The 72,089-nt window shown below is 33.3% G+C and overlaps 1 protein-coding gene across 1 annotated transcript; it reads right to left on the reverse strand.

The window, feature by feature from the left end:
- Positions 1–31,903: 31,903 nt before the first annotated feature.
- On the reverse strand, positions 31,904–50,570 carry LOC126882470 (uncharacterized). The gene is made up of 2 exons (XM_050647435.1): positions 49,674–50,570; positions 31,904–31,933 (listed from the first exon to the last, which is right to left on the reverse strand). Exons 1-2 carry the CDS (start codon positions 50,568–50,570, stop codon positions 31,904–31,906), a joined length of 927 nt encoding a protein of 308 aa, XP_050503392.1.
- Positions 50,571–72,089: the final 21,519 nt, after the last annotated feature.

Consider the following 72,089-nt stretch of genomic DNA (forward strand, 5'->3'; position numbering starts at 1 on the left):
AGTCGCTTAATTTTCATGCTAGAAACTTTTTATTATTTTTTTTGAAAGGTCTAATTATCTGCTTGAAAAAAGATTATTTAAGTTTTTCTCGAAAAATGCAAATTTTTCCCATTATTTGGCTTTGAATATTTCAAATTGTGCATTTGACGAAAAAAGCTAACTTTTAACATGCCGTATCTCGGTTTGTATTGGCCTTAAAGATATTATAGAAAAAGAATTTGGTTTGTGTTACTAAAAGATACAATTTCGATATCTACAGTTTTTTTGAGTAAATGCATATTTTTCGAGGTATTCTCAAAAAACCCTCTAAAAAAGTCGATTTTTTCGTCGAAAACCTGTTATTTTCAAGCGCGAATACCTCGAAAAATATTAGTTTTGCGAGGAAAATGTAAAAAACATTTTTTTCTTAGAATCACTTTTTCCATCGAATTACATGGTTAAAATGTAATAAAAAATTCCCACCCCCGAGATGGGGTGGCAACCACCCCCAAGGTTTTAGCGTATGATAGCAACATGATATTGGAAATGATCCTTGTATTCCCTACCTTCTGTAAAAATTTCAAGTAAATCTATGCTGGACGAAAAAATTGCGAGCCCAAATGCTTAATTTCCTCAATCGACTATTGGGGCCGACCGACCGGCTCTGTCCCGTCATACAGCTGACCGACTATAATAACTTTTATAATATACCTATATACAACAGAAGTGTTTACTTCATTCTACGTTGTAATAACTTTTATTTATCTTTAATTTAGAATGTGTGTACTGATTTTCAGCCTAGTAAATGGAAATAATTAAAAATGAATAACCATTTTCAATTTCGTTGCAAAACGAAAATACAGCCGAACCATATTCTAGTCCAATCAGAGAGTGCTGCAAGCACCTCTACCGGTTTCGAAACTTATTAGTCTCTCATCAGGAGGCACATATGCTGCTCTCCCCGATCCAACCAAAACAAACCCCAGCGTGCAGTCCCGGATTGCAACGAACGAAATGGCATAGATGCCCTAGCGGCAACTGCTACAAAAAGACTAAGTTTGAAAGACTACGGAAAGTTTGACTAAGACTAAGGAAATAATTACTTTGTAGGAAAGCAAATTTGATACCCTCTCAGTAACCCCTGTTCTACGTTTCGCTTGACCGACCGCAGTATGTTTCTCTACACACTTACAGTAATCAACTGTGAAAAATCTAGCTTTAGTAAATTCAAAGAGATTTTTCAGCGCTGCCTCTTGGTCTACTACTTCGCACAGAACTGCACATATAGCCGGTTGCGGAGAAAGCCCTTTCGGCCTCTGTGCTGATCGGTTTTAAGGTCATCAAATAGTCATAGACCATTGACAAATATCGCCTTCCACTCCTCTCGCCTCATAAACTGCCATTTCCTTTTCCAAAATCATTTCGTAATCTTTTTGAGAACCAATTTTTATTTTGGTTATACAAGTTTTCTTTTTTTTCGTTTCAATTCGATTTCAAGTTCTTGTTCCAAGGTAAAATTCACGGACTCCGGATTAGTTGGCCCATCTTCTTTCATTATGTCCTCTTACACTGGTTCCACAGTTACTTGTTTATTTATACGAATCAACAAATTTTTCATCTCTTGCCGCATTGCATTCTTTTTCGTCATGGAGAGATATCTAGGATTGTTTAGTCCTTCGTCATACTTTTTTGATTTTGTAAGTACACTAATGTACCTTTAATTTCAGAGAGATACTGTTCCGCGATTATGTTGCGTAGTGCTTCTGACAGATTTACATTAAAACTAGAGTCCCGGCTATTTAGTTTGTCTAATAGTCCAGGTTAATAAGGTTTTTTCCATGACACTTGAACAGCCAGGGTACTGAAGCATTTTTTCGACAGGTACTACCTATAAGAGCAAATTGTAACTATTTCCTGCGTAGGATCTGGCGGCCATTTTTATTTATAAACAATTAAGTTTCAAAAAATGACATTTTTCACTTTTTTTCAAAGCAATGGAAAACAGGGAAACTTACGGTTTTTTTAGTACGAATATCTTCGAGATTATGGAAAAAACTTTAAAATGACGTATTACAAAGTTTGATATACTCATTTATTGTTAACATAATTGCGAAAGAAGGTCGGAATTGCAAAAAAAAATATTTTCGCAATAACTGTTGTAAAAATTAGTGTATAGCTTTGAAATTTATGTTAAATAAGGGTTATTTGGTGCTTAATATGTGATGAAAATTTTAAAGCGATTTATTTAATTGTTTAAATTGTATTTAAATTGTTTATCCAGAGATTTTAAATCCAGAGAGCATTTTTTTGCAATAACATAAGTCAGAAGAAAATGACGTTAGAACCATTCCACAGGTGTGAAATTAAAGAGCATGGGCTATATTTTCAACTTGATTTAAAAAAAGTGAATAAAAAATTCATTTATTAGTAATAAATAATTATGCAAAAGTATCGTAAATCTTTCCTTATAAACTTTTTGTTTTGTTATATAAGAAATTATACATATTTATTACAATTTTTTATGTCTATTAAGCTAGAAAGACCATTTCATAAGGGAGCCATGAAACACACCCCATATTTTTTTGCTATTTTATTGCTAATTTATTACGCAAATTAAAAATTTATTGCTTCATCCCCTTCAGAGAAACAGGTGGCCATTCCAGCTTAATATTAAGCTAGAAAGGCCAACATTCATATATCCGGAACGAAAGTAGATAGAGAGTTGCTTCCGGTGGCCTATTTTATTGCTAATTAATTGCTAATTTATTACGCAAAACAAAAATTTATTGCTTCATCCCCTTCAGAGAAACAGGTGGCCATTCCAGCTTAATATTAAGCTAGAAAGGCCAACATACATATATCCGGAACGAAAGTAGATAGAGAGTTGCTTCCAGTGGCCTATTTTATTGCTAATTAATTGCTGAAAGATTGAGTTTACAAGAATTTACAAACTCACCCCCTTCAACCCCTACCGATATCATCATTCCCCGGAATCCACAAAAAGTGAAAATAACCAGTTTAAAGAGCTAAAACCAAGTACGTATTTTTTGCTTATTCATTGCTACAGGTCTAAGCCAAAAATGAATTTTTGCTTCCTCCCCTAACGAGCCACAATGGCTACTGCGGTTTAATACTTAAGGCTACAATACTCAACACTCCTATTTCAGGAAAGAAAGCAGATAGAGGGTCGTTTCTGGCGGCATATTTAATTTTTAATTAATTGCTGAAAGATGGGGTATACCAGAATTTACAAACTCACCCCCTCCAACCCCTACCGTTATCATCGTTCCACGGATTTCACAAAGAGTGAAAATAATCAGTTTAAAAACTTAAAACCAAGTGGGTATTTTTTTCTAATTAACAGCTGCAGGTCTACGCCAAAAACCAATTTTTTGCTTCATCCCCTAACGAGAAACAATGGCTACTGCGGTTTGATCCTTATGCTACAATACCCAACACTCCTATTTCAGGAACGAAAACAGATAGAGGGTCGTTTCCAGCGGCATATTTTATTGCTAATTAATTTCTGAAAGATATGGTATACAACAATTTGCAAACACACCCCCTCCAACCCCCACCGTTGTTCTCATTCCCCGGATTTCACAGAAAGTCAAAATTACTAGTTTAAAAACCTATGACCAAGTGGGTATTTTTTTCCTAAGCAACTGCTGCAGGTCTGCACCAAAAACGATTTTATTGCTTCATCCCCTAACGAGCAACAATGGCTAATGGGGTTGAATACTACAACACTCAATTCTCCTGTTTCAGTAACGAAAACAGATAGAGCGTCGCTTCTGGCGGCCTATTTTATTATTAATTAATTGCTTATTTATTACGCAAATTACAAATTTATAGCTTCAACCCCTTCAGAGAAACAGGTGGCAATTCTAGCTTAATATTAAGTTAGAAGAGCCAACATTCATATTTCTGGAAAGAAAGTAGATAGAGAGTAGCTTTCGGCGGTATATTTTATTGCTAATTAATTGCTGAAAGATTGGATATACCAGAATTTACAAACTCATCCCGTCCAACCCCTACCATTATCATCGCTCAACGGATTTCACAGAAAGTGAAAATTACCAGTTTAAAAATCTAAGACCAAGTGGGTATTTTTTTCCTAAGCAACTGCTGCAGGTCTACGCCAAATTTGATTTTATCGCTTCATCCCCTAACCAGTAAAAATGGCTACTGCGGTTGAATACTTAAGCTACAACACTCAATTCTCCTATTTCAGTAACGAAAGCAGATAGAGGGTAGCTCTATCTGCTTTCGTTCTTGAAATAGGAGTGTTGGGTATTGTAGCTTAAGAATTAAACCGCAGTAGCCATTGTTTCTCTTAGGGGATGAACCAAAAAATTGGTTTTTGGCGTAGACCTGCAGCCGTTAATTAGAAAAAAATACCCACTTGGTTTTAAGTTTTTAAACTGATTATTTTCACGCTTTGTGAAATCCGTGGAACGATGATAACGGTAGGGGTTAGAGGGGGTGAGTTTGTAAATACTGGTATAACCCATCTCTCAGCAATTAATTAAAAATTAAATATGCCGCCAGAAGCGACCCTCTATCTGCTTTCTTTCCTGAAATAGGAGTGTTGAGTATTGCAGCCTTAAGTATTAAACCGCTGCAGCCATTGTGGCTCGTTAGGGGAGGAAGCAAAACATGCATTTTTGGCTTAGACATGTAGTAATTAATGAGCAAAAAATACGTACTTGGTTTTAGCTCTTTAAACTGGTTATTTTCACTTTTTGTGGATTCCGGGGAATGATGATAACGGTAGGGGTTGAAGGGGGTGAGTTTGTAAATTCTTGTAAACTCAATCTTTCAGCAATTAATTAGCAATAAAATATGCCGCCGGAAGCTACCCTATATCTACTTTCGTTCCGGAAATATGAATGTTGGCTATTCTAGCTTAATATTAACCTGAAATGGCCACCTGTTTCTCTGAAGGGGATGAAGCAATAAATTTTTGTTTTGCGTAATAAATTAGCAATTAATTAGCAATAAAATAGGCCACCGGAATCAACTCTCTATCTACTTTCGTTCCGGATATATGAATGTTGGCCTTTCTAGCTTAATATTAAGCTGGAATGGCCACCTGTTTCTCTGAAGGGGATGAAACAATAAATTTTTGTTTTGCGTAATAAATTAGCAATTAATTAGCAATGAAATAGGCCACCCAAAGCAACACTCTATCTACTTTCGTTCCGGATATATGAATGTTGGCCTTTCTAGCTTAATATTAAGCTGGGATGGCCACCTCTGAAGGGGATGAAGCAATAAATTTTTGTTTTGCGTAATAAATTAGCAATTAATTAGCAATAAAATAGGCCGCCGGAAGCAACTCTCTATCTACTTTCGTTCCGGATATATGAATGTTGGCCTTTCTAGCTTAATATTAAGCTGGAATGGCCACCAGTTTCTCTGAAGGGGATGAAGCAATAAATTTTTGTTTTGCGTAATAAATTAGCAATTAATTAGCAATAAAATAAACCACCGGAAGCAACTCTCTATCTACTTTCGTTTCGGATATATGAATGTTGGCCTTTCTAGCTTAATATTAAGCTGGAATGGCCACCTGTTTCTCTGAAGGGGATGAAGCAATAAATTTTTAATTTGCGTAATAAATTAGCAATAAAATAGCAAAAAAATATGGGGTGTGTCTCATGGCTCCCTTATGAAATGGTCTTTCTAGCTTAATAGACATCAATTTTTTATCAATTATGATATAGATAACATTACTTGGTAGTTGTGCACTTAAAACAGGGTAAGAAAGTTAATTCTTTTGGAAAAAGTTATTCAAAAATTTATAAAGAAAAATTGACAATACTTTTGCATAGGTATTTATGACTAATAAATGCATTTTTTATTCACTTTTTAAAACCATGTTGAAAATGTAGCTCATGCTCTTTCATTTGACACCTGTGGAATGGTTCTAAGGCCATTTTTGTCTAACTTATGTTATTGCAAAAAAATGCTCTCTGGGATAAACAAACTGAATAAATTTTAAACAATAGAATGAATCGCTTTGAAATGTCTATCACCTGTTAAGCACCAAAGAACCCTCATTTGACAAAAATTTCAAAGCTGTACACTAATTTTTACAACAGTTATTGAGAAAATATTTTTTTTGCAATTCCGACCTTTTTTCGCAATTATATTAACAATAAATGATTATATCAAACTTTGTAATACGTAATTTTAAAGCTTTTTCTATAATCTCAAAGATATTTGTACTGAAAAATCATAAGTTTCACTGTTTTCCGTTGATTTGAAAAAAGGGGAAATGCCTTTTTTGACAGTTAATTGTTTAAATAAAAATGGTCGCCAGATCCTACGCAGGAAATAGTTATAATTTGTTCCTATACGCTGTGAGCTCGTACGTAGAAGGGATATTTACAAATTCGCGAGCGCCAGTAGTGACAAGTCTGTAAACGATTACTGGAAATTTGACATAAATATCAAAGTGATTAATTTAAAATTAAAATTAAAAACATTAATTATAAAAAGTATTAGTTTGTCAAAGCTGTGTTATATATTTTTACCTTAAATATACAATACGTTTTAAATACTGAATTTAAGTTTTTTTAATGTTCCGTAATATCTAATTATAAATTAATATATTAATCTTACCGCCATCTATACGATAATTGTGAAAGTATCCGAAGTAAGAAATTCATATTTTATCAATAGAACGTCAAAATGATTAGCAAAATCTTAAAAAAATCGATTATAATTTAATTACTTTTTTGCGTTGTAAATATTAAGCGATAACAATTAAATAATAAATTTAAAAATTACCAGTGAAAGTTGATTAGTAATCCGCCAGGAGCGACACCAGCGAAGCTCACAGCGTATAGGTATTACCTGTCGAAAAAACGCTTCAGTACCCTGGCTGCTGAGGTGTCACGAACAGGGTATATTTTTGTCTTATTACCCTGGCCTATAAGGCAAATGTCATGATTGTGTCGGCCGTTATCAAAGTAGACTCTCTTCTGGAAAGAGCTTCTACAGCCAGTTTTACCGGTTAGAGAGTGCCCATCAACTCATTGATTATTGACCCCTCGCCAGCAGAACATTTTATTGCAGAATCAATGTCTATCAACGCTTTATATTCCTTTAATTCTACAATTTACATTCCCTCATCTTCCTTAGTCTCAGCATCCATATGGCTTGCCAATTGTAGAAGCCTCGGAGGTGTAACCAGAGAAGTTTCCCATTTTTTTCGTTCTGGTGGGATGTAGAATAGCATTATGTTGATTTATATGCCATTAGGGGGAAAACTTGGTCTTTTGCTAGCAGTTGCCGCTAGGGCATCTATGCCATTTCGTTCGTTGCAATCCGGGACTGCACGCTGGGGTTTGTTTTGGTTGGATCAGAGAGAGCAGCATATGTGCCTCCTGATGGGAGACTAATAAGTTTCGAAACCGGTAGAGGTGCTTGCTCCTCTCTCTGAATTAGTCCTGTCGCCAGGGGGGGTACAACGGCCTCGTTAATTCAGATGGACTTACTCAAGTTTTTTTTATGTATTTTGACCCGTAGAACACGAATTTTTTGGGTAACAGTTGATCCGGATGTCGATAAGATTGTTATAGACCAAGAACTTGAGGAATCAAATAACAGCGATTTTTGGCAAAACAAAACAATATTTTGTATTTTTTGGGCCATTTTAAGTAAAAAATATTTTTTTCGTAGGATGCACAGTTTTCGAGATAAACGCGGTTGAACTTTAAAAAAATCGAAAAATTGCAATTTTTGAACCCGAATAACTTTTGATTAAAAAATAAAATAGCAAGTCTGCTTACCGCATTTGAAAGTTTAAGTCAAATTATATCGGTTTTGATTATTTGCATTGGTAAAAATTTATTTTTTTATTGTTTAACAAAGCTATAAACACGTAGGGTTTCCCGTGCTTTTACATGCGTTTTAACGCATGTAACGTAGAAATAGTCTTGATTGCACTAGTACCTATTCTACCTACTCGTTCGATTTTAAATGAGAAATCATAGAAACATCACTCACGCACTAGTGGTTTGTAGCTTTGTTTAACAATAACACAATAAATTTTTAGCAATGCAAATAATCAAAACCGACATAATTTGACTTGAACTTTCAAAGGCGCTAAGCAGAATTGCTATTTTATTTTTTAATCAAAAGTTATTCGGGTTTAAAAATTGCAGTTTTTCGATTTTTTGAAAGTTCAACCGCGTTTATCTCGAAAACTGTGCATCCTACTAAAAAACTTGTAGAAATATTTTTTGCTTAAAATGACCCAAAAAATACAAAATATTGTTTTGTTTTGCCAAAAATCGCTGTTATTTGATTCCTCAAGTTCTTGGTCTATAACAATCTTATCGACATCCGGATCAACTGTTACCCAAAAAATTCGTGTTCTACGGGTCAAAATACATAAAAAAAACTTGGGTAAGTCCATCTGAATTAACGAGGCCGTTGTACCCCCCCTGGCGACAGGACTAAATGGGCTAGAATATGGTTCGGCTGTATTTTCGTTTTGCAACGAAATTGAAAATTGTTATTCATTTTTGATTTATATTTACTCTGATTGGAGTATGAAGGGAACCATTCTCGTTGGAACTTTACCGCGCTGAGCAGATGGGACCTGAATTGTAAATTGTAGAATTCCCTCATCTTCCTTAGTCTCAGCATCCGTATGGCTTGCAAATTGTAGAAGCCTCGGAGGTGTAACCAGAGAAGGTTCCCATTGTTTTCATTCTGGTGGGATATAGAATAGCATTATGTTGTTTTATATGCCATTAGAGTGAAAACTTAATCTTTTTAATAAAAATTTGATTCAAAATTATTTTATACACAACTACTTTTACTTCTTAAACTTGGAAATCATTGCAATATTTACATAAATCTTCTTCTTTCGGTACCATTATTAGGTCTTCCTAACGTTGGTAATTACATTGGCAAGTTTTTCATGGTCCTCAACTAATCGGAATAGTTGTTCGGCACTGCATATTCCTGTCCAATCGCAATTGTTCTTGAGCCATGACATCTGATACTTTCCAATTCCTCTGCAGGTTCACTTTTATGATAAGCTGAAGGAATCTGTACCGGTCTTCTTTAAGAACATGCCCTAGGTTATAAAATTTTTCTTATTTTAGTCGTTTTCAGTAGACATTTACTAATTTTATTTTTACGCTTGTTTCTCCGATGCCTCCCATAACTTAGGAAGAAGGACTTTGTCATAAGCTTTTTCTATATTTACAAATATTAGATGAATTTCTTGGATCCAGAACAACTTGCTTTTCTATTAAGTCAATGATAGCAAAATAAAAAAGAATGTGTGTGTACTTTGTACGCACGTAAGAAGTTATACTTCTATTATATAATTTCAAAGAAATAAATATACTTAACAGGTTATTTGTATTTTATTTAAATATTAAACTAACTTTCTTACCCACCACTTTTTAAAATGTTTTATTAAAACGATACCAAAAATTAAAAAAAAAGAATATGAATCGTCCGGGATTTGAACTCGGGACCTCTGGATCTCTGGTCACACGCTCTCCCACTGAGCTATATTCCCTTCGCTTTGACAGGTTACAAGATTTCTCATACATACTGACAAATTTAATACATAGACCAAGTGAAGTATACAAAAATACTTTAAATATACTTACTATCATTATAAAATATCTTATTACCGAGGAAGGCAAATCCAAAGACACAAAAATTATAATAAATAATACATTTACTAAAAACACTAATATATCCCTTTAGTGACTTATTGGCGCTGACAGCGCTGATACATAAATATCTTGAAAGAGTAGCAACGAACTACATACTGTCTGTGTGCGCATGCTCCCGGTATTATAAAAGTTCACTCTCGATCGTGAAGAAGTATAATTTATTATATAATTGGAATAAGATTTAAATGCCTTTATTTTGTTCGTATCTTTAAATGCCAGTTCTGAAAATACGAACGGTAAAACAAATCGTGAACATTAAATACAATTGTCCGCATAAAAATAATAAACTCACCACTCTTTGCTCCGATTAGTAAATATTTTTGCTAGTTATGTCGACATCATCTCATCTTGTAACGGAATATGCATAGAAATGTCCCATAATAAGGCTATAACAAGATGGCAAAAATTCTTGTCTTGTTTTCAGAAGGTACATTTATTTTCTGATATCTGTACTCCTTTCAGTGTTATTTCTCCACCAGTGGAACTATGAAGTGTTTCATAGCGCAGTGAACTAGTTTTTTCTAAATTCCCAAACAAAATTAATAGCGGATTATGTTCTCTTACAAATTAGTAGTGTTAACTACATTGTATAATACTTATTCAATAACATTCTAGGAGCAAATTGTTCGTAATAGAGAAAAATGAAATTTAAACTAGATATCATAAAATTTATACAATTAAAAAAACTTTTTGTGAATAAACTAAAGTAGAGAAAGAATGTGTAAAATGATGTTTTCTAAGGACAGTATTTTTAAAATTATTCTAAATATTAATAAACTACAAAATTTTAAAAATTTGTCATTAGGATTTTTGACTATTTATATATTTTTTTATTTTCTTGTAGTAAATTTTGATAGTATCACTTTTCTACTTTCATTTGGCATACACAGAATTGTCCTATCTTCATTATTTTCTGTCTTATGTTATTTCAAAATAAAGGTATCTATGATAAACAAATAGAATAAGTTTTAAACTAATTAATGGATCGGTTTCAAATTTTGAAACTTTATTAAGTACCCCTATACACAACTTTGGATGAAACAATAATGTTCTAAGTTAGTTTTAGTAAAAGTTATTAACAAATATCCATTTCCAGTAATTTTGCAGTTTGCGAACAACAAATTAACTTTTTAACTTTCAAAAATCGGCATTTTGAAGCTTTTCCAATGTTCTGAACAATTAAATTTTGTAATTTTATGTCAACTTTTTAGGTTTTTAATGGGGTGCAAAAAATCGAAAAAAATCCCGTTTTTTGCACTAAATTGTTAATAATTAAAAAACGGACGCGAACTCTAGGCAGGAAACAGGTAGGTTTTCTCCTTATAGGTCTACAATAACTAAAAAGTAGTCAGCTACCTGGATATTTGAGTGTCCCGAACATGGTCTATTTCTTGCTTATTTCTCTGGAGTATAATTTTAAAAGCTCATTTCGTAATTTGTAAAAATTTAACTTAATTAGTCTTATAGTCAGCATAGGACACGCCACTGTCATATGAAAATATTTTATGGGAAAATCCTGGATCAAAAAAATGCATGGTCCACAGTCCAGGTCAAACGAGCATATTTTTTTAACCTCATCAACCCCTAGAGTTATTAGCGAGGTGGTTTATTGTTATTTTAGAAAAGAAGTCTTTTATTGCTCTTACTTCTTTTGTTTTGTAACATTTTAACCTCTTCTGCGAGTCCAAAATAATCTGTTATTTTGTTATACCCTTCGTTCAAACTACCAAATTTCCCCAGCTTTCTCTTTTTTGTCATTTTGAGTAACTTTTTTGCTATATTTCTTTTCGTAATATATTCCTTCTTATCGCTTTCTGTAAATGTTTGGTTGTGTTTCTTACAGGCAGTTTTATTTTTCCTTATTTATATTTTTATTTCGTTTTCTTATTTCGCATACTTCTTTCGCCTTATTGGTTATTGTTCTTTTGAATATTTTTCACTTTTTTCCGAGATCTCTATAATTGCCTTGTATTTATCTATTCTTTAGTTTGTAGATATATTGGTATTTACTGCACTTATTTATAGTTTGGGCTGATTATTGGAGAATAGGCCATTTTTGGGAAAAGTTATTTACCAGCAATTTTATTGCTGGAATCGAAGCTTATGATTATATATAATAATAATATAGGTACCTATGCAAAGTTCGCAGATAGTGTGCTACTTTTTTTATAAACAAAATGGCGCCCGAAAATCGTGTTTTTTTCAATTATTGCTCTATAACTCCGAAGATTTTAACTTTACAACAAAAACACTCAAATAAAAATTCACCGCAATTAAATTCTGCATAGAGATGTGTTCTTCCCGATCTGCTCCGACGAAATTCACCTCGGAAAATGCTGGTTTTTCCAACAAAATCTTTAATTTTCAAATAAAGTTTTAGATAAGTAATTATCTACCAATAATTAAATAATTTGGTGAATTAAAAGCCTTCTTAGTTTAGATTATAGTTCCAGAAGCTGGTGAAAATTGAACGAATATTTTAGCAACAATTCAATTGTGAATTAATAATTTACGGTAGCAATAATAACCAAAATAATTATGATAGACTGATAAAACTTTGAAATCTTATAAAGATGAGATGCCTATTTAACATTTTGTCGACAAAATATAAATTTTTTATTTATTTTGCATAATATTTAAATGTTTTAAAAAATTATTATAAACAAATTAACGTTTCTCAAAAAATTTTTATTATATTCTAATTTTAAAAAATAGTTAAAATGCGTATTTCAAATATCTTGAAAATGAATGCTTCTAGACTTTTTTGCAACCATTTGCAAAAAAGTTATGAAACAGCAAAGTAAACATACGATTACTACGTTGTTTATAATTTTTTTTTAATCCTTTCAAAGCGTAAAAGTGAGTTTAAAGTACAAGCTAATTATTTACAAAAATTATCGATTATTGGTTTAATGGTTATAGTTTAATTAAAGATTATAAATATACTTTTTTGTAATTTACACCCGAGAAAGTAGACTAATACAGTACTGTAGCTAAAATTTTCACTCGAAGCGACGACCGCCTCGTGACGTACACTTAATAATAAAAATTATAGTATTAAATGTATGCTGCGTGTCAGTCGCTTCGAGTGAAAATTTTAGCTCCGGCTCTGTATCAAGCCTACTTTCGTGCTAAAAATTCCAAAAAAAGTAATTTTAATCTTTGATTAAAATTTAAACATTCAACTAATATTTGATATTCTTTGTGAGTAATTACATTGTACCACAGACTCACTTTTAAGCTTTGAAACAATTAAAACAAATTATAAACAACGGAGCAATCGTATATTTAATTTGCTGTTTCATAACTTTTTTGCAAATGGTTGGAAAAAATTTTTAAAGCATTAATTTTCAAGACCTTTGAAATACGCATTTTAAGTATTTTTTTAAATTTGAAACGGCTAGCTCACTATAGTTGTTCGGCATAAACTAATTAATATGAAGAAATTAGGAATTATTGACGGAACAAAAAGTCTTCAACACATATTCTTTATTCAACTATTAGGTATTTAATTACATCTTTTGGTCAATTATTACAAAAATTTTGGTCAATTTTTATTTGAGTGTTTTGGGTGTAAAGTTAAAATCTTCGGAGTTATAGACCAATAATTGAAAAAAACAAGATTTGGGGGCGCCATTTTGTTAATAAAAAAAGTAGCATACTATACGCGGACTTTGCATACCTATATTATTAATATATAGGATCATAATATTCGATTCCAGCAATAAAATTGCTGGTAAATAACCTTTCTTTGTACTTTACTAATTAGACCAGCGTATTATAACTTTTTTTTTCAAAATTTAATAATTATGCAAAAATATGAAAAATTTATATTTTGTCGATAAAATATTAAATAAGCATCTCATCTTTATAATATTTATAAGTTTGATAAATGTATCATGATTATTTTTAGTTCAGAGAAATAAGGAAAAAAAATATCGTGTTGGTGACACATCCCCCTCCAGGCTTAAACCAAATTTTTCGAGTAATATGGTCATCTATAATAATAACCTATATGTTTCCTGCAGCCGATTTTGATGATATACATAGTTATAAACAAATGAAGATCAAAAAACGGTAAATTTTCGCTTTTTTCGTCTCTTACTAAAGAATTGGGCATTTTAAACAAATTTGAGAGTAATAAACTCATAAACCGTATAAAAAACTTCAATATGGCGTTCGCTGAATATGTCTATCCTTATTGGTTACTTAGAAAATTGCCAAATAAATCATAAATTTTGAGTTTTTATAAATATTCATAACTTATGTAAAAATTAACTTAAAACCTTCTTATTACATGGAATGCTGAGACTTATGGTGCTTAAATTACACCCTAAATTCCAAAGCAATTGGTCAAATAGTTTAAAAGTTATTTAATTTGTTTATCCAAAATTAATTTTTTTTGCAACACTGTAAGTCAGAAAATGATGAAGTAACAGTAATATTTTGGATAGTTTATGAAAGAAGAAAATTTACAGTATTAATTTAATTTAAAAAAAATGACAAAAAATAATTATAGATATTGCAAAATAATTTTGCAAAAACATGTGAATTAAAAAAATGGGGGGGCTAACTTTGTCCCTAAATGTCCTAGGACAGTTGTTTTTCTTTCTAAATGTGTATAAAAATTCAGACTTTCTAAATATGATAAAATAATTTTTTTACGGGTAACGGTTAAAAAGTTATTCTAATTGTTTATAAGTAAGCAAAAAATGGACATGTTTTTGCAAAATAATTTTACACTGTTTAAAGTTATTTTTTGTCATTTATTTTTAATTAAGGTAATAGTATAAATGTTCTTCTTTCATAAACTGTCCGAAGTATAATTGTAACCTCATAATTTTCTGACTTATAGTGTTGCAAAAAAATGAATTTGGGAAAAATAAATTAAATAACTTTTAAACTATTTGACCAATTGCTTTGAAATTTAAAATATAATTTAAGTACAAGAAGTCTCGGCATTCCGCGTAATAAGAAGATTCTAAGTTAATTTTTACCTAAGTTACGAATATTTATAAAAACTCAATATTTATGATTTATTTTGCAATTTTCTAAGCAACCAATAAGGTTGGACATATTCAGCGAATGCCATATTGAAGTTTTTTATACGATTTATGAGTTTCTTACTCTCAAATTTGTTTAAAGTGCTTAACTTTTTGGTAATAGACGAAAAAAGCGATAATTTACCGTTTTTCGATCTTTATTTGTTTATAACTATGTATATCATCAAAATCGGCTGCAGGAAACATATAGGTTAATAATATAGATGTCCATACTACTCAAAAAATTTGGTTTCGGCCTGGAGGGGGATGTGTCACGAGAAAAACCTTATTTCTCTGGACTATTTGGTTATTATTGCGATCGTAAATTGTTAATTTACAATTGAATTGTTGCTAAAATATTCGTTTAATTTTCACCGGCTTCTGGAATTACAATCTATATCAAGAAAGCTTTGATGTCACTAAGTTATTTAATTATTGATTAATAATTACTTACCTAAAACTTTATTTGAAAATTAGAATGTTTGTTGGGAAAACCCGCATTTTCCGAGGAAAATTTCGTCGGAGCAAATCGGGAGAAACCTGTCTCTATGCAGAATTTAATTCCGGTGAATTGTTATTTGGTGTTTTTGTTGTAAATTTAAAATCTTCGAAGTTATAGAGCAATAATTGAAAAAAATAGGATTTGTCGGCGCCATTTTGTTTCCAAAGTAGCACACTATCTGCGGACTTTGCATACCTATATTAATAATATATAGGATCTTATAATTCAATTCCAGTAGCTGGTAAATATCTTTTCCATTCCATGCATTTTGCTAATTAGCCCAGAGTATTAGTTTTATATTCTTTTCTTCCTGGTCTTAGTATACATTCTGCTACGAATAGCCTAGGCTGTGATCCTATTTCTGCTTTTCTTCCTGTTTGTATTTTTTGTATTACCTATGTTAATTTTTTCGTAAATACTATAAAGTCTGCTAAACTTTTAGCATTTCCTTTTTTTCGATCATACAGAACAGTTGAGATATCTAGAACACACGTAACATGTACACATAGTTTCAAAATTTATGCATCACCCCTCGTATTCACGATGTTTACGCTTTTATAAATCCTGATCTTTATCATATATTTAATGGGCTTTTTTTATAAAAAATATACCTTTTTCGGTTTTTTATTTTATTTGAATACCCATTTATTTGACATGGTTTTGCCAAAGTATAAACATTTGAAAAATTTATTTTGGTAAAATTTTTGAAAACGCGATTAAAAATGAATCGTACTTTAATTGGACCATATAAGAGTTATCGATTTAGTTGAAGGCCATTCACAGCGGTTCGTAGAGGAAAGAGTGGGTGTTTCTCAGAGTGATGTCTCACGGATATATAGTAGGTTCCTGGAGACAAACTCGATACGGAATAGAGCTCGGTCTGGTAGACCCCGAGTTGCCAATGATCGACAGAATAGACATATCAGAATGTGCATCCGTAGAAATTCTTCTATGTCTGTACTAGCCCTTCAAAGGGAATTAAGGCATGCTACAGGAGTCCGAGTATCGTTGTCTGCAATAAGAAGAAGAATTTTAGACTCAGATTTGAGGAGTCGTCGACCAATAAGAGTTCCTCAGCTACAACCTAGACATGTTTTGGATCACTTCCAGTGGGCTCAAGAACACATATAGCTCCTCCAACCATTTTGGCATTTTACGCTTTTTTCAGACGAGGCCAGAATCTGTTTAAATAGTGATAACCAGCGAATTTCGCTGGTTTCGCGAAAAAGCGCAAAATTCCAAAATTGTTGGGGGAGCTGTATGTGTTCTTGAGCCCACTAGAGGCGGTCCAAAACATGTCTAGGTTGTAGCTGAGGAACTCTTATTGGTCGACGATTTCTCAAACCTGAGTCTAAAATTCTTCTTCTTATTGCAGACAACGAAACTCGGACTCCTGTAGCATGCCTGAATTCTCTTTGGAGGGCTGGTACAGACATAGAAGAATTTCTACGGATGGAAATTCTGATATATCTATTCTGTCGATCATTGGTAACTCGGGGTCTACCAGACCGAGCTCTATTTCGTATCGAGTTTGTCTCCAGGAACCTATTCCATATCCGTGAGACATCACTTTGAGAAACACTCACTCTTTCCTCCACAAACCTCTGTGAATGGCCTTCTTCAACTAAATCGATAATTCTTATACGGTCCAACTCAGAAATTAATGTACGATTGATTTTTAATCACGTTTTTAAAAATTTCACCAGAATAATTTTTTCAAATGTTTACACCTTGGCAAAATCAGGTCGATTAAATGGGTAATCAAATAAAATAAAAAACTAAAAATGGTATATTTTTTATAAAAAACGCCCATTAAATATGTGGTAAAGATTCGGATTTATAAAAGCGTGAACATCGTGAATACGAGGGGTGATGCATGACTTTTGAAACTATGTGTATGTTAAAAATATCTCAAACTCAAAAATGAGAATCTTTTTTGTAGTGTAGTTTTGATGTTATATTTGTGAATTTTTTCTGTGTATAAAACTACAGGTGTAGGTAGCACAAAATTGTTTTCGTATTTTTGTAACAGTGTACAAAATAAAAGAAAGCTTCGGTAAATAAACCGCAAAATCTACTAAAAATAGGAAAAAAGTCTGTCTGGAAAGTTGAACAATTACAATAAAAGTTTGCCATCATTTCTAATTAACAGTTTTAGGTAATGTAGTAATGACTAAGGCAATAATCTACTTTCACCAGTCAATTAAAACTCAAATTAAAACTTTTCAAAACTTCTTCAATAATAATTAATTATCAAAGACGTTATATTTTTTAAAAAGTAAATAATTAATGTCTAGACTTTTGAATCCGTCAAGTCAATTTTTACATATTTTCTTGATACACGTTCAATTTAATATCTACAAGTAGTATGATATAACTAGAACCAAACCCAGACATCCAAAGTGAAAGTTATCCTCCAACGCCAAATTGTTCTATATGGTCCACATAATGTTCAGAAAAAAGTCACACCATTTTCAGCGTCGGGTTTGGGGGGGAGAGGGAGGAGAAATCGGTAAATTCGTAATTTTTTACGTTTTTCGTCAATGTTTCTAAAACTATGCAGTTTAGCACGAACCACTTTCTATACAAAAATATTCTACATTAAATTTGAAATAAAAAAGCCCTATGCGTAATCCTTCTAAAATGAACGGTTCCAAAGTTACGGAGATAGTATATTATAATTGGTCCAAAAAAGGCCTAACCCAGACATCCAAAGTAAAAGTTATCCTCCAACGCCAAATTGTTTTATATGGTCCACATAATGTTCAGAAAAAAGTCACACCATTTTGAGCGTCGGGTTTGGGGGGGAGAGGGAGGAGAAATGGGTAAATTCGTAATTTTTTACGTTTTTCGTCAATGTTTCTAAAACTATGCAGTTTAGCACGAACCACTTTCTATACAAAAATATTCTACATTAAATTTGAAATAAAAAAGGCCCTATGCGTAATCCTTCTAAAATGAACGGTTCCAAAGTTACGGAGATAGTATATTATAATTGGTCCAAAAAAGCCCTAACCCAGACATCCAAAGTAAAAGTTTCCCTCCGGCACAAAATTGTTCTATATGGTCCACATATTGTTCAGTAAAAAGTTACACCAATTTGAGCGTCCGCTTTGGGGGGAGATGGGGGAGAAGTCGGTAAATTAGTAGTAAATTATAGTTGTTTTACGTTTTTCGTCAATATTTCTAAAACTATACTTTAGCGTAAATTATGTTCTATACGCAAATTTTCTACAGAAAATTTAAAACAAAAAAGGTTCAATACATAATTGTTATAAAATCAACGGTTCCAGAGTTACGGAGGGTGAAAAGTGGAGGTTTTCGATACTTTTTATATTTTTTGGGCAATTTATAATATTATTACTGATGAAATTAATTTTTTAATTTCTTTGTAAATAAAATTTGCTATTTAAATTGTCCAAATAATATCAAAAGCATCGAAAACCACCACTTTTCACCCTCCGTAACTCTGGAACCGTTGATTTTATAACAATTATGTATAGGACCTTTTTTGTTTTAAATTTTATGTAAAACATTATTGTGCAGAACATTGTTTACGCTAAAGCATATTTTTAGAACTATTGAGGAAAAACGTAAAAAAACTACTAATTTACCGACTTCTTCCCCATCTCCTCCCCTCCCAAACCGGATGCTCAAAATGATGTAACTTTTTACTGAACAATATGTGGACCATATAGAACAATTTGGTGTTGGAGGAAACCTGTTACTCGGTCGATACTTCCTCAAATAATTTTAATAATCTTTGCTTCTCCTTCTCGTAATCCATATCTAAGTATAAATAAACAAATTTATAAACATTGAAAATAACAAAAAGTCTTAAATTATCTTACTAATTAAAACTATCGATGTCTCGTTTAAACACAAAAATTTGTGCACAAATACTCACACCTGGTATACAGCACCGTGATGCCTAATAATAACAGTACAATACTATTTTTTACACTGCACGTGGACTTAACCCACAGTTGACTGATGACTGAAGAGGTATATGCAGCAGCAATTCAAAATCTCCACTACAATCAGAGTTACAGGAAGTTATTTAGAGGCCCGGTCTCACACACCGTGTGCGAGTAACGGAGGGTTAAGACATTAGTCCTTAAACACTTTAGTAACTATCAGAGATTATTACCGTCTTATCCGCATACATAACGCTATTCAATTTCTCCTTGTCCGTTTATGCCTCATCTAATTTCAAGATATGTTTTTAGAATATGAACTAAACTAACTTAAAATCCACAAGGAAGAATTTACTGCAGCTGGCTGTATACCATTAATTACAAAAATTGAAGAAAAATCTTCTGCGTAAAAGGTAAAATTTATTTTTAAAATCCCAAAAAATGGCTACAAAAACCCCAGAAGCTCAGTTGGTTTTCACCTTTCTCTATGTGAAGACAGAGAATTCGACTCAACCACCCACGTGCTTCGTGGAAAGTCATATAGTGTCTTAGGGTATCCTTATTAATTTCATCCATCGTCAGGATTTAGCATATAACATTTTAATGCAAGACTTTTAGTCGACATTTTGAGGGTTTTAACCTATGTATTTTTGGTGGCCTAGCATGTAGAGCTTGCAAAGAACCCTGATGATGCTCTCTTTAGGGCGAAAACGTTCTGTTTTGTATTTGTAGCCCTTATTTGTGATTTTTAAAATGAAAATACCTTTTACGCAGAAGATTTTTCTTTAATTTTTTTAAAATCACTTATTTTATTGTTCCTTTGTTTCCTCTCATACATACTTGATTGCTGACTCTAGTACAGAGTGTCTCAAATTATTGATAGCAGTTAGCTGGTTTCGCGAGACATACCGAAAACTAGAGAAGATACATGACATAGTCATGACTTCTTCTTTTGTTAAAATAACAATTGCCCAATCAAATCATTAACTAACGAGATACAGAGTGATTATTGAAAAATGTCGAAAATGTTTAAAAAACTTGATTAGAACTTTTAGATTTGGAGGTAGTGTCAAATTTTTACGGTGATGTTGGCACGGATTCTATCAATTTATTTTGGGAGATAGTACTTGTTTGATAACGAAAATTTTTGTTAGCTGGCTCGACTCTGGGGCTTTTAGGCAAGAAAAAATAATATGAAAGCAGATAGAGAAAACCCTACAACTTATAATGTGTCAAATATTTACCTCCGTGCCTTACATCCATATGGTCTAGTCAGTCTAGTGGTTAGAATACCTGGCTTTCACCCAGGCGGGTCGGGTTCGATTCCTGGCGTCCGAAATCCTTTTTGTTTTTAAAATTGATATTTTGATTTTTAAAAATAATTGTTTTTATAATACGTTGTTATATTGTGTCGTATAAATAATAAAGATGTGGTACTATAAAAAGTTCTTTTTTATAAAGGTGTAATTATTATTATTAATTTTCCTGGTCTTTTTGCATTTTCTGCCCCGATTTTGGGCCAGCTGACACATCATTTTGAATAAGCTTTGGAACAACTGACTATATTTATAAAAAAAACAGCCATGCTAAAATGTTCCGGTCAAATTTGAAGCTACCTCCCGGACTATTTTGATAAATACGTTATGGAAGGATTCAGTGGCGTGCACGATTTTTTTAGGCGGTCTCACTAAGTAAATATAATACCAACTTACGTTTTTTATATGGGGCACCCTATATATTTTCACATTTTTCGTTTACATTAACAATTTTCCTCCGGTTAATAATAATATGACATATTACATATATCTATTTTTAGTCGTTGGAGATACTCTGCAAATAAAATGTTCATGTTAAAGGCACTTAAAAATAAAACAATCCGGAACGCATTTTAACATTTTATTATGGGGATTACTAAGGCTTGACAGTTTTATTTAGCAAAATTAAAATTAGTGCCCACCTATCTTGAAAGTAAATTAAATACTTAGCTGATAGGAGGGATTTTGACTTCGGGAAAAATCAAACAAGGTAGAACTTTTTGTAATTTGATTAGGAAATGTTTAATAAACAACATATTAAAAAGTTCTATTCCAGAAGAGGGTGCTTCATTTTTTGTTAAACAAATGAATTACGAAATTATTTTCTTTTAAATAACTACGAAAATATAAATCTTGAAAAAAAACTGACTTTACCATTAAAAAATTCAGAAAATTTTACATAAAAATCTTATATAAAGATTTTTATAAAATTAAATCTATAGCTTCTATAATTTTTTATTTATAACGCTAAAGTCACCCTTATCACAAATATTGGCGCACTGTATTAGTTATTTTAATATAATTCTTTAACTATCGGATTAAATGAAATTTTAAAAATTGGACATGCCAGAAGAACATCTAAGCTATCTTATAATTATAATAAAAAGAAATAAAATGTACGGACATCAGTACGGTGTGGGACGAAAAGAGACACAGACCAACTGGCCATTGTCCATTGAACTGGCAAGAACCACGATTTTTTATTGAGCAGGGAACCATGTTGCCATTTGAGCACTCCTAACACATAAATTAATCCATTAACATCGACTTGGAGTCGCTATAAATATTATAGAATTATCATGTAAACCATATTTCTCGATGTTACCATTTTCATAAGGTTGCTAGTTCCATGTACTAGGCAGAACGTACTGAAGATGATCTGATCTAGATCGAAAACGTTTTGCAGATCCTTTTGGATGACTTTTAATAGTTTTTAATAAACTTTTTATACCATTGTACAAATGAAGTTTTTTACTTCTGTATGATTTTTTAATTATGGTATATAGCCAGCTACTGGGTATTTTCCCATTGATTTTGGTTTAATGCATGTTTTCGTTCCAAATTGACTCCCATATGAAAGAAAAACTAGTTCTCTCTTAGTCATCCTACATCCAGAATTGGGCATAGGATTCCAGCATTCCCCATTTGTTTCTATCATCCACTTACCATATTTAGTTTAGTTTCCACAAGGTTTTTTAAATTGTCATACCAAATCCTTTTTCAAATATGTGGTCTACAGTGGGTCTATATTATTTGATATTTTTTTATTTTATAATCTAATTTTAATCCTATCGCCTTCGCCTAAATTCACACTTTAGTTTTGTGATTGTTTTGTTGTCTCTAAGTTTCTGTCTAGTCGTTTCTTCTTTTTTCCCGTACAGATATCAAACCTCACTCATTCTATTGTTCTTTTTTCATTTCAAACCTTGATGTTATTTCCTTCTTTTAATCTAATGAAATAAAAAGAATATTTTCAATACTCTATCCATTAAATTGTAATAAAGTATGGTAATAAAAAGGCAAATGAGATACTCTTCATTCGTTTTTGTCCCCTTTAAACAAATCAGAAAGGTGAAATTTTTGAGCAGAAATTGTTAAAACATTATTTTTAAACAAATTCAAAATATCACCTTTTTTGCCCCGGAAAATATTATTTTAAGTGTACTGGGACATTTTAAACAAATGTGCGTCTCTGTCGCACTTACACATATTAAACATACTTCTGCGAGAAATTCACAACAAATATGTACCTAACATTTACCTATTAAAATTTTATAATTTATTATTAACATAGATTTTTGAGGTTATACTTCTTTAGGCGCGATTGAGAGTAAAATTTCATAATTCTGCGCGCATGCGCACACAGACAGTATGTACTTAGTGGCAATTAATTGTTCAGAATTAAAAACGGCTCCGAACTCTGGAGAGAAAACAGATAAGATGTAGAGCATTGGACTAGAGATCGGAAGGTCGCGGGTTCAAATCCCGGACGATTCACGTTTTTTTTTATTTTTGGTAGTTTTAATAAAAAATTTTTGAAAGTGGTAGGTAAGAAAGTTAGTTTAATATTTAAATCAAATGCAAATATAAACAGTTCAGTATATTTATTTCGTTGAAATTATATAATAGAAGTGTAACTTCTTACGTGCGTACAAAGTACACACACATTCTTTTTTTAATAATTTATATTTCACATAAATATTTATATATCACATATAATGTTACGCGCGGTGGCTCAAAAGTAGAGTAGACGCGCATAATTAACAATTAAAAAACGAAGGTCTAAATTAAAATACGCCCCTATGCCAGTCTTGAAATTGAATGTCTAAAGTTCAATTTAGGCGCTTGGTAACCTCAAAACTATTAATTTTCGTATGTCGAAAATTCGTATTTTTAAATGTTCCTGATTTTAAATCCCATATAACTCGAAAATTGTCAACTTAAAAAAAAAGAATGTATGTGTATTTTGTACGCACGTAAGAAGTTATACTTCTATTATTATGATTTCAACGAAATTAATATACTTCAAACTGTTTATTTAGATTTTATTTAAATATTAAACTAATTTTAATACTTACTATTTTTCAAAAAATTACCACAATAGATTAACTATTCACGCTGAGACAGCTTCTAGAAAAGGGATGGGAGTATAACAGACCCATACGCAGTCTCTTCATAGACTTTCGAAAGGCATATGACAGCGTGGAAAGAAGCCAAGTATGGAATGCCATAGCGAAGTTCTCAATACCAAAGAAACTAATTCGGATGACTAAAGTCTGTATGGAGGGTGGAATATCAAAAGTACCTGTAAATAGTAAAGTGTCTGACAGCTTCGAAATCAACAGTGGACTCAAACAGGGTGATGCGTTATCTCCACTACTTTTTAATCTTGTATTAGAGAAAGCCACGAGGTCGGCCAAAATAAAAACAGAACCGCTAACGGTTTAAGGTCCCAAGTTATTACTAGCATACGCAGATGACATTGATCTCGTTGGTGATTCCATCCTATCCACAAAAGCCATTTTCAAAAAGGTGGAAGGAGCAACAAGCGAAGTAGGGCTGAGGATTAATGAATAGAAGACGAAATATATGTGTATAAATAGAACGACACGAAGAAACAGGATAGGACAAAATGTGACGGTCAACAACTTCAATTTCGAAAGACTACAACCTTTTAAGTGTCTGGGGGCCGTAATCACAGCTGACAACGATGTTACTGAAGAAATAAAAGACAGAATCCAATCAGAAAATCGCTGTCTACTCGCACTGGAAAAGCTTATAAAATCTTACAAGAAGTTCCAAGATCATAATCTAAAAATCCATCGTCATACCTGTACTAACATATGGTTGCGAAACGTGGACCATGACCAAATCAAACGAAGAAATGCTCAGACGATTTGAACGAAAAATACTTAGAAAAATTTTCGGACCTCACCACATTAACACAAATCAGTATAGGATCAGAACCAAATTCGAATTAAAAGAACTCTACAATGACACCGATATTGTCCAAGAAATTAAATCACAGCGACTAAGATGGCCAGGCCACGTGCACAGACTTCATAACGAGAGACTTAAAAGACTGGTATGGGAGGAGATTTTTGCAGGCAAAAGACCACTCGGACGTCCCAGAATGTGATGGAGAGATAACATCGAAGCAGATCTCCGAAAAATGAACATCCCATTTGACCCTAGGTTGATGGAAGACCAAACAAATTGGAAGAAAGTTGTACGGTCAACCAGGACCCACCCAGGGTTGTAGCGCTACGTGATAATGATGATGATAGATATTTTTTTAACTAAGTACATATTATAACAGTCGATGTTTAACCTCGGTCGATAGTAGTCGATTTCGTATCCAAAATATTATATTTCAACGATAATAAATAAGAAACAACAAATTAAAAAGTTTTACAAGTTTTTCATAGTATAATTAAAAGTAAATATACGCTGTTGCTTTTATCAGCTAACAGCTGAAATACATTAATAAACAAAATAGTCCGGTATATTTAGTAAAAATTTAGTAAAAATGTGTAAAAATTTTAAAATATTAAAAATTAAATTTAAAATTAAGTGAACATCAAACAAAGTTAAAAATGGACTCTTCTACCACACCAATTATGCAACCTTCACAGTTCATCACACCCGCTAGTCAGCATGGAATGCTACAATCAGGTATTTATACGCCTCAATTATTACAGTATCAGCAACCTCAGATTATTAACGAACAACACCCAATACAAGTTCAACAGTTAACGAATTTCGCACCTACCTATCCAAATATTACTCCACAACTTCATTGTAATACCTCAACATTCCTACCTTCAACATCCACACAACAGCCAGTACAAAACACTCATGAATGGCAAACCGTACAAAATAGTAAAAAACGAAGTCTCAGAAGTCCAGAACTAATAAATGCCAAAAAACAAACAAAAATCAATGACTACTGGCTGCAGAAACCAATCGAAACCAACAACCGATTCAGCGAGCTGTCAGAAGAGGGAGAAGCATCCGGTGAAAACAACGAAGCTAATAAGCCAAATGAAAACCGAAACCTCCACCTATAACAATTTACAATGTAGAAGCTATAGATCGGTTACATGAGTTGATTCAAACTGTAACTACAAACTACACAGTTAAAACCATTGGCCACGAAACCACCAAAGTTCAGGTTTTTGAGGCAGAACATTTCAATACACTAATCAGCGAACTGGATAAAAAAAAACACCCAATATCATACCTTCAGACCAAAAAATGAGAAATCCTTCAGATTTTTGATGAGAGAACTTCATCACGAAACAAATACTGAAACTATAAAACAGTCATTGCAAAAACTTGGCCATGAGGCAACAAATATTCACAATATAAAACATAGAATTACAAAAATAGCCTTGCCTATGTTCTATATTGATATTAAGCCCAATGAAAATAACAAGGAAGTATATAATATTACGAACCTTGGAAACAATATCGTTAAATGCGAACCTCCATGCACCAAGAGAATAATACCTCAATGTACTAGATGCCAAGCTTTTGGTCACACCAAAGCTTACTGCAGGAAGATTTTCCAATGTGTCAAATGTGCAGGACAACATGAAACAAAAGGTTGTTCCCGCAAAACAAGAGATGAACATGTAAAATGCGCCAACTGCGGAGGGAATCACCCCTCCGCAGAGGGGCCTTAGAGAAAAGCAAGGCCTTACCACAAAATCAACAAACAGCTAACAGATATATACAACCTGGAATGACATATGCCCAAGTAATAAATAACCAAGTACAAACCAGTCAAACAATACCAGAAAATACCCAGTCTGTCAACAACATGGCTAAACTAGAGGAGATGTTAACCAAACTAATGGAGCAAATGGGGACAATGTTAAATTTACTTACCGCAGTCGTTAGTACATTCGCTTAATGACAGTACAACCCAAATATAAAATAGCTATCTGGAATGCCAATGGCCTACAACAACACGCGTTAGAAATAAAAACCTTCCTCATTGAGCAAGATATCGACATAATGATGATTTCTGAATCAAATTTTACAGATAAAAATTTTCTTTGTATTCCGAAATACAAATTATACTTCACAAAACATCCAGATAACAAATTTTATGGAGGTACTGCTATAATCATAACGGAAAACATCAAACATTACGAAAGAGAGAAATTCAACAAAAATTACCTACAAACTACTAGTGTTACAATCGAGGATGAGCACGGTCATATAACAATGTCTGCCAAATACTGCCCACCCAAACATAATAACAAACAGATACAGTTTGAAGGCTTTTTCAATACACTTGGAACCAGGTTCTTTGCAGGAGGTGACTATAACGCTAAACATGTTACTTGGGGCTCACGAATTACAACTACAAAAGGAAGGGAATTAGTCAAAACAATGAAGGCTAACAATCTACAACAGGTAAATATCTACAGGCGATCCAACATATTGGCCGTCAGATAGTAATAAAATTCCAGACACCATAGACTTTTGTATCACGAAAGGTATTGATACTAAGAAATGTAAAGCAGAATCTTGTTTTGATTTATCATCCCATCACTCTTTAGTAATAATAAAGGTTAATTCTCAGATTAGAAATAAAGAAAAACAACCTTCTCTGTACAACAGTAGGACGAACTGGAACATATTCCGGGACAAACTAGATAATTTAATTTTCCTAGACTTACCGTTAAAAACTGTACTAGACATCGAAACAGCAGTCGAAAAACTAACAAAGAATATACAAGAAGCATCTTGGTTAGCCACTACAAACTATGAAACAGCTCTAGGCAAAAGTTAAACATCCCCTACAATTAAAGAAAAAATTGCTGTCAAAAGACAATTACGGAAACAATGGCAACAGGCAAGGACTGGTGAAAACAAGAAGAAACTTAATAAAGTAACCAAAGAATTGAAACAACTAATTCAAGAAGAGCTAAACCAAGGCATTCAAGACTATCTAGAAAGTCTTACACCTACAGAAGCAACGAAATATTCATTATCGAAAGCAACAAGAAAACTCAAAACGCAACAACTTCCAAATCCACCAATCAAGAACTTCAACAATACGTGGGCCAGAAGGAATAAAGAAAAAGCTGAAGTCTTCGCGGAGCAACTAAAAAATGTATTTAAACCATTTCCTTCCGAGGTATGCACCGCAGAAGAACAAGAAATAATGGACTACCTAGATGCCCCATTTCAAATGGACTTGCCTCTACATAAATTTACTGTAAAAGAAGTCAAACACATTGTAAAGCATGAAATCAACATAAAAAAGGCACCTGGATTCGATCTAATTTCTGGAAAAATCCTACAAGAGTTACCTGAAAAATGTTACAAACTTATAACCTTCATATTCAACGCAATGCTACGGCCGAGTTACTTCCCCTGCACCTGGAAGTTTGCACAAATTATCATGATCCCTAAGCCCGAAAAAAACCAGAAGTCGTCTCCTCATATAGGCCAATAAGCCTGCTCCCAATGTTATCCAAAGTTTTCAAAAAGCTCTACGCCAGTAGGCTCGAAATAATAATAAATTCAAAAAAATTGATTCCAGATCATCAGTTTGGATTTCGAAAAAAGCACGGAACAATTGAGCAGGTGCACAGATTAGCTAACCAAATCTACAGGGATCTGAACGGTTAAAGATATTGCTCAGCAGCCTTCTTGGATATATCACAGGCATTTGACAAAGTATGGCATAGCGGCTTACAATTTAAATTGAAAGAACTCTTACCCTATCCCCACTATCTACTACTAAAATCCTACCTTTCAGACAGATATTTCTTCGTGAAACAAGGGAGTGAACTTACTGCATTACATCCAATATATTCTGGCGTTCCTCAAGGCAGCGTCTTGGGACATATATTGTTTCTCCTTTATACAGCTGATCTGCCAAGAACAAGAACAACCACTGTAGCAACATTCGCTGATGACACATCGGTCTTGGCATCCCACACCAATCCTGCCTCAGCCTCAAAGAACCTTCAGACAAACCTTGATAAAATCCAAAAGTGGCTAAAAAGATGGCGTATCAGAGTTAATGAAACGAAATCTATACAAGTGACATTCACTTTACACAGAGAAACATGTCCACCAGTAAAAATCAACGACTGCTACCTCCCACAAGCTGACGATGCTAAATATCTTGGCATGCATTTGGACCGACGGATGACTTGGAAGAAACATATATTCACCAAAAGAAAACAGGTGGCCTTAAATTTAGCAAAATGTATTGGCTGATTGGACGCAAATCTAAATTATCATTGGACAACAAAATACTGTTGTATAAGGCCATTCTCAAACCTGTGTGGACATATGGTATACAACTTTGGGGAACCGCCAGTAATTCCAACATTGACATCCTTCAAAGATTCCAAAACAAAGCGTTGCGAACCATCGTCAGTGCACCTTTCTACATCCCCAACAGGGTTATTCTACACGACGTCAAGTTGGAATCCATCAAGTAAGTGATCTACCAGTTCAATGTTCGTTACAGTGAAAGAGTGTCAGTGCATCCTAACGTGTTGGCCAACCGCCTAAACGTGCCCGATGTCAACGAAGTGCGTAGATTTGGACGCCTGCTGCCTGCCGACCTGTCTACAGGACTCAGATAAGTTTTAGCTTTTAAGGACATATAGACACCAATAAGTACTCTCATTGTCAAAAAAACTAAATTTAAATTTAGCTAGTTCTTTAAAGGAGATCACTTACTGGAGTGATACTCTACATGTCAATCTCACATTTGCCAAATCAAACGCTTATTGCCCTTCCGGCAGATTGCAGAATCCATTACGGGTTATATAAAAAAACTATTATAATAACTATAATTTTAAATAAAGAAAAACAGCCGTTGAAATTTTTTTTATCGCTCACTCATTCTTGAATACAGTGCACCTGAATAAAAAACTGTCTTAGCCGTATTCGCTGTGAATTAAATGACTACTATTCGTATTATATGTACAGAACCCCAGCGAGGTTAATACATTATTTATCAAGACTCAACCAACTATAACCTATGTCAACCCTCTAATCGTATTTAACGTACACGGTCTTATCCCACTTCTGAGCTTGTTTACAAGTGTGGTGAGGCATAAAATGGGGCGGAATTTAGATGGAAACCAACAACGTGCTGGCCATAATTCACTAGGAGAATTATTTAAGGTAACTGTAAGAATTTCGTGAAGTTTCAATGGTAATAATACTTTGCTAGCTAAAAATATTAACTTAAAATGCTAAATAAAGAAAAGGTAAGGAGATTTTACATAGAGAAATATAGATAGACAGGGTGTTATTAAACAATTGCGACATACCTTAAGGGTTGCACGAAAAAAGAATGACAGTTTTTTCTATAAATACACTAATCGCAAAAATTATTGCATAATTTTTTAAACAGAAAGAATGTTTAAAAATAATTTTTAATTTTTAGCAGAATGTTATAATACTCATCTATCGTCTCCTTTAGGCGTCTACAAACAAATAACATTTCAAGTTGAAGTTGAAATTGTTTTTGCCTAAAAAAAAACAGAAAACAAAACGTTGTTAAAGGAGAATATTTTTTTGGACATTTGTGTTCAAGAATTATTTATGAAACGTATAAAAACTAGAAAACTGGAATATTTGAGTCACATTACCAAAGGAGAAAAATATGAGTTGCTGAGAATTATTATGCAAAGAGGGATCCAAGGAAGAAGAAGCATAGGAAGAAGACGCATCTCCTGGCTGAGGAACCTTAGAGAATGGTTTAACTGTAGTTTATTACAACTATTCAGAGCAGCAGCCAACAAAGTGACCATAGCAATTATGATATCCAACCTCCGATAGGAGAGGGAACTTTAAGAAGAAAAATTTCAAGAATTTGATCTGTGCACTATGTCTGCTTGAGTTTTTAATAAGGAGGTGCGTTCTTACAAAAAATAAGTAATATAACTTCAGAAAAAGCAGCCAAAATTGTAGGTTTAATTGGAGTTGGACGATCGCAGCAATATCTTCCTGATGTTATGGGAATCCACCAACCCAGCCTTCCAAGAGCGTTAAAAAGGTATAGAGAAAATGCAGGATACACAAGAAGACCAGTTCCAGGACACCCACGTGCACGAACCCCTCAGATGTACGTTATTAACATCTGCAGACTTTGCATACACATCATGTTACAGCTAGACAACTGCGAAATAATCTTTTCACAACCCATAATGTTCGAATAAAATCCAATTCAGTTATGCTGGACCACAGTAACGTCTAATGCCGTTACTGTGGCCGTATCATTATAAACAGATTAAGGAAACTTGTCATCAGAACCAGAATACTTGCTACTCTCCACGGTTAACGAAGGCACACCGTATGGAACGTTTAAGTTTTGCACTACAACATGTCGATTGGGGTGTTAACGACTGGGCTAAATAAAATGTAAAATTCGATGTAAAATTGAAATTGATGGGAAAATAATAAAGCAGGAACCAAAGTTTAGATATCTGGGAATAGATATAACCAGTTACGGAGATATTGAAGAGGAAGTACCACAACAAAGCTTAAAAGCAAGTAATGCGGCGGGATCTCGTAATGACATAATCTGGAAGAGCAAACACCTAAGACAAGACACAAAGGCAATAATCGATAAATAAGCAATTACACCTATATTGACATACACGGCGGAGACAAGACCTGACACATCTAAAACGAGACGATTACTAGAAACAACAGAGATGAAAATACTTAGCCGAATATCAGGGAAAAGTCTGTTGGATAGAGATAGAAGCGAAAACATAAGATCATGCAATGTAGAACTGTAGAAGCCATATATGAATGGGCGACAAAACGGAAACAGGAGTGGAACCAACACATTTGTAGAATGGCAGAGGATAGGATAGTACGCATAGCACGAGATAAGTCACCAAGTGAACAAAAAAGTATTGGCAGACCAAGAAAAAGATGGTGGAATAATTTAAACAATTTAGGAGGCTAATATTGAAGAATAGACAGGCCTATAATATTAAAGCCTACATACAAGAAGGAAGAAGAAGAATAAAAAGAAGAGGAACCATTATTAATATGAGTGTACAAATAGTGGCGTATGCATACGACATTGTTATTATAGCAAGAGCAAAAGCGGACCTGGTGCAATCGTTCACGGCATTGGAAGCAGCAGCAAAAAGAACGACACCACACATTAATACTAATAAAACTAAGTATTTGAAGGATACAAACAATAATCAAGTAGAAAAATCCGAAGATCTGACGGTTGGAACATATACTTTCGAAGGAGTAAGAGAGTTCGTCTATCTAGGCTCACAAATTAACGAAAGTAATTTCGTAACTGCATAAATTAACAAACGTATATATCTAGCAATCATTACAGATAACGATATCACCAAAAATATAGAAATAGCAAGTGGAGTATGACAAGGTGACTCTCTATTAACGTCATTATTTAATGTTCCAATAGAAGGAACAATAAGAGCTATAGAAATAAAAGTATAATTATAACATCTATGTCGCAACTTGTGGGGTATGTTGACGATATAGTATTAATTAGCAGAAACCTGAACAGTTTAAAGGAAGAATTTACGAATTTATGCAAGGAAGCATCTAAGAGGGGTTTAGAAATAAATCAAAACAAAATACCATTTAGTAAATTTTATTAAAGAAAATGAAATACAAATTTAAAACGGCATAACCCACATCTCTGTAGTTATACTATAAGAAAATTCCTTTTACAACTTTCTGTGGCAAATGGACTTGATTCCATGCCATTATCTTTCCACACACACACACACACACAAAAGAAAATACCTAATATGCTTAAGAAAAAATCCAGTTAATGTGACAAGTTTAAATATTGGAGAATATGAGTTTGAAAAGGTAGAACACTTTAAATATCTTGGAGTCTCAGTTAATGTCACTAATGATAGAACCATCGTAAGTAGTGAAAGAATCCTGGCAAGAAACAGAACCTACTGGAAATACAATAACATCCTCAAAGATAATAAATTTACTCAGAATACTAAACTGAAAATTTACAAAGCAGCAATTAGACCAGTAATCACATGTGGTGCTGAAGTAATATGTTTGACCCAGAAAGAGGAAGAAAGATTGAGGATCCTAGAGAGGAAAATAATTCGGATGATAGCAGGCCCACTAAACTTCGGTAATAATGAATTTAGAAAACTCATGAACCACGAAGTAAGAGGACTTCTGAAAGGAGAAGACATCGTCAGATTTATCAAGGCACAGAGACTCAGGTGGATGGGATATATAGAAAGTAGAAATCCAGAAGCCGTCAGCAAGAAAACTTGTAAATGGAGACCTGTATCAGGCAGACCACGAGGAAGACCCAAAACTAGATGGGAGAACCAGATAGTCGAGCACCTTAAGAAGATAGGAGTGAGAGAATGGGTAACCATAAGCAAAAACAGGAACGAATGGAGAAAAATTATAGAAGATGCCAAGTTACACAACCAATTGTAAATCCAAAATGTTAATGTAGATTGATTCACCGCGACAAATGAATCGGAAGAGTCCAAAGAGGGCGGCAATGACTCCGCGAGGAGTGGGGATGCCATGATGAGGATACAGTGGAACCTCGATAAGTCGGCCCCGATAACCCGGAAGTCCGGCTAACCTGGACCGATTTTCATCGGCCAAACATTTCAACAATAAAAATGTATGTATTATGTTAAAACATTTTATCTGCAGCCGCTTCTGGAATGTCTTAAAAATATCGAATTTCATTGATAAAACTTCCCTTCAATCATAATATAATATTTGAGAGATAATGGGTATCTGTGTAATTTGAACTATGTGATAGTAAAAATGACTCATGCACACGGCGGCGGCAGAGCGACGTTCATTATCGCAAAAAACAGGCACCTGTTATTCCTTTATTTATTTTCAACTGTCTTTTAAAAAATTGTTTTTTAAACAATGGTCTTTTAAACAATGAATGAGTCACTGTTCTTAAACTACATAACATCGTTCCGATGGCAGACCAGACGAAATTGACAAAACCAAACTGACTGAGTTTTTTTACCTAGAAATGAATAATACTCTATATTGTCTATACTAAACTCTATACAACTATAGGTGACTGTGCATATATATTTCATATTATTTTGCTTATAAGGGACTTTATCTATAAGTATACCGTATTTTATTAATTTTTACCATGCTCTCCGGCTAACCCGGATTTTCGATAACCCGGATCGGCCGCGGTCCCGATTAATCCGAGTTATCGAGGTTCCACTGTATATCTAGCAAATAGAGCGTACTATAGATTAAATAAACTTTTTAAATCAACCATAGTCACAAAAAAACAAAAACATTGATATACAGAACTTAAATCGAGCCGGTTCTCATTTCGCGTCAGACATGTGGATGATGACAATAAGTAATGAAGAACGTTTAGGCTGTTTTGAATGTAAAATCCTCATACATATTTATAAAGGCGTGCGGCAGGAAAACAGATTATGGCGTAGACACTATAATTTTTAGTTTTACCGCCTTTATAGTAAGCTTAGTAGGTAGATCTATTAAAATAAACAAGCTGCGGTGGCTAGGCCACTTATAGAGAATTAATGAGATGGAGACATCGAAACACATTTATAACCAAAGACTAGCAGGATATATAGCCAGAGTGAAAAGAAGAGGCAGGCCCAAAGCCCAGATTTAAGGATCAGGTGGAAGACGATTTAGGAGTACGAAATTGTAAAACCAAGACAAAGGATAGGAAGGAATGGAAGTTGATTCTAGAACAGGCCAAAACCTACTATTGGTTGTAGAGGCAATGATGATGGATGTATCTTACTGTCTTGCATGTCCCCCACTATAACCCTTAGTGGTTGATGCGGGAATATTTCTGTAAATAAAAAGTTTATTATTCTCTTTTATACAGAATAGTTTGGACAATAATATTTAAGGTACTACGTATTATTCATTACGAAATGTTTAAAACTTATATTTTTTCTAAGCCTAAGAAAAATTTTCACATTACTTTTGTATCGTCTACTTAAATTTCCGACACATTTTTTTAACCCTTCCTGTTTACAAAGTTTAACTTAATATTATTTATATTATTTTACCGACCCCTTTAAAAGTAGAGCATCGCAAAACATCGCGATAGTCGTAGAAACATTTTAAAACTTTTAAATAATTCAAAAAATGATAAATGGCATTGATGACTCACAAAACATGGAAGAAACATCAATTGCATTGTTCCGAAATCGGGCTCTATCTAACCGAACAGATATCGCTAATAAGTTATGTTCCCCTAGTACTTTAAGATTGATTTATGTAAGAATAGAAAGTTGTCCGGAGATAAATAAAAGAACACAACTCCGGACATGCTGCTGTATATATCAATAGAAGTCTTTGGAGGGATGGAATAACTTGGATAGAATGACTTGAATATTTGGGCCACATTTAACCGGAGGCTCTTAGTTTGATAAAAAAAAATATTTTGCAGGTATTATTAACAAAAAATAAAGATTGGAAGATAAGGTTATCAAAAGAAAAGAATCTAAAGAGAATTTTTGAATTACCACGTTTGTACAATTTGGTTGCGAAAAAGTACACATCACAATTAAAATAATTGTAAACACATAGTGGGTCACTCATTCATTTCATTACACGTAAAATATGCAAGAATAAAAAAACCGCTAAACGTCGTAAAAATGAGTGGCGCATACAATATTCCAGCTACAAAAGTGCTGATATGAATATTACGTGGCTCGAAAATGCATTTAAGGCTACGGGTACATAATTCGCAAATATTTTACGGCTACCCCTACCTTTTCTGTCTTTACATGGCAAATTTCGTGTAGTAAAATTCACACTGGTATGGATATGTACATATTACTAGAATGTCATTCTACTTGGGAATGTCATAACTAGCTTAAAGAGATGGCTTTTGAATGTTCTTGGATAACTGTTATTTTTATAATTGCAAATTATTAATTCAGTTAAAAATGTGATAATTTTTTCACTAACTATGTATTCAGTGATTGTAACAATTTATATGTACAATAAAAACTAACACTCAATCGAGAAAAAGCAAAAGTATTAAAGTGATTTTTTAATAATATATTGTTACTATGGAACGCTTACAATTTTGTACATCTTTAAAAACAAAATACTTGGATCACAGAATATATCTTAATGTATTCTCTGGTTCTATCTTCCATAAATAATACAGAATAAATAACTTTTTATAAAGTTCACCTTTTAAATCTTTCTGTCCTTGTGGGATCGGTACTCACCGGAGGGACCGCAGACGTTCAGAAACAATTAGCGTCTCTTTGCAAAGACAATGACGTCGACTTTGCAAAGTAACAAGACACTTACTCAACACACACACTACACATTACTCCCCTGACTTAGTAATAAGTTGTACAATTACGTGGCTAAAGGTTCTAGTTCTAAACCAAAGCCAGAATCAGAGAAAAAAAAACCTTTTAAATCAATTATTTATCAAATACACTATACGCTGTGAGCTCGTACGTAGAGGGGATATTTACAAATTCGCGAGCGCCAGTAGTGGCAAGTCTGTAAACGTTTACCGGAAATTTGACATAAATGTCAAAGTGATTAATTTAAAATTAAAATTAAAAACATTAATTATAAAAAATATTAGTTGGTCAAAGCTGTGGTATACATTTTTACCTTAAATATACTTAGCTTTTAAATACTGAATTTAAGTTTTTTTAATGATCCGTAATATGTAATTGTAAATTAATCTTAGCGCCATCTACACGATAATTGTGAAAGTATCCGAAGTAAGAAATTCATATTTTATCAATAGAACGTCAAAATGATTAGCAAAATCTTAAAAAAATCGATTACAATTTAATAACTTTTTTGCGTTGTAAATATTAAGCGATAACAATTAAATAATAAATTTAAAAATTTCCGGTGAAAGTTGAATTAGTAATCCGTCAGGAGCGACACCAGCGAAGCTCAGAGCGTATATATCAATATTATTTAATCAACAACTAAAAATATTCCCGATTCATGTCAAATAATAATTATTTAAAATTGTCACTGATTGTCAGAGTCTGACTGACCATATTCTATTCGACTAAGTGCGTTGTATGACAAAGACAGATTTGGAAAATATTACCACGGATTGTGTTCATTTTTTTCGAATCCTGAAAAAACCAATAAATATTTTTGAAAAATATAAACGCAGAATGAAAGACTAAATTATTACCGAGGGCCGAAAGTCCCTTAGAATAAATAAAAAGTTTATTTTGAATGATATATTTGAAATTAAAAATAACACTAAATTTTCTCTTAGTTTTTCACCCCTGTAACTTATTAAAATAAACAATATAGAAGTTCTAAGGGACTTTCGGCCCTCGCTAATAACGTAATCTTTCATTATGCGTTTAAATTTAAAAAAAAATACTTATTAGTTTTCACTGGATTCGAAAAAAAAAATCCCATACCCATTTGAATAGCATTGCAGCCGAAAAAACGTACCGATCCTCTTAATAAAATTCTTGTTTTATTTTGAAAGATTTTTCCATAACACATATTTGCTAAATTTTAAATAAAACGCGCCTCAAAAGAGTAACTTTGATACAGTTTACATTTTGAGGCTCTTTTCGAGCCACGCAATATTCCTATTTGCAGTTTTGTAGCTGGAATATCGTATCCGTCACTCATTTTTACGGCATTTAGCGGTTGTTTATTATTGTATCAGGGGTTTTTAAAAGTTTTTTATAAATTTAATGTATGAAGTTGAATGTAATGTTTCTCGATTACACGTTAAGCGTAATAAATGGTCGCCTTTGTCACATTCTCTCCCAGATGATCTAGGAGTTTCGAAACCAGACTTGTGATAAGACAATCCGAGTTCATATCCCAGCCATCCTAATAATTATGGTCGGCAAATGAACTCAGATTGCACGATCAATCTTAGCGTCGTAACCACTACAACTACATAAACCATTTCGGCGATAATAGCTAAATGGATTATACTTTTGGAGCTCGATTACTTCTGAACGGCTTAACCGATTTTGATCATTAAACATGAGTTTGAAACATATTGACAAGTATTATCCGATGCATCCAAGATCAAGTATGATAACTGAATGTATTAGAGAAATTATTGAATTTGAAAAACCGTTTTTCCCATAAGAAATAAATTTGATCATATTTATGAAGTCTATAACTTAAAAATTCGAATTTTCTCATAAGTTCGACGCGTCTAGAGTCCTCCTACAAACGCTCAGTTACTGGCGTAATTCGTAGGTTGAGATTTTAAGTCATTGTCAAAAAACCAAAATTTTCAAAGTTTAGTTTTTCAGTTGTTCGGCTATACTGAACCGTGTGTATGTCTGATCCTAACCGCTTAGGCACCATTTTTAAGCTTAACTCAACGCTATTAATCTGGTGTATTTGCGGTTTTCCTGTCTCTCCTTGAACTTAAGATACACACGCCCAAAAAATATGCCATTTTGTATCTATCAAGCCATATAACTGACTGATGGGTGGTCAAAAGTCACAAACTACACCGGTTCTGAATCGGCCCTGACCCCCTCTTGAAACACAGAAAAATAAATACAGATCGGTATAACTTTTCCACACACATACATACATACATACATACATACATACATACATACATACACACATAATCCATAAACATTTCCCCTTTTTAAATAAAAATTGAGTCATACTTCTGAGCTCGGTAACTTTTGAATGGTATATAGACCAGGGCGCAACTGTAAAAATATTAGTACATTTGGACGTTGAGAGGTGACTCAAATTTTTTTGCAGAAATTGCTTGAAAATAACGCAAATAATAATATTTGAGTTATCATCCCCCTCAAAAAGGTCCGGAACATTGTTCAAATAATCAAAATATCAAAAAGTGAAAGACAAATTCGGTTTTTTTTCTTCTTTTTTTGATTATAACTTTAAAAGTATTCATTTCCGAGAAAAGTTGTACTAACATAAAAGTTGCGTAATTAAATTTCCTACAACATAGAATTAACTAAAAATTTAAAAGATAGTCACCCTTGTTGCAAAATAGCAATAATTTCGAAAAAAAAAAAACATACAAAAACAAGTATTCGTATTTTACGTTTTTCAACCACTTATGCTACACTTAGGACCTTCATATTTCACCCAGAAAAACTTTTATGATATAGTATACCAATACTGTAAATTTCATTAAGATCGGTTTAATAGATTTTGCAAAATAAATTTTGAAATCCAGCTTTCGCAAAAAAAATTCATTTTTGAAAATATTACAGGACTGAAAATAAAGCAGACATCAAGTTAAAAATTTTTTTCCTTATAGAACTGTACAGTACCTTTCATTTTCAATTTGCAAAACTAAAATCGATTAACTACCACGGCGACAGGAATTTTTTTAAATAACCATTAATTATTGGTGCTACGCGCTGGACAGCGGATAGTTTGCTCTGATTGGGCATTCCAATGACCTTTGATAATGATTGATACATTTTAATTTTTATTACTTTTCTATATTAATAAATAAATTTGTTTATTGCAAAATAAAAACACATACTCTATCCTTTGAAATAACACTTTTTTTAACAAAAACTTTCTTTGTTCATATATTTTAACTTAGAGAATAAAAGTTTAATATTTTTAAGCATATTCAATACAATATTTCACAAACAATAATAAAATTAGTTTGATTTTTGTGGAATTAATTTATTAAAATACAACAAAATATAGAGTAAGAATAGTACATTGTTTACCGGGTAGGAAAAGCTTAACATTCCTGGACGACTGTGAAGATTGCTAAGTCGAGGCGCAAGCCGAGACTTAGCAACACAGAGTCCAGGAATGTGTCTTTTCCTACGAGGTAAACATACTATTTTTCCGCAAATCGTTTAAAATTCGACAGATATTGATTGATTTAAAAGAAACGCGATAATTTTATTCCCAAATAAATGGTGCTTTGAAATTCCTAATAAAATTACTTGGGTTACTATGGAAACGTATTGAGGTTGAATTGTCAAACTTGACGCTTATAAATAGAACACTAACAACTGTACGGAAATATCATTTCCTTACAGTAAGGAAATGACATTTCCTTACAGTAAGGAAGTCCTGACTTTTTCTTCAAGAAATATTGACAGGAATGTCAAAATTTCCTGGCGATTTGCGGAAAAATAATATATTAGATAAAGATTGGAATAAATTTTGGTGAAATCAACTTGTGTGAATCGAACACCGCTGTCCTGCGCGTAGCACCAAAAATTAATGTTTATTAAAAAAATTTCCTGACGCCGTGGTAATTAATCGATTTTAATTTTGCAAATTGCAAATAAAAGGTACAGTACACTTCTATAGGTAAAAAAAGTCAACTTCCTATCTGCTTTATTTTCAGTCCTGCAACATTTAAAAAAAATGAATTTTTTTTGCGAAAGCTGGATTTCAAAATTTATTTTGCTAAATCTGTTAAACCGATCTCAATGAAATTTACTTTGTTGTTTAACTATATCATAAAGTTTTTCTGGGTAAAACATGAAGGTCCAAAGTGTAGCATAAATGGTTGAAAACCGTAAAAGGCCAATACTTGTTTTGGTATGGTTTTTTTCGCAATTATTGCTATTTTGCAACAAGGGTGACCGTTTTTTTAAATTTTTATCGAATTCTATATTATAGAAAATTTAATTACGCAACTGTTATGTTAGTACAACTTTTCTCAGAAATGAATAGTTTTAAAGTTATAATCAAAAAAACCAATAAAAAAATCAAATTTCTCCTTTATATTTTGACATTTTGATTATTTAAACAATATTCCGGACCATTTTGAGTGGGAGGATAACTCAAATATTATTATTTGAGTAATTTTCAAGCAATTTCGGCAGAACAATTTGAGTCACCTCTCAACGTCCATCTCAAAACAGATGCGTCCTGGACTAATAACCGATTTTCAAAATTAAACTTGCGTTGGAAAGGTAATGATCAGTACTATTAGAAACCGCAAAGGCCGGACGTAAATTATTAAAATTTTTGGGAGTTTTGGAGACGAGAACTAAAAACAGACCCTAAATGGGAAGGGCCGTAAAATCCACACCCTTGGACCAAAATGGAAATTTGACAAGTGGATGGGCTAGTCTTTTCCTAAACTTTAAGATGGGATTTGGTCCGATTTTAAAATTAGTCAGATTTAGATTTAGTTCTCTGGTTATTGTTACGAATTTACTGATTTATATATTTTATGTATTTTTATTTAAATAGAAACACTTACTTTTTATTCTTTTATTTACAAACATTATCTTAAATATATTTAATTATTATATTAAGAAAACTAGTAGTAGGGCAGCATTGGTTGCTAAATTTGCAGTTACTAATGTGTCATGCGTCAATTGTGTTGAGAAGATTAGGTCCTAAAACCAAAAAAGTTAAGTTTTCCATTTTAGTGCCGATTTTCCATTTTTCATTTAATTTTTAATTTCCCAAAAATTTGTTTTTCCAATTATTATTGCACCATCTATCTATAATTCGAAAAAATGTCAAATAAAACTTACTTATTTTTACGGAATCCAATTTTAAGGAACCCAAATCTGCAATAAAAAATGGGGTCATATTTAAGATTTTAGTAACTGCCCACCCATCTTCCGTGGGGGGTTATGTTTAGGAGCTAATCTTAAATCTTTGCTGCATAGGGCCTTTTTTATTTTCATAAAATTAGATCGTGCTTTTTCGATTCTGACTTTGTTTCTGCAGTGTAGTCATTATTTTCAAATCATCAATTTTCATAAACTTCGTCTTTTAGATATTAAGAGAGAAGTACTATTTTACTCACGATAGATATGAACATAATATACAGGTTGTCCAGAAACTCTCCGACAAACGAAGACCGGAGGTTCCTCAGATAATTTAGTCCAATTCACCTAGTCCCGAAACGCTTCCTAAGGGAGCTAGAGCTGTTTAAAGATGGCGTATTGTAAATAGTTTTTTTAAAATAGCTCCAGAACGCTTCTATTTAGAAAAACGAAAACTCGTAGGCCTACTTACCTTCCAAAGATACATCGATCCCATTAATTGCGAATTTCTAGTACCGGTCATAGGCGTCCGTTTTGGGTAGAACAACGGTTATTTTATCATAAAACTTTTTTGTCATTACGGCTAAAGCATTTCTGATACTGGATTATTAAATTGTGAGGTATTATAGTACTAAAAGTTACTCTTTCTTTAAGTCTCTAGGATGCGCCGTTTTCTAGAAAAATCAATTTAAAAATTTTTCGTTTGTTGAATTTGAAAAAAAAAATTCACAAAAAAAACCATTTAGAAAAACGAAAACTGGTAGGTTTATTTATCTTCCAGAGATAACTCGATTTCCTCAATTGCGAAATTCTATTACCGATCATATGCGTCTGTTTTGGGTAGGTCACGGTTATTTTATCTCATAACCTTTCTGGCTTTAATTTTTAAGCATTTTTGACACTTCATGATTAAGTTATGAGGTATTCTAGTACTAAAAGCTACTCTTCCTTTAAGTAAGTAAAATACACCATTTTTATTTAAACAAAAATTTTTTAATTTTTTTAAAATTGAAAAACTAAATATTATCAAATCGATTTTTCTAGAAAATGGTGCATCCTACTGACTTAAAGCAAGAGTATCTTTTAGTACTGGAATACCTTACAATTTAATAATCCAGTGTCAAAAATGCTTAAAAGGTAAAGCCAAAACAGTTATATCCTATAATCCTAAATATATATCCTAAAGATATAATCCTAAACCCATTTACCCTAAGGTGTCGGGTGTAATGTCTTTAGTTAGTTGCATGCACAATTTTTCTCCATTGCTTCTTATTCTTTGCTTGGTTTCTTGCTTGTTCTTTGCTGATTCCTCGTGTTTCTAGGATTGAGGTTACATTATCATCCCATGTCTTCATTGGCCTGCCCCTTAGTCTCTTGGTTTGTCTTCTGGCTTCCCATACTTTCTTAACTGGTCTTTCTTGGTTCATTCTAACCATGTGTCCATACCATCTCAATTGGGCCTCTTCAATTTTTTTTATAATTGGTTGGACCTTAAGGTGATACAGTAGCGATCAACAGGTGGCAACGAATGCAGTCCAAGATTACGGAAGTTCTGCGAACTTTCAAAAGTGAGGCAACAGTGCGTCGGTAATTCGACACTGACAGTGACGTTTATACTATCAAAAACAATAATTTTTATACACATAGGCGCGAAATGTTGCCAAGTCAGTGACGTTCGATTTCTTGTTATAAAAAATCGATTTTTAGTAGTTCCAAGATTACACAAAATCTAGGAATGGGATAAAAAAGTTTGTTTGAAGAAAGTGTATTTTTTGTCTTTCTTAATGGCGGTACAGGCTCCTTTTTTCAATATTTTATTTAGTTATAGAGTCATTTCCACATACTAACATATTTCTGAAATTGGCCTCTGTACCGCCATTCTTTATTATATTACGGATATGTGTGCCAAATATCTCGACAAAATATTCAAAATTAGAGCCGCAATCTTGGAACGCGTTTCTTGCTACCTGTTGATCGCTACTGTTTCCTCTTAAGATGTTCTCTGACTGCCTCATTTCTAATCCTGTCTAACCTGGTTATACCCATTATTCTTCTAAGAGATTTCATTTCTATGCTCTGTATTTTCGATTTTAACTTATCAGTAAGCGTCCAACTTTCACTACCAAAAGTTAAAATCGGCACAAACACCGTCTTGTATATGGACACTTTGGCTTTTTGGGATACTTCTTTTTTTGACAGAAACGTACTTTTGATTGCGTGGTACATCCGAGCAGCACTTTCTATTCTGGAACTTATTTCAGTTTCTTCAGTTCCTCTGCTCTCTATTTGTACTCCCAAGTATTTGTAAGTATCGACCTGTTCAAGTGTATTTCCGTTAATCGTTATCTTCGTTTGTTTTCTACTTTTTCCACATACCATTACTTTCGTCTTCTCATTATTGATTCTCAGATTTCGTTTAATTAGTGCAGCGTTCCATACTTGTAAATTTCGATTGAATGCTTCTTCATTTTTCCCAAATATCACTAGATCGTCTGTGTATGCACACTCTGAGATCCACACTGCTTCTAAATTTCTATGTCCGGCATATAACTTTACTGTTTCTGCTCTAGTTTCTTTAATTATGTCATCCAAGACAATGTTAAACAGTATGGGGCCTAGGACTCCTCCTTGACGTAGACCAGCCAAAACAGTTATGAGATGAAATAACCGCCGCCCTACCCAAAACGGGCGCCTATGACCGGTACTAGAAATTCGTAAATGATGGAATCAATGTATCTTTAGCGGGTAAATAAGAGTACCCGTTTTCGTTTTTCTTAATAGAACCGTTCTGGAGATATTTAAGAAAAACTAATTCCAAGACGCCATTTTTAAAGAGCTGCAGCTCCCTTAGGAAGCATTTTCGGACTAGGTGAATTGGGTTAAATTGTCTTCATATTATCTGAGGAATCTCTTTTTTTCATTTATCGGTGAGTTTCTGGACACCCTGTACAATTTGATAGGCAATATAAGCAAGACGTATTTGTCTGTATTATGTATATGAAATTTGATGAAAAAAATGTTACATTCGGTAAACAGATGGATGAAGGTCGATCTAGATACGGATACCCGTACTATTATACCTTATACAATGTAAGAAAATATGATCATACAGTAATTTACATACCCATTGACATCGTTTATGCTTATGAAATACTGTGGCGATTTTGTATGCGTCTGTGGATGCACTAACGAAATATTTCTTGGCAGAAGCATTTTGCATGCAGTTTAATAAACTACTAAGATTTAACATATTTGCCAGGAATCTTCAATAAATTTGAATTTTTGTTCATTCCAGCGACATTTACTACATATCCAAATTTACTTATTTGTTATACATATCACCAACTATATATTTGTGGGATATATGTAACTAGCTAGTGCTAGTAGATTTACACTAATAATAATAGCCTTATGGACATAGAATAAAAGTTACAAGTAGACTTTATTTAAAACCTTACCTATTTAAAAAATATCTATACATCATAATATAGAAACTTATTTCGACTACCTTGTAAGATTTTTTTGCATAAAAACATGTGAAAAAAGAGAAGAAAGATTTTTTGTCACAAATTAAATGTGGAGTGTCCGGAATCTCATGTCAGGAGAGTTATAATGTACATGTTGATCGGCTTCAAGTCTAGTATTATTTTTACAAATTCTTAATGTAAATTTCATATTAAATTATTAAATGCAACCACTGTTTAATTTTGACGCTATTTAGCAAGTACAATGAGTACACTGAGGATGGACTAATAAGTCCGAAAACGTTCTGAACGACTAATGTAATCCATTTGAATTTTTTAGAATTTTAGTTTGTGATAAAATTATACCAGTTATATCAAGGAAAAATGTATTTCATGTTAAACGATATTATACAATGTTATATGGTATACAGTCAACTCCTGGGAACCATCCCGTTTAAATTATTTTTTTTAATTCAGACCATTACTCGTACGCACGCCAATGATGAATAAAAAATTGATTTTAAAACATGCTCAATGACTACTTCTTAATACTCACCAAATTTCATTTGCATATCTCATGCAGTTTTAGAGCAATAAATAAATCGTCAGTTTGTAAGAAAGTTTCGACACCCCCTACCTCGAAAACGAATCATTTGTGAACATATATTTATAAAGCAAACTAAAATTATTTTTTATGCAGAATTACCCTTAAAATTAGTTAACTTTTTAAGAAATTTGCATATTTGCAAAATTTATTTCCTAGTACGAAATATGTATTATGTTCTTTTAATTAATAACAAATATCACACAAACTTAAAACTTAATAATTACTCTAAAAATGTTGAGGCACAACGGCATGGGTATCGTCTGGTCACGTGATTTTTCTCGAGCGAATGGAATCGCTGGTATCGAGGACGTAAACAGCTATCGATATACGCTTTTTCTCACACTGCAGCTTACCTACAGCGCTTTTCATTCACATGCACGGGTAATTTTTTTGAGCGCCTGGCAGGTATATATAGTAGAAAATCTCACCAAAAAACCTGTCTTTAGATTTTTATTTTAATATTAAAAAATAACCTGTCACAATAGCAATTGCACCCCCTGTAAGGAAAAAAAATACATAGCTATAAATGTGTAGGTATTTTGCACCCACAGACGGGGGTGCACCCCCATGAAATTACAAGTTTCCTTAAAGATATTTCTTGTAATAAAATTTTTTACATGTATTTTAATTTAGGGGATTAATTTTAGGAGAACCACTATCCTCCAGCCAGGGTTGCATTTTTGTATTGAGATATTATGGAAGAGTTACCTGAAAAATTTTCAGATTACCTCAAATACCTACCCTAAAATATCTAACAGCTCTCCTACTATTTAGATCGTTAATGTTTTTGGTTAAGGGGTAGGCGCAAAATCCTCTTGCAATGCTATTTAAACGAATTCATTTTTTTTCGAATTCTGAAAAAACTAATAAATATTTTAAAAAAATTTAAACGCCGAATGAAGGACTACATTATTACCAAGGGCAGAAAGTGCCTTAGAATAAACATAAAGGTTCTTTTGAATGAAACATTTGAAGTTAAAGATCACACTAAATTCTCTCTTTTTTTTTCACCCCTGTAAAATACTTATTAGTTTTCTCAGGTTTCGAAAAAAATGAATATATTTAAATAGCATTGGACAAAGCTTTGCGCATATCCCCTTAATAAGGTTTTTCTAACTTAAATTCTAAGTGTTTTATTTCTTTCTTGCATTACGATTGCAAAAATTTAAAATATATATTATTTTCGTATAATCTCCATAAAAGGAATATCACTAATAGAAAACTAAATATTATAAAAAATGTATAAACATTTTCAATTTCAATCGGAGAATGCAGGAAGAGTTTAATGATACTTCATTGTTAGGTTATAAACTATGTTCTTTATTGTCATGCTTCTACCAACTATATAAATAGCAGGCAATACACCTTTCCAACATATGGTGAATGTATTGCCTACCTTACACCTCTCTTCCTAAGTCTAAGTCTAACAAACAAAATAAAAGTTCACATGAACAGAAAACACAAACCAGATTAAACATATTACAACTACATCATAATATTCTTTCAAGTACGAAGGTGTACGAGAAAGTCTACCACTACGAGTATATTTTGTATTTCCTTCCTCTCCCCCAACACCACTACTTACACTTTCAGTCTCTGAGTAATCAGTAGTAGCTGTGGAAGTTGAGGGAAGTTCCAGATTTGAGTTACCGAATCTGGGATTTGGATTTACAGAACTTTTAGCAATTGGTATATAACTGTAACTACGGGTTTTATTCTTATCTATAAACAAATCGTTTTTAGGATCCTCTGCCGACTTCTCTTGACTAGTATTAAGAATTCTAATGAATTTTTTGTTTCTTACTATTTGTGTACCATTAGATAGCTTTATTCTATAATATGATCTAATATTAACTTTTTGTAAAATTTTTCCCGAATGCCAGAAATTGTCACCCGGTTTGATTTGTACTTTAACCCTGGAATTAATTTGCAAATCAAGAAGTTCTTTAACACCTTTTTTATCAAAATTAATTTTTTGTTTGTATTTACTATCTTCTAAAAATTTATCATATGTGGATGTGTCGAATTGTTTAGTTTTATCATTAGTTAAGTTTGGCATTCGGTCCCTAAGGTCCCTATTCATTAGAATTCTTGCAGGAGTGTCACTATTATTTAAGGGAGTATTTCTTAAATCTAATAACGCTAAATATATGTCCTTGTTTTCGGCAGCGCATTTCTGTAAAGTTTTTTTAATTGTTTGAATTTGCCTTTCCACGAATCCATTGGATTGTGGATATCTCGGTGAGCTAGTTATATGAGTAAAGTTCCATTTTTTCGTGAATTCTTTAAATATATTACTTGAAAATTCTGGACCATTATCTGTCATTAGTTCTACAGGAATGCCTTGCCTGGAAAATATTGTTTTAAGTGCTAGTATTACATTTTCATTTGTTAAGTTTTTATTTAAATCGACAATCTCAAAAAATTTTGAATAATAATCACAAGCTATTAAAAATACACTGTTTTTAAAATGAAATAAATCACAACCTATTTTATACCATGGTTTTTTTTCGTATGAATGAGGAATCATGGGTTCAGGCTTTTGCGAATTTTGAAAAGTTTGACATATGTTACAGTTTAAAATCATGTCCTTTATTTGGTTGTTCATGTGAGGCTAAAAAAAGGATAGGTTCGCTTTATCGATACTTCTTCTCCCACCAATGTGACTATAGTGCAGTTTTTCCAAAATTTCCTTTCTAATTGTTTTTGGTACTACTAAAGTTTGGCCTTTAAATATTAAATCTTCTACTAAAGTTAGTTCATCTCTGTATTTGAAATAGGGTTTTGATTAGGGATTTGATTTTTTAGTTTTTCAAGTACTGGGTCATTTTTAGTTGCTTCTATTATTTCATCTCTTTTTTGTTTTGAGACATTTACATTTTCCATTATCATGCATACTTGTGCTTTTAATTCTATGTCTATGTTTTCGTTGAATGTTTTGTTTTGGAACGCCCTGGATAATGTATCAGCTAATATTAGCTTTTTTCCTGGTTTATATACTAATTCGAATTCATATTTTCTAAGTTGAATAAGTATTCTTTGTAGTCGAGCTGGGCATGTACTCAAAGGTTTCTTTATTATACTGGTTAACGGTTTGTGGTCTGTTTCCACTACGAATTTTTTTCCAAACACATATTGTGAGAACTTATTAACACCGAACCAGACTGCAAGCAACTCTTTCTCAATTTGCGCATAGCGAGTTTGAGTTTCTGTAAAAGAGCATGAAGAGTGAGCACAAGGCATATTATCCTGTAATAACACTGCGGCCATGCCATATTTAGAGCTATCTACAGAGATAGTAGTTAATTTATTTATGTCAAAAAAATTTAGGCAAGGGCTACTACTAATGATTTTCTTAAGGTTATCAAATGCATTACTGTGAATATTAGTCCATTCAAATATTATATCTTTTTTTATCAACTGTCTGAGGGGGGCAGTCTTTTCCGTTAAATTGTTTATAAACTTACCTAGATAAGTAACCATGCCTAAGAATCTTGGCATATCCGCTACGTTTTTTGGATAAGGCATGTTTTTTATTGCTTCCACTTTTTCATCATCTTGTTTCAGGCCTTCTGCTGTAATTTTATACCCCATGTATTTAACTTCTGAAAGGCCAAACTTACATTTACTTCTGTTAAAACGAATGCTGTTTTCTTCGGCTCTCTTTAAAACTTCTTGCAATCTATTATAATGCTCACTTTCATTCTTGCCAGACACTATAATATCATCAATAAAGACACTTACGCCTTCTATGTCTTGAAAAATCTCAGACATTCTTTCCTGATATACCTCTGGTGCACTGGATAGTCCATAGGGCATTCTAAGGAATCTATACCTGCCAAACGGTGTAGAAAAAGTACACAGTTTTGAGCTATCTGCATCCAACTTAATCTGAAGGAAACCTTGAGTAGCGTCTAGGGTGCTAAAAAATTTTGCTCCTGCCAGTTTTTCTATCAGTTCATCAAATGTTGGTAGTTGGAGATAGTGCCTTTTGATAGCGGTATTTAAGTCCTTGGGATCCAAGCAAAGTCTTAAATCTCCATTTTGTTTTCTCACCAAAACGTATGCATTTACCCAGTCTGCAGCATCATCTGCTTTTTCAATTAACCTTTGCCTTACTAAACTATCAAGTGTTATTTTGAACTTTTCTTTAATGGAAAATGGAATTTTTCTAGGAGGATATATTACTGGTTTTGCATCTGGTTTGAGCTCAATATGGTAAGGTTCTTCTAGACAACCTATGCCTTTAAACAGTGAGTTATAATTTGTCAATAATTTATTCACACTATTTGTTTGTCCTATATTTACCATATCAACTCTACTGATTAAATCAAATTCTATGCAGTCTTTTAAACCCAATATTGGACATGTATTTAAATCGATAACATGAAACAAAATAGATTTCTGCTTATTTTTATAGTTGCAATTCAACAAACATTCTCCAACTATAGGTAGTAAATTTTTTGAATATGAACTTAAAGTGACTTCAGTATTTCTTATTCTATTTAAATCAAAACCTATTTTCTTTAAAATATTTACAGGTATAACATTAGCCATGGAGCCTGAGTCTAATTTAAAATTTATAATATTACCTTCTACATTTAATTCCTGATCCCATGTCATTTCTCCATTCTTTGAAATAATATCAATTGCTTCCACATAAACCGTTTTCACTTCACTTTCACTGTTATCACCCACAGCATAAACACTTCTTCTATCTCTGTTTTTCTTCTTATTGTAGCAGGCTGATGAAAAATGGTTGTAACCTCCACATCTTGCACACACTTTACCATACGCCGGGCATTTTCTAAAATCATGTTTATATGAACATTTCTTACATTCTCGGTTATTGTTGCTTTGATGCTGGGTTACCAATTTCTGTCTGAATTCTCCCCTTACATCTCTTGAGGGTTTTTTGTTTACTTTATCTACATTTAAGTCACTCGTACCTGCCTCCATGTAACTGGATATAGTCATATTACGTTCTTTAGTCTTTTCTATGATAACTGCTTTGTGTATAACTTCTTCTAATGTTTTTAAATAATCTTGTAGGAGTTTTTCTCTAATTTCGCTAGATTTTATACCACAAATTAAAATATCTTTAACTAGGCTCTCCCTTAGTTGATCTAGTTCACAGTGTAATGATATATTTTTCACTCTTACACTAAATTGCTCAATACTTTCAAACTCTGTTTGCTTACTGGTTAATAGTTGATGTCTTTCATAGGTTAAATTTTTCTTTGGTGTAAAGTGGTTATCATATTTTGTAAGTAAAACTTCTAGATTATTTTTTTCTTCGTCTAAGAATGTGAATGTATTATAAATTCTCATTCCTTCGTCACCTATTAACGTTAACAACAGGGCACATTGAGTCTCTTGTGCCTTTTTTGAAATCTCGGTTGCCACGAGGTAAGTTATGAATCGCTGTTTCCAGAATTTCCAATTTTCGGAGACATTCCCTGACATCTCCATAGGAGGTACGCCTTTAAAGTCCATGTTTACTATAATTATTACTGATTTATCTTCTTTATTAATTTTATTTTATATATTTTTTGTCGCAGCGCCATGTAAGGTTAATGATACTTCATTGTTAGGTTATAAACTATGTTCTTTATTAGGGATTCCAATGAACAGTCAGTGGTGGCCGGTGGATGGCTAAACTGACATGACCATAGACATAGTTAAGGGGGTGGTCATGGCGTATCTAATGTTTACATTGAATATTGACAAATTTGTAAAGAATATCCTGTTTGGTTTTGTTTTTTTGTTAATTGTGTAGCGAAATTTGTGAAATTGTGATAGCAAATTAAATATGAAGTGGTTTAAACATTGGATACGCCTATGGATAACAGTTTCGCCATCCAGCAGCCATATTATATCACGTGATTTGGAATGCCTAATTGTCATGCTTCTACCAACTATATAAATAGCAGGCAATACACCTTTCCAACATATGGTGAATGTATTGCCTACCTTACAGTATATGCCGCTTTCGGGGCTTTTTTATCCCATCATCAGTAGTCCCATATCCTCTTCTCTCCTATTCAACCAGATACCTCGAAGCGTGCCTTCCCAGATTGCAACGAAAGAAATGTCACGGATGTCGTAGCGACATCTGCTAAGAAACAAGCTAAGTTCTCAATGCAGTAGTACAGAAATCTGGTTGAATCGGCGAAAAGAGGATATGGGACAACTGATGATGGGGCAAAAAAGCCCCGAAACCGGTATAGACTCTTCCTGCACTCTCCGATTGAACTAGAATATGGTGCTGCTGCATTTTCAGATTGCAACGAAATTGAAAATGTTTATACATTTTTAATTTAGGTACTCTTTTGTTGAGTACTTAGGAAACCTTCTCGTTGGAACTTTACGACTCTGAGCAGATGGGACGGGAATTATTTAAAATTACCGCATCCTGATGTTCGTCTCGGCACCCATGTGGCTTATAATTTTTGAAATCCGCGGAGGTAGTAACCAGGGAGTTTCCATCTGTTGTCAGTCTAGTGGTATGGAGAACGACATTATTGTCGGTTTCTGTACTACTGGATTAAGAACTTAGTTTGTTAAATATGATAATTACAATCATTTTAAGGACACCCAAAGTCCGAAAATTTAATTTTGTAACCTTTTTGGGTTATGATTGAAAATTATTCTCTGAAATCTTCTCTTTGCTACGATATAAAACACATTATAGTATAAAATATCCATGGCTACAAAATTATTTGTTTTCTGAACGTCTGCACTAAACTTACCGTGTATAGGTCATTCCACGAATATAAGACTCTCTTGGATTATCGCGACAACGAATATTTACTGTACAATCTAGGAAGTACGAAAGTAAATGGCCCTAATAATTATTCCAATAAACAGCAATGTAATTTTCAATTTACTTTCATTCTTCTTATTTTACACAGCATAATATTCGTTGTCGAGATAATCCAAGAGGGTCGTATATTCGTGAAATAGGGTATCATCATCATAGTCATTAACATCTTAGTAGATGTGTTGTGGTTCATAATTGGGCTTCAGCAGCTCGGACAGTTTGATTGATAATATTTCTCCACTGGTCGCGGTCATCAGTTACATGTATTGCCTCAGTATACTGTTTGTTGAGAAGCTTTTTAGTAATGTCCGCCCATCGCTGTGGAGATCTTCCGCGTTGGCGTTGAGTCTGAGGCCTTCCTTGGACCACCAACCGCTCCATTTTGTGATCACTTCGATAGATATGACCAAAGAACTTTAAAATTCTAGAGTAAACGGTACTGGAGAGACGCTGATCCGGTTTAATTTCATCCAGAACGGAGATATTTGTACGGCGAGCCGTCCATGGAATTCGAAGCAGGCGTCTCCATGTCCACATTTCAAAGGCGTCTATACGTCGTCTATCTGATTCTTTGACTGTCCATGTCTCGCATGCATAGTAAAATATGGAAAAGACCAGAGTTGAAACGAGTCTCGTTTTGTTTGTCATAGTAATGTGACGATCACGCCAGACCCCGTTTAGTTCACTCATTGCTGCTCTGGCTAGTTGAATGCGTCTTCTAATTTCGGGTTCACAACTGCCTGTGTTGTTAACTAGAGCTCCAAGATATATCATAGATGAGACTACCTCGCATCCCGAAATAGTTTGGGTTTCAGGAAACTGTTGTTGGCGATCAATAACCATGATTTTGGTTTTGTTGTAGTTAACCATGAGTCCAAATTTAGTACTTTCTACCTCGAGTTTTTTTAATAATTCAGTAATTTCTTCTGGAGTAGAGGCTAGAAGTGTAGTGTCGTCTGCGAAACGCAAGTTAGATATCTTAACACCACCTAGGTTTACTCCTCCCTCCCAACCATCCAAGACTCTGCACATTATGAACTCCGAATAGATGTTAAATAATAAGGGAGATAAAACGCATCCTTGGCGTACTCCCTTCTCCAAAGTGCATTTGTCAGACAGTTATCCGTCCATTCGAATATATGCCAGGTTATCTTGGTACAGTTTGCTAATAAGGTGAGTCAAGTGTTTAGGTACACCCATTGTCGTCAATATGTTCCATAGTTTGTCCCATCTAGCATTATCAAAGGAATTTGTATAATCGACGAAACATATAAATATCGGGATTTGGTATTCTCTGGCTTTTTCTATGATGTTTCTTACATTAAGGATTTGTTCTCTAGTGTCTCTGCCCTTTACAAATCCAGCCTGCTCAGGTGCTATTTGCCAACTTATGAAGTTTTCTAGACGCCGTTGCAGTATGTAGAGGATCACCTTACTGGCGTGTGATATCAGAGTTAATAGCCTGTAGTTGTTACAATTATTTGTTGAACCTTTCTTATGAAGAGGTATGATTATGGTCTTTGTCCAATCCTCAGGCCAGACGCCTGTGTGCCATATTTCATTACACAATCGATGTAATATTTTCACTCCACATTCCGGAAGATGCTTCAAGACGTCTGCAGTAATGAGATCATATCGTGCTGCTTTGTTTAACTTAAGTCTTTTTAAAGCGAATTCCACCTCGGAAAAAAGTATGTCAGGTTCAGATTCAAAACTAGTGTGGTGTGTCTCTGTTGAAGGAGAATGGAAAGTGGAGGTCTGGCAGTCAGGTACAAACGGGGTGTCCGCTGGCATCTGGTCCGTATTGGCGTATAAAAACTTACAATACGCCCTCCAAACATCAATAACCTTGTCCAAATCCGTCTGTACATTACCTTCATCATCTTTGATAGACCAAGATTTCTGCTTGAATTTACGTGTGAGTAGTCTGACTTTATCAAAGAGTTCTTTGGTGTTATTTGTGTCGGCATGTAGTTGAATTTCTCTGCAGATTTTCTCTATATGTTTGTTTTTGTCTCGTCTACAAGCAGCCTGAATAGCTCTAGATAGCTGGTAAAAATAGGGTATACCGGTAGCTTTACAGCCTATTAGAGTGTTTTATGTTTTTGCGATATCCCGAATACTAGGTTTTTAAGTTTGATGTCAAATATATCTGGATTGGTAGATGATAGAAGGTCCAAATTTTTACAGTAGTTGTAGATGGACAATATCAAGTGCCGCGTAAAGTTTAATTGAAAAATGTACAAAAACAAGTAAAATAAAAAATAAAGTCTAAACTTTTTTGTGTTTTTGTTGTAGGAGTATTTTAAAAATTTTTAAAATAAAGTGTTTCTTTCACTCCAACTTTACAAAAATCTACGCCGCACTAAAAAATATATGTAGTTTCAAAATAAAAAAAATTAGGTATCTAAGTGCTTTAACATTGTCGTTAAATGGGACTTTGGGTGCCCTTAAATAAAAATATTGTTTTTTTACCTCTACTTTCTGCTACGCCACTGTTAAAAATTACATACTTCTAAAATAACTAACATATTGAAGTTTTTAGTGTTTATCACATAATTCAGTAATATCACCGTAAAATTTAGAAATATTACTTGGCAAGTTCATGAAATTGTGTAGTGCAAAATATTAGTGTTAATACTTGCGCCTTTTAAAAAATATATGGGGTCATAAAGAATGGCTGTGTTGTCAAATCTTGTAGCAAATAAAGACATAATCTGAATACAAATTTTTGGTATTTTTGTTTACAAAATATATATAAATGGCAACAATTTTTATTACTACAATATGATCTGTTAACAGTCCGACATTTCTGAATGATGTAGTATATGTTCCATGGAAAAAGCGTAGATAAAGAGGCATGTGACTGGAATATTGAATAAGTTTTTATGCCTGTCTGGTTCTTTTGCCAAAACAAATAAAACTGATTGTTATTGAATGGGATGTAGAAATTACTTAATGTTACATTCTTTTCAGTTCTTTCAATTTTATAAGGACTAGTTTATTGCAGAAAATAAATAGATACTAGGGCGGTCTGATAAGTACTTAGCCTTCAAAAGAAAAACGAAAATTTTGGAAAAATGGCGATTTATTTCTGACTTTTTCAAGGTTGGAAACAAAAAGAAGTTTTTAAGGCCCAAATCTGAAAAATACGATGGAATAGCAGTTTTTAGCCCAATTCGACCAATTTGGTCATGGCGATTACGAACGTGTGAACCCGAGCGTTTTCATGGTGAAAAAGTATTTTTTTCTTCTCCAATTAAGTCTGTTGTTTCTTAAATTCGGCGTCGAATCGAGCTAATAATGCGGCATAGTAAAGCTCTGTGATCTTTTTGCCCGTTTTCAGAAAGTGGATATAGTCACACGTTGTGAATCCCAGAAAATGGTGGTCATCGCCTTTTCGGCCGATTGGACAATCTTCGCCCTCCTCGGAATAACTTCGCGGGGTGACGTCCACTGTATCGACTGTTCCTTGGACTCTGGTGATTGCCAGTGGAACCATGTTTCGTCGACGGTTATGAAACAACGTAGAATCTCATTTGGATTACGCTTAAACAGCATCAGACACTGCTCTGATGTGGTGCGTTTATTGTTCGAAGTTAGAAATGCGGCAGTCATCGGGCCGAGAGCATTTTTATGCCCAAAATTTTATGCAGGATCTGGCCAATGAGATCTTTTAAGATTCCTACTGTCTCACCTATCTCAAGGACGTGCAGTCGGCGGTCTACCAATACGAGATCATGGACTTCTTTCTCGTTATCCTCAGTTGCAGTCGTTTTCTGGGCATATGGGAGTGACTTATCAAAAATCGACGTGCCACCACGTTGAAGCTCACCATTTTTTGGCGGTTGCCATCGAATGAAAGGAGGCACCGTTTGCAGCATTCAAGCGCTTTTTGATTTCGCTGCGGGATTTTCCTTCTAAAAACAAGAGTCGAATCACCGACTGATATGTACAATTTTGCGCATGATATTTGACAGCTGAGGTCAAGCGTGTGACGTAGCAAAGATCCCTGTGCGCCATTATTTGTAATGGTAGTTACTATTATGTGGATTATTTTACAAAATTTTTATAATTAACTCGTTTTACCGATTTTTTCAGTTTTTTGGATAGTATATTATATATGTTATAGTTTGTATAGACTAATTTAGGAACATTTACTCGTTAGTGTCTATATAGTTTTATTTGCTTTCGTGTATTTGTTTGTTTTTGTGTTTGGTGTTTGTACTCAAGTCTGGACTCAAGGGTAGCTACAAAATTTTGAGTACCTAAATTACAAAGTGATCATCAACAAATTAAGAAGTGGGATACCCTGTATATTTGAAAATAATTTTAAAATTGGTAGTGACCCATTTTTATGTGGATATTACTTTTTGGATCTTTAAACAACTGAAATATCTAACTCTGGATTACCACTTGATCAACCTATATGTATACTAAACAAATAGGTAATAATTAAAAAATTCTCAAGTTTCTAAAAATCAGTTTAAAAAGCTCGCTAAAATGACTACCCGAAAATCAACAAAATTAAATTAGCTACAAAATATTTTTTATTATTAAATACTATTATAACACAACTTTATCATTTCTTTATAATTACTATAAATAAATTAGTCAAATTATATTAAAAATTTAAAATTAAAAAGTCTTTCCTTTAAAACTAAATTCAAATATTCCGTGAAGAAGGATCTTTACTACGTCATGCGCGAAAGCGACCGATTTTGGAACATTACGTGCCATACCTGGGAAATTTATTGTACCATGGACTGATATTGCTCTTTGTTCATTTTTCTAAAATCCCCAAACACACCCGCTTACACACGCGGTCAAATCAAAACTACGAGTCCGATTTGGCTGATATTTTTACATAGATCGTCTATAAGAATGTGTTACACGATGGTAGATTCCCTTTATGACAGTGGTGCCATCGAGCAGAGAGGCTAAGTACTTATCGGACCACCATGGCTCCAATAACGGAAAAACAAAGAATCGAATTATTAATTACTCTGTCAAATTCGATTACTTTTGTGTCAAGTTATCTTTATTCGCATCATCGATTGGTTATCTATTTAGAGTATTGTAATCGCCAACCAATTATACCTCTTTAAGTATAAGTCGTTGTAATATGAAAATACCCCTCAACGAATACATATATTTCTAAGTTCAAAGTATAATAATCACGGAAGAGTTGTGTATTTAGCTGGTAAAAGAATAAAGATTTACACTGCAACAGAACACAATATTTATTATCGTCTTGAACACAAGGCCCCTTTACAATGTCGATGTTTAATGTTTTCCCAAGTGCCTCATGACAAGTGACATGACATAAATTAGACATGCAACAGTGACATGACATAAATTATACATACAACAGGAGGTACGTTTTTCTCTGTCACTTCCAACTGTAATGCGTTAGAGAGAATTCGATAATCTATGACGCACTGAAAAAAGGGTTTAGGATGAGCTATAATTTATATATGGAATTCAAAATTCATTTTACTGCTCTCAGAAAACACAAAAAAATATTTGTTTGACAAATAAACATTGCTTTTTTTTTTAAATTAAATGTTCAAACTGCCAAACTGAATTTAAGTGAAAAACAATATTTGTTTGTCAAATAAAAAATTTTGTCTGTTTCCTGTCAGCAGTAAAATGTATTTTGAATTAAACAAATTACATAATTATATTCTTTTTTGTGTCAATTAATTTAATAAAAAAAATATTTTGTATAAATATTTATGTACTGACACTCTGTATAAATATTTATGTTAAAGTTTATATTACTGAATATAGAATTGAATAACCTTTCATATGAGCTAGCACACGACACCTATTTTCATTAAAAAACATCGATTATGTCATCACACCCAGATGGATAACAACACTAGTAATATGATATAATTATATGCCAAAAAATCATAACCTAAAAATAAAAATCTCGGGAATCCCCTGTTTCAGGATTTTCCCTTAAATTCGTCGTCTTGCACCATACTGTATAACAGTCAACAATGGTCAACATTGTACATGCGTGAAAAAAAGACTATATAAAAACAATTAAAGCAATTTAAAACCATCAAAATTAATAAAATAAAGTACGTGGAGGTCTTTTTCGCTTTAATCGTTAATCATGATCAAAAAGTAATACTTACATACATAAACTTATGCGTAAATTTCTTAAAATGTAGAAAACTCACATATTTAGTAACTTCTAGAAACTTTAATAATTTAAGCACAGACGCCAGGCAATTAGTCCTGTCGCCAGGGGGGGTACAACGGCCTCCTTTATTCAGATGGACTTACCCAATTTTTTTATGTATTTTGACCCGTAGAATACGAATTTTTTGGGTAACAGTTGATCCGGATGTCGATAAGATTGTTATAAACAAAGAACTTGAGGAATTACATAACAGTAATTTTTCGCAAAATAAAACATTTTTTTTATTTGTTGGGTCATTTTAAGCAAAAATATTGTTACAAGATTTTTCGTAGGATGCATAGTTTTCAAGATAAACGCGGTTGAAGTTTAAAAAAAAAATTGCAATGTTTGAACCCGAATAACTTTTGATTAGAAAATAAAATAGCAATTCTGCTTACCGCATTTGAAAGTTCAAGTCTAATTATATCGGTTTTGATTATTTGCATTGCTAAAAATTAATTTTTTTATTGTTAAACAAAGCTATATATAGTGCTTGAGTGCATTGAGTGAGAAACACAAATAGTCAATTCTTTCACGGTTTTTGCTCTAAATTTTAAAGAACCGCTTGGATTGACATGAAATTTAGCATGCGTATAGCTTACATGTCAAAGAAAAAAAGTGATATCGTGCCGATGTGTGCTTTTGCCCTGGGGGTGACTTTCACCCCTCTTGAGGGTGAAAAAATATATGTCCAAAATAAGTCCGGAAATGGGCAAACTGACTAATTCTAAGTAACTTTTGTTCTATAGAGCTTTTTCGCCAAGTCAACACTTTTCGAGTTATTTGCGAGTGAATATGTTAACAAAATACCCACATTTTTAGACGATTTTTCGCAAATAACTCAAAAAGTAAGTATTTTGTCGAAAAAAACGTTCTTAACAAAAATATAGCTTATAAAAAAGTAAAAAAAATGGTGTACACGTTACGTCTCTGGACCTCATATAACCAGAGTTATAGCTAATTAAAAATAGATTCATATTCACCAAATTTCAAATAGAATATTTCGACGTGAAATATCCAAAAAATTAAGCACTTTTTGGGGAAAACCCATTATAACTTTTTTAAAGTGTTTAAAAAAATCTTTATTTCTGTTTTTACAAAATGTTTCTAGCATTAAACTTCAGCAAGTTACGCTCAAAATAAAATTCGTCCCTTTTGTTTTTGCAAAAAAAAAATCGGGAAGACCAACCCCTAATTAGCAACTTAAATGAAATTAATCGTTACCGCTCCACAAATTATTTTACTTATGTTGTGTTTATATGATCTGTAAGTTTCATCGATTCAAAGTGCTTATTTTTGAAAAAATTTGGTTTCAAAGTAAAATTTTTAAAAATTTAAATTTTGAAAAATATGATTTTTTTCAAAACAACTTAAAAATTGTTAGAGATATCAAAAATCTCGAAAAACAAAAAAAGTCAGATTTGCTTTTCTGAATATCATGTATTTTTTTGTTTTTCTGTTAGACAAAAATTGATTAAGATTTGGTGTTTCTAAATTTGCATACATTCGTGATCAATGACTCGTTCAACCCCTTTTAACTACAGCCCTTTCAATAATAAGGACTTTGAACCGATGAAACTTACTGATCATATAAACAATATATACAAGAGTCAAGAAACTTGTGAAGTCGTAACGATTAAGTTCAGTTAAGATACTAATTAGGGGGTGATTTTCTCGATTTTTTTACCAAAACCAAAAGGTACTAACTTTATTTTGAGCGTAACTTGTTTAATTTTGATGCTAGAAATTTTTTTTATAAAACAAAAATGAAGCTTTTTTAAACACTTTAAATAAGTTTTAATGAGTTTTCCCCGATATGTTCTTCATTTTTGGTTATTTCACGTTAAATTATTCCATTTGGAATTTGACGAATATGAACCTATTTTTCATTAGCTATATCTCAGCTTCTACTAGGTGTAGAGACGTGATGTATACACCATTTTTTTAAATTTTTTACAGGCTATATTTTTACTACAAATGTTTTTTCGACAAAGTACTTACTATTTGAATTATTTGCGAAAAACCGTCTAAAAGCGTGGTTATTTTGTTGAAAAAATGAAAATATTCACTGCCAAATAACTCGAAAAGTATTGACTTAGTGAAAAAACTCTATAGAACAAAAGTTATTGAACTTAAAATTAGCCAGTTTATCAATTTCCTGACTTTCTTTGGACGAATATTTTTTCACCCCCAAGAGGGGGTGAAAACCACCCCCAGGGCAAAAGCACATATCGGCACAATATCACTTTTTTTCTTTGACTTGTTAGCTATGTGTGTGCAAAATTTCATGTCAATCCAAGCGGTTCTTTAAAATTTAGAGGTTTTAAAATATTTTACCGTTAAAGAACGGAATAATAGTGCTTGAGTGATGTTTTTAATGCATCTCTCATTTAAAATAGAACGAGGAGGCGGGCCTATAAACAGGCAATTTCTACGTAGCATGCATTAAAAAGCATGCATTGGGCACGGGAAACACTACACCATCCAAAATCAAGTGGTCGAATTGACAGAAAAATACATATATAGTCTAAGAGCTGTGAGCGGATTTTGTGCGTGATAAGTAATATGGAAAAACTATACGGGGATATGTTGAATTAGTTGTGTACATGACTTTCACCAACATCCGGAAACCAGAGTTGGGGCCGAGGGTAGTTATAAGGGGTCAAATTCGCGGATTTTATTATTTTTTTTTATTACGCTCATGATCGAGATAGTGCACCAAAATTTGGGAATAAGTAGGTCATGACGTAACTAAGTAAAATCTCTAGGGGTGGAACGCTGAGTGGCCGACAAAGGGGTGGGGGTAGGGGTGAATATAAAAAATATAAAGGGTTTTTTGCGACGTTCGTGATTGAGATAGTGGACCAAAATTTGGGAATAACTAGATCATAACAGTACTAAGTAAAATCCCCGGAGCCGGAAACCAGAGTTGGGGATGAAGGTAGTTATAAGGGATCAAAATTTCGTTTTTTATTATTTTTTTTGTGACGCTCATGATAGAGATAGCGCGCCAAAATTTGGGAATAAGTAGGTCATGACGTAACTAAGTAAAATCTCCAGGAGTGGAACGCTGCGTGGTCGACAAAGGGGTGGGGCAGGGTGAATATAAAAAAATGTAAGGGGTTTTTTGCGACGTTCTTGATTGAGATAGTGCACCAAAATTTGGGAATAAGTAGACCATGAAATAACTAAGTAATATCCCCAGAGGCGGAAACCAGAGTAGCGGGCGAGGGTAGTTATAAGGGGTAAAAGTCGCGGTTTTTATTATTTTTTTGTGGCGCTCATGATGGAGATAGTGCACCAAAATTTGGGAGTAAGTAGGTTATGATGTAACTAAGTAAAATCTTCAGGGGCGGAACGCTGCTTGGGGTACAAAGGGGTGGTAGGCAGTGATGAATATAAAAATATATGGGGATTTTTTTACCGTTCGTGATCGAGATAGTGCACCAAAATTTGGAAATAAGTAGATCATGACATTACTAAGTAAAATCTCCAGGGGCGGAACGCTGCGTGGGATACAAATGTTGTGCCAGGTCACAAAAAAAATAATACTGCGACTTTGACCCCTTAAAACTACCCTCATCACCAACTCTGGTTTCCGGCTCTGGCGATTTTACTTAGCTAAGTCCTGATCTACTTATTTCCAAATTTTGGTGCACTCTCTCAATCCAGCACGTCGCAAAAAACCCCTTATATTTTTTATATTCACACCTACCCCCACCCCTTTACCGGCCACGCAGCGTTCCACCCCTAGGGATTGTACTTAGTTACCTCATGGCCTACTTATTCCCAAATTTTGGTGCACTATCTCGATCATGAGCGTCACAAAAAAAATAATAAAAACGGCGATTTTGACCCCTTATAACTACCCTCGTACCCAACTCTGGTTTCCGGCTCTGAGGATTTTACTTAGTTATGTCATGGTCTACTTATTCCCAAATTTTGGTACACTCTCTCAATCACGAACGTTGCAAAAAAACCCCTTATATTTTGTGTATTCACCCCTGCCCCACCCCTTTGTCGGCCACGCAGCGTGCCACTCCTGGAGATTATACTTAGTTACGTCATGACCTACTTATTCCCAAATTTTAGTGAACTCTTTCGATAATGAACGTCACAAAAAAAATAATAAAAACGGCGACTTTTACCCCTTATAACTACCCTCATCCCCAACTCTGGTTTCCGGCTCTGGGGATTTTACTTAATAATGTCATGATCTACTTATTCCCAAATTTTGGTCCACTATCTCAATCACGAACGTCGCAAAGAACCCTTTATATTTTTTCTATTCACCCCTACCCCCACCCCTTTGTCGGCCACGCAGCGTTGAGCCGCTAGAGATTTTACTTAGGTACGTCATGACCTACTTATTCCCAAATTTTGGTGCACTATCTCGATCATGAGCGTCATAAAAAAATAATAAAATCCGCGACTTTGACCCCTTATAACTACCCTCGGCCCCAACTCTGGTTTCCGGCCGTTGGTGAAAGTCATGTACACAACTAATTCAACATATCCCCGTATAGTTTTTCCATATTACTTATCACGCACAAAATCCGCTTCTATCTCTCCGACTAATACCTCGGTCATGAAATCAGGATAAGCAAGGGTAATTAGAACTGTGAGTTTCAACGACGAATAATACTTGCTTTACTAAGAGATATATTTAAGAGCAACATCCCGATAGCTATGAAACGGAAGATATTTGACCAATGCGTTCTTCCTATTATGACATACTCAGCAGAAACTCTCACGCTCACAATAACAACAGCATTCAAAATGCGAGTGGCACAAAGGCGCATGGAAAAATCGATACTCGGCGTGACAAAAAAAGACAAAATAAGGAACCAAGATCTGAGAAAGGTAACAAGTATCACTGATGTCGTCGAACGCATAGCCAAGCCACAGATTAACCCAACATTGGGTTAATCTGTGGCCAAGCTGAAATGGAATTGGGCAGGCCCCGTAGCGAGACTAAAATACTAAAGATGAACTCCCAAGAAATGACAAACGCAGCAGAGGACGATCACCAACACGCTGGATGGACGATCTTGAACGAATGTTCAAGAAATTGCAGCAGGACCGTATAGAGTGGCAAAAAATGGGAGAGACTTTTGTCCAGCAGCGGACGGAAGCGGTTTCATGATGATGATTCTACTGTAATTGTTATACATATAGCTTCATATTTAATTTACACAGCATATATCGTCTTAAAGTACTTCATCTCTGGATTTAAAACAGCTAAAATATTACTTACAATGTAAAATACTCACATATTTAGTAACAGTTCTAGAAGCTTAAATAATTTAAGCACAGACGCCAGGAAATGCATTTTCATGTATTTTAAAATTCTCGAATCGGCAACCCCGCCGATGACTCATACTCCGCCGAGGTCAGTCATCCGAGAGAGATACTAAGTTGGAGTTGGAGTTGCCTTCTGCCTTCCTGATTTTATTCGCAACTTCCGAACTTCCGTGCGGCTTGCGATTTGATCTTGTCGCGTTCCGATTCGGGAAGACCGACTTCTTGGTGGAGTATGAGTATTTGTCTCAAGAAGTTTCTTTAGGATAATAAGCAGCTGATTTTACAAAACATTTAGGAAACTTTTAGGGTAATGAAAAATGAGTTTGTGACGCAAATAATAAAAGGAAAAAATAACATTTTTATTTTTTAAATAAACTTCTAAATAAATATTAGACAATCAAAGAATTGAACACGTGGATCCGTACATCTACTTAGGAACCACAGTTAATTCAAATAGGGATCAAGCAAAGCAAATACGTATAAGAAGAGAAAATGCAAGAGCGTCGTTCACTAGCCTTAAGACAATTTTCACCTCTAACAGCTTCATCCTCTCAAAATCCTACTTCTGAAATGTTATGTATCCCCGGTTTGGTTATATGAAATTGAGTGGGCTTCGACATGTGGGCTAGGAATGGGGAAAACCTACCGGTTATAACCTAAAACCGGTTTTTTTAATTCGCAACAATCGGTTTTACCGGTTGTTTTTTGTCCCGGTTATAACCGGTTTTTCATTTTAAAGTAATAACCGGTGAAAAACGGAATAAGTTACATCTGGAAAAAATAATTATTTCAGAGAAAAAATGAGGAGATTTCAGTTTGAAGCCAAGATGAAGACCATATTGTAATACCGCTGCATTTTTAATTTATTTCAACATCGACTTATTGTCGACATTGTTGTAGCCGAAATGGCATAATTATTGTAACATTAAGGTCTTTTGACCTAACTATGTAGCTAGTTCCAACTACTTTGGATCTAAAGTTTATATTACCTGATGATGGACTGATTGGTCCGAAAACGTTTGTGTGATTTTTGTACTATAGATGTACCCACTTTTATCCAATTTGGATCATTTTAGATGAAATAAATTTAAAATTTATTTACCTACAAGTGAAGTTTTACTTCCTTGGTAAGAGATTTCTCTCTATTTTCGATCCCAACCATATGTATTATAAATAATATGCGAAGTAATTAACCTAAGCAACCATAATTCAAATTTATTTACTAATAAAGAACTGGACGAAAGTGCCACATCAACTTTAATGAAACAAGTTTAATTATAGTTCGGCAATAGTTAAACATTAGGTTTGTTCTAGAATCAGATTCAAACGGTTTGAAACCATCAGCGAATAGTCGACCAGAGCGAGTAGAATGGATAGCACTGGTGACTGTATTACACTCAAAAAAATGTAGTTCGTAATATTGATTAACAGTGATTATTGAATAGTATTTCGTTGTAACAACAATTTAATTTGTTGTTTTAACGAACTTTTAGACATTGACGAATGTATTCGGTTATTGTAACAATGATTGAATAGTAATTGTGAAAATTTTTTGCTCAATTAGAAATCCAATGAAATCAATTAATTTGTGGTCATCTGATTGAATACAACCAATAAAACCAACATTATACTGAAAACAGATCCCATGGGCTGTTTTCACTCAATCATGTAGCTATGGATACCTACATTTCGTTTCATTTCGATTTTGACATTTCAAATATTCAATATTTCAAAATGTCACGATTTGGTTGTAATACTGATGAGAATATTAATGAAATTATCGAATCAAATATACCAAAGAATACTGTTTACAGTAAAAAATTTGTATGTTAATTGCACATAATAACCCTCGAACATTGATAAATGCTCAAAAAATTTTTAACAACTCTCTCAAGCTTGTTGCTTACAGGCAACAGACCTCCGCCTACGGCGTCGGTCTGTTTCCAAGCAACAAGCTTTCGAAATCTGTTATAAAATTTTTTCGAACAATTATCAATGTCCTTGGGTTATTACTACTGAAAATAACTAGAGTACATTAATCAATAACACTCAATTTATTCAGGCAATAAGTTAGTCTCGTATATTTAATAAATAATGTTAATTGTGACAGAAACTCACTTTCTTGATCTCGTACATGACAAGCAATTACCTTGGTTTATCGTGACAATGTACAGATTTCATTAAAAAAATGTACAAATGTTGTTAATATAGAGTAATATATGATTATTTTATAGTGTAAACTGATTGTCATGACAACAAATGCATTAATCAATCTACTACTGCGTTTAATACCCACAATCAATGCGTGCATTGTGACAATAATCGTAGTTGTTGAGACAATAAATGTTTTGCTTGACCATTTGAAATGTAACGGCTTTTCCTTAACGTGATACCCCTAGCTTCTCTGTGTTTAAAAAAGTTTAAAAAAAGAATTCTTTGTTAAACAATGCTGTTACCTCTACCGAAGTGATAGAGTGGTAGGTTCATTTCGTTTCCAAGTGTAGTCCGTAGTAGAAGGAAGTTTTCGTGTGTCTCTTATCGTGAAATATTTTGAAAATTTAAACGCAGAATAAAATATTACAGTATTATCGAGGGTCTGAAGTCCCTGAGAACTTCTATAATGGTTTTTAATAAGTCACAGGGGTGAAAAAGAGAAAATTTAGTATGATTTTTAATTTAAAATGTACCATTCAAAAGAAACTTTTTGTTTATTCTAAGGGACTTTCTGCCCTCGGTAATAATGTAGTTTTTTATTCTGCGTTTAAATTTTTCAAAAATACTTATTATTATTATTAATTTTCCCAGGATTACAAAAAAAATGAATGCGTTTAAAAAGAATTAGATCAAAATTTTGCACCTGCACTCTCAAAAAGGATTGGAGTGTTATACCTTTTTGGATTCACTATTTCAAACGCTTTTAAATGAGCTGTCACATGACGTATTTTTCCATTTAAAAAAATCAAAGTTACGCCTGTCACCTGAAGAGGGATCGTGTAAAGTTCGAAACATTGATGTTATAATATACTTTGATTATTTTAAAAATCGACCTGTCCGTGTGTTTTGCTTATGTGCTAAAAATAAATAAGTTAATAAGGGGGTGGGGGAGTGTAACACTTATTCCAGTGCACTGTATAAGTGAAATCATATGAGAAATCACACAGTGTAAAGTCCATTACAGTCGGAAAAATGAAAGAATACCCATGAACGAACACACAAAACACGCTGTATTTTCCTGTCACCGTGTCACAAAGAAAATTGCCCAGCGCAAGTACATGTAATAATAATTATTACATGTACTTGAGCTGGCCAATTTTTTGTGTTTTATATGTTCGTTCATGGGTATTCTTTCATTTTTCCGACTGTAGGTTAAGTACAAAAAAGGGGGATTAAAAAAATTATTATTAATCAATTAATATCATACATTGGGCTAATGCATTCAGTAATTATTAATATAAAATACGTTCATAGTAGGAATGAACGAAACTGATTGTAAGAATTAAAGAATTGCTTGTAAGAAAAACCGTATTTATTGTAAGAATGAACGGAATTAATTGTAACAATAAACGGAAATAATTGTAGAAATAAACGAAATACGTTAGGAGAAATAACACTACTGTTGAAACAACGAATAGTCTTCATCGGTCAATTAACGGCGTTGTTGTTTCAATAAATAATGTTCGTTGACTCAGTGAACAGAGTTCGTAATACCAATAAAATGCTATTATGGTATACATAATGAATGTTCATCCATTCAATAAACGTAATACATTGGCTCAACTAACGAAAATAATGAATTGATGAACATCGCTTTGTTGTTCCAATAAAACCAAGAATTGGACAAATTTTAAGTATTGCGTTTGTTGTCTGAATTAACATTTCTATTGATATTACGTACCTTTTTCGTTGAGTGTATGTTCTCTCACTGACCAACTGTTTGCTGACGGTTTCTGACTAGTTTGACTGTTTGCTAGAACAAACCTTATACTACTCATGAAGTCGATCGAAGTTCAGCGACTACGAGAGTGTAGATAGGTTGTTCATGCGACTTTGCTGCGTCTCGGCCTACTTGCATTCTGTGGCGGTTTTTGCGATCAAGTCAAAGTAACCGAAGTCGATATCGCCCCGCGTGAATGGGTTTCTCGCGAAGTTGAACGAGTGTGTATTGACGGTACTTTGGACCTCGGTCAACTTTCCCGAAGTAACTTCGCGAGAGTGTGATGCGTGCTTAGATGATAATTAATATTTACATAAAACTGTAAGTGATCTGCTTGAAATCGATATTCCAACCATCATCTATAATAATTGTTTATACTTGAGTACTTTAGACTCTTGTAAAAGCGAGTACCACACTCTCGAGAAGTTACTTCGGAAAAATTAAGCGAAGTCCGAAGTACCTGTCACTACACACTTATTCTATTTCGCGAGGAACACATTCACGCCGGGCGATAAGGATTTCGGTTCCCTTGACTTGGTCGCAAAAACCGCCACCGAATGGAAGTAGGCCAAGGCACAGCGAAGTCGCATGAGGTGCCTGTCTACTCTCGTACTCGCTGAACTTCGATCGACTTCGCGAGCAGTATAGTGGACGTTTTATGATTGTGAATACCGAAATACGATTAGGAATCTACATTTGTGATTTTTAAACAATACCTACATAATTCTAAGGAATTAAATGACATTATACAAACATATTAAAAATACTACTGACATTTTTTGGATGGTAACGGAAGTAAAAGATGAATTGGGTTAATAAATTATTTATTTTTAAGTAAAATATAAATGCATTTGAATATTTTCCAATTGACAATGCAATACACGCCGACGCCGTCTATAACGACTAACGAGGGACGAATCAAAGTTGTACTTTCGCCCAATTGTAGGGTAATGTAAAAGCGAATGGGAAAATTTTTCGTTGAAAAATGATTGGGGAATTTTTCGGGAGGAAAATTGAACAAACTAAAGTGCAATATAAATGTAACATTTTAACCTATTGAGTATTTACGATTAAAAAAAACGAAAACCGGTTTTTTGATCGGTTATAACCGTCAGATTAAACCGTAATTAAAAAAACCGGTATAACCGGAAACCGGTTTTTTGTCAACAACCGCCATCCCTAATGTGGGCTTAGCGATGTAGATTACGTATATCCTGGACCGAACACGTGGCCAACGAGGAGGTACTACGCCGCATAGGTAAAGAGAGAGAGAGAGATAGGAATAATTATAAGGAAAAGAAAGTTGGAATACTTGGGTCACGTTATATGGCACAATAAATATAGAGTACTACAGCTGATCATCTAAGGGAAAATATAGTACAGGGTAATAAGGTTTTTTAATGACACTTGAACAGCCAGGGTACTTAAGCGTTTTTTTGACAGGTAATACCTATAAGAGAAAATTGTAACTATTTCCTGCGTAGGATCTGGCAGCCATTTTTTTTATAAACAATTGTCAAAAATGTCATTTTTCACTTTTTTTTTTCAAATCAATGGAAAACAGGGAAACTTATGGTATTTTAGTACGCATATCTTCGAGATTATGAAAAAAGCTTTAAAATGACGTGTTACAAAGTTTGATATACTCATTTATTGTTAATATAATTGCGAAAAAAAGGTCGGATTTGCAAAAAAAATTATTTTCGGTATTTCGGTACAGCTTTGAAATTTTTGTCAAATTTCAAATAAGGGTTCCTTGTAAATTCCAAATAAGGGTGTCAAATAAGGGTTCCTTGGTGCTTAATATGTGATAAAAATTTCAAAGCGATTCATTCAATTGTTTAAATTTTATTAAACAAAATTAAACACGTGATCAAATATCTTACTACTCGTATACGATTGGAAGTTAAAATCGTCAAAAAATAGTTGCTGTAATTTTTATTCTTGTAGCTTTCTATTGGTTAGAATCTCAATAAATGAAATGGCCGCATATGAAATGCCTCCCGAAAAAGGGTTTCTTACCTGTCGCTAAAATGGTCACATACGAATTGCCTCCCAAGCTTTAAATAAATTACATGCTTCTAATCTTTATGTGAAGGTGAGACGTTGCCACATCTTCGTCCCTTTGTAAATTTTTGGCAAAATTGGTATTTTGTTATTTAATTTATTTTATTTTCAACCTTTATGTATTAAACATTATTGACACTAGGCGGTATTTATAAATTTCAACTAACTTATACATATGTAATTAGTTTTATAACCATTATAATATATTTTATAATACCCATTATTTTTTGTTATTAATAATTTAACAAAAAATACAAAAACATAATAAGTATTTTATAGATTTATTAAAAATAACATCACAAAAAACTTATCTGGAAAATATTACAAAATGTGTATAGAAATATAAAATTAGAAAATATTTTTCCTAAAATATGATACTACTTTGACAAATTCTAATCTATTTATTTTATTTACATTCTCTTAATTCTAAAATTTTTTCATTTAGAAAATTTATTTTTGCTGTACTTTCCGCAACAATTTTTTTTGGTGTCGAAACAGAATTCAATTTAATGTAGGTATTTATTTGAAATTGTAAAATTATGTATATCAATAAAATTATTAATGTTAGGATGTGGACAGTAGAAAGAAGAATTATACTTGGAATGAAAACTTTCGCATGAGTTTGTGGTTCTTTGTAAGGATAAAGAGTGTTCAGCCCAAAGATGTGGAGGAAATGTCGAATTTTTTAGATATGTAATTATCAACAAGATAATCACAAAATTGGGTGACTCTTTCATCGACTGGTTTAATATCTGCCAAATCTATAGCAAAAAATCGCTAACATCTTCAGGATGTAAGAATGAAAGACCAAAAATATAAATAAGAAAATGCATAATTTCGGTTGAGTCAACACCTTTTTTCTGATATTCTGGAGCTAATCCCAGTGCTTGAATCTTTCTATACCATGCCTGACCCAAATGAAAACGACATCCATGAAGATCTGCTTCAGGAAATGCCATACGAATACCATTATGAATGGAAATTTCAAAGTCTGAAGTTATTACTTTAGGGGATACAGAATAATTAATTTTAAAACATTCTCCTATGATATATTTAAAAGCGCGATAATATGAAGATGACTTTTTATCTTGAAGTAAACAAAAGAAAAGAGGAATATAATGTCCATTTTTCAAGCCATGTATACTAAAAACAATTGAGTGAAAAAACGAGGACAGTATTCAGAAGTTCCGTCAACAACATACCAATTGGAAACAGGCGAAAGTAAACGAAGATTTGAAAAACATGGTCATTTTTAATTATAAAATTTTCATTTCTATTTGTAATAATAGAAGATGAATCAAGAGCTTTATGAAATCCAGATATATTTTTAGGAAGTTTAATTAAAGAATTTGTGGTTCTAGCGTAATATAAATTTTGTCTCACCTTGTTGATATCATTGGTAGTAAATGTCTCTATATTTGTCTTCTTAAGTTCTTTACAGATAAGCTTCATTGGTTTTTCGCTGAGATCTTCCACGGCTGCGCTTTTTATTGAATTGCTTACGGCTTTTCTATTGTAAACTTCGGCAGACAACTTCTCGTGGCTATGATCTAATATTGATTCAATTATCGTATTTTCACATCTCTGTGTTTTCACAAATGATTTGCAGGTTTTTTTAGTACATGTCCACCGTTTTACTGTATCTTTGGCCAACATTTTTTGAAAACCGAATGTAAAACCATCAATTGATAGTAAAGGTTTGCTCTTTTGACATTTATCGTTGATTCCATTATTTCGGATGTTATGACTTAAACACTATTTGATCTTGAAATCGACGAACTGACAAGCTTGAAATAGACAAACTGACTGATGCAGGAACTAATCAACTTTCAAGTATTTATACAACATTTAGCTCTTTAGCTCAATTTACAAAAGAGAATATAAACAAACAAAAAGATTAAGGTAAAAGTACCTATTTATGGAATCGTTAAGAAGAGATTAGAATCGGAATTGGATTTACGCAGGGAATATAAACAAACAAAAAGATTAAGGTAAAAGTACCTATTTATGGAATTATAAATATGGGAGAGATTAGAATCGGACTTGGAATTACCCAGAAAAGCTGGATATTATATTGTCGGGTAACAACTTTCTTTTCTAAAAAGAAATATGTCGTACTGTGAAATATTTATGTGAAACAAATTTTATGTACACTGCATTAAGAATTAGAAAAATCAAAATAGATAGATACTACCTATTTAAATTATAAGTTGGCAACATTGTGTCATTATACGGAGATTAAATAGCCAAAATATCAGCCTAAATGATTAACGAAACGGAGGCATTTCGATTGTACCTGGGAGGCATTTCATGTATGAAAATATTTACCTGAAAAAGTGGGAGGCATTTCGATAACGCCGAATGAAATAATCAAATTAATCGCAGAAGGTAAATAGATATACTAAAAGACATAATATGATGCAGGGGCCGCTAGAGCCCCTAGAAAAAAGCTGGCGCTACAGAATACTTTAACACATCTGAAGGTATTCTTGAAGCTTAGAACTCTGCAACAGTAGAGAAACTGGCTCCAGTATAACAGAAGAAAAAGTCATACATGCAGTAAAATTGAGAAAAGGAACATGTTGGATACATTGTGCTTGCATATTTGGGTATGCGCTGGCACTGTGAAAAGTGGGTGCCGCGTGAGCTCACAAACGATCAAAAACAACAACAAATTGATGATTCTGAGAA

The sequence above is a fragment of the Diabrotica virgifera genome, chromosome 3, assembly GCF_917563875.1.
Source record: "Diabrotica virgifera virgifera chromosome 3, PGI_DIABVI_V3a".
In the NCBI taxonomy this organism is placed as follows: domain Eukaryota; kingdom Metazoa; phylum Arthropoda; class Insecta; order Coleoptera; family Chrysomelidae; genus Diabrotica; species Diabrotica virgifera.

Coding starts and splice junctions, on each gene's coding strand:
- LOC126882470 (XM_050647435.1), bottom strand. CDS start 50,570: ATGGACTTTAAAGGCGTACCTCCTATGGAGATGTCAGGGAATGTCTCC. Junction 31,934..49,673: donor CATGGGATCAGGAATTAAAT/GTAGAAGGTAAT, acceptor TTATTTCTATAG/CTCTTATTGTTCCTTCTATT.